Below are 72,089 nucleotides of genomic sequence, written 5' to 3'. Positions count from 1 at the left end.
TTTTCGATTAAAATTTTACATGTATTGTCGTAGCTATTCAAAATTCACAAGCACGGATTTTCAGGACCATCAGTATGAGGTTAGGAACCTGTACGGAGCTACGAGAAATTATTTCATACTTCTTAGTCCGTTTTAAAAAACGTGTTATTGTTGTTGTTGTTGTGGTCTTCAGTCCTGAGACTGGTTTGATGCAGCTCTCCATGCTACTCTATCCTGTGCAAGCTTCTTCATCTCCCAGTACCTACTGCAACCTACATCTTTCTGAATCTGCTTAGTGTATTGATCTCTTGGTCTCCCTCTACGATTTTTACCCTCCACGCTGCCCTCCAATGCTAAATTTGTGATCCCTTGATGCCTCAAAACATGTCCTACCAACCGATCCCCTCTTCTAGTCAAGTTGTGCCACAAACTTCTCTTCTCTCCAATCCTATTCAATACCTCCTCATTAGTTACGTGATCTATCCACCTTATCTTCAGCATTCTTCTGTAGCACCACATTTCGAAATCTTCTGTTCTCTTCTTGTCCAAACTGGTTATCGTCCATGTTTCACTTCCATACATGGCTACACTCCATACGAATACTTTCAGAAACGACTTTCTGACACTTAAATCTATACTCGATGTTAACAAATTTCTCTTCTTCAGAAACGATTTCCTTGCCATTGCCAGTCTACATTTTATATCCTCTCTACTTCGACCATCATCAGTTATTTTACTCCCTAAATAGCAAAACTCCTTAACTACTTTAAGTGTCTCATTTCCTAATCTAATCCCCTCAGCATCACCCGATTTAATTTGACTACATTCCATTATCCTCGTTTTGCTTTTGTTGATGTTCATCTTATATCCTCCTTTCAAGACACTGTCCATTCCATTCAACTGCTCTTTCAAGTCCTTTGCTGTCTCTGACAGAATTACTATGTCATCGGCGAACCTCAAAGTTTTTACTTCTTCTCCATGAATTTTAATACCTACTCCGAATTTTTCTTTTGTTTCCTTTACTGCTTGCTCAATATACAGATTGAATAACATCGGGGAGAGGCTACAACCCTTTCTCACTCCTTTCCCAACCACTGCTTCTCTTTCATGCCCCTCGACTCTTATAAGTGCCATCCTGTTTCTGTACAAATTGTAAATAGCCTTTCGCTCCCTGTATTTTACCCCTGCCACCTTCAGAATTTGAAAGAGAGTATTCCAGTTAACGTTGTCAAAAGCTTTCTCTAAGTATACAAATGCTAGAAACGTAGGTTTGCCTTTTCTTAATCTTTCTTCTAAGATAAGTCGTAAGGTTAGTATTGCCTCACGTGTTCCAACATTTCTACGGAATCCAAACTGATCTTCCCCGAGGTCCTCTTCTACCAGTTTTTCCATTCGTCTGTAAAGAATTCGCGTTAGTATTTTGCAGCTGTGACTTATTAAACTGATAGTTCGGTAGTTTTCACATCTGTCAACACCTGCTTTCTTTGGGATTGGAATTATTATATTCTTCTTGAAGTCTGTGGGTATTTCGCCTCTCTCATACATCTTGCTCACCAGATGGTAGAGTTTTGCCATGACTGGCTCTCCCAAGGCCATCAGTAGTGGTAATGGAATGTTGTCTACTCCCGGGGCCTTGTTTCGACTCAGGTCTTTCAGTGCTCTGTCAAACTCTTCACGCAGTATCTTATCTCCCATTTCATCTTTATCTACATCCTCTTCCATTTCCATAATATTGTCCTCAAGTACATCGCCCTTGTATAAACCCTCTATATACTCCTTCCACCTTTCCGCCTTCCCTTCTTTGCTTAGAACTGGGTTGCCATCTGAGCTCTTGATATTCATACAAGTTGTTCTCTTCTCTCCAAAGGTCTCTTTAATTTTCCTGTAGGCAGTATCTATCTTACCCCTAGTGAGACAAGCCTCTACATCCTTACATTTGTCCTCTAGCCATCCCTGCTTAGCCATTTTGCACTTCCTGTCGATCTCATTTTTGAGACGTTTGTATTCCTTTTTGCTGCTTCATTTACTGCATTTTTTTATTTTCTCCTTTCATCAATTAAATTCAATATTTCTTCTGTTACCCAAGGATTTCTATTAGCCCTCGTCTTTTTACCTACTTGATCCTCTGCTGCCTTCACTACTTCATCTCTCAGAGCTACCCATTCTTCTTCTACTGTATTTCTTTCCCCCATTCCTGTCAATTGTTCCCTTATGCTCTCCCTGAAACTCTCTACAACCTCTGGTTCTTTCAGTTTATGCAGGTCCCATCTCCTTAAATTCCCGCCTTTTTGCAGTTTCTTCAGTTTCAATCTGCAGTTCATAATCAATAGATTGTGGTCAGAATCCACATCTGCCCCTGGAAATGTCTTACAATTTAAAACCTGGTTCCTAAATCTCTGTCTTACCATTATGTAATCTATCTGATACCTTTTAGTATCTCCGGGATTCTTCCAGGTAAACAACCTTCTTTCATGATTCTTGAACCAAGTGTTAGCTATGATTAAGTTATGCTCTGTGCAAAATTCTACAATGCGGCTTCCTCTTTCATTTCTTCCCCCCAATCCATATCCACCTACTATGTTTCCTTCTCTCCCTTTTCCTACTGACGAATTCCAGTCACCCATGACTATTAAATTTTCGTCTCCCTTCACTACCTGAATAATTTCTTTTATCTCGTCATACATTTCATCAATTTCTTCATCATCTGCAGAGCTAGTTGGCATATAAACTTGTACTACTGTAGTAGGCATGGGCTTTGTGTCTATCTTGGCCACAATAATGCGTTCACTATGCTGTTTGTAGTAGCTAACCCGCACTCCTATTTTTTTATTCATTATTAAACCTACTCCTGCATTACCCCTATTTGATTTTGTATTTATAGCCCTGTAATCACCTGACCAAAAGTCTTGTTCCTCCTGCCACCGAACTTCACTAATTCCCACTATATCTAACTTTAACCTATCCGTTTCTCTTTTTAAATTTTCTAACCTACCTGCCCGATTAAGGGATCCGACATTCCACGCTCCGATCCGTAGAATGCCAGTTTTCTTTTCCTGATAACGACGTCCTCTTGAGTAGTCCCCGCCCGGAGATCCGAATGGGGGACTATTTTACCTCCGCAATATTTTACCCAAGAGGGCACCATCATCATTTAATCATACAGTAAAGCTGCATGTCCTCGGGAAAAATTACGGCTGTAGTTCCCCCTTGCTTTCAGCCGTTCGCAGTACCAGCACAGCAAGGCCGTTTTGGTTAATGTTACAAGGCCAGATCAGTCAATCATCCAGTCTGTTGCCCCTGCAACTACTGAAAAGGCTGCTGCCTCTCTTCAGGAACCACATGTTTGTCTGGCCTCTCAACAGATACCCCTCCGTTGTGGTTGCACCTACGGTACGGCCCTCTGTATCGCTGAGGCACGCAAGCCTCCCCACCAACGGCAAGGTCCATGGTTCATGGGGGGAGGAAATCTTGTTTATATAACGTGTTATATAAACAAGTTTTTATTTGACGTTCTCTGCCCCCATCGCTCATATCTTTGTCATAAATCTGTGCCGCCAAAGGGTGTGTGGAACGGCCGTTCACCGGAAGGCCCACAGCTCATTGAGACCACGTGGGCAGCTTGTCCTCGGCGCCGTGATGCCATCAGTTTCCCTGTCGTGGTGGATGCTATGTGCAATGCGTACCCTCAACAAGGTCTTGAATGGTTATGGAAGGGAAGCTGCTGTGTGGCGATGACAGACTCAGTGATTCTATTTCAGCATTCTTCGGGAAAGTACGAAGATGCCCTATCCATCAGAGCATCAGATGATTGCGAATCGTGCCAAGGCACAGCTCAAGTCCCTCTCTCGCAGCCACTTTGAAGGGGCTAAGGTCAGGGCGCGCACACACAATGGGTTAGTGCAAGCGCGTCCGTGTATGTTTCACGTCACACTGGAACGCCGCCACCGTCGGTGGCCGATGATGGGCAGCGTTTTGACACCCAACGGAATATAGGGTCTGCCCTCCATGCACGTTCTGTTATGCCGTACTCTGAACAACGTCACCAGTCTGCCAACATTACGGCACCCTCCAGGCTTTCCTTTGGCTCGGTTGTCGTGGATGCGATGATGGATTTGATTGCTAACGTCACGGAGGGAAAAGTCCATGACGCTCTCCAGGGTAGTTCTACGAACCTGCCCCGAGAGCCTCTCACTGGAGTTTTATCGGACGGTTCGTACTCTTCTGGCGCCAGTATCGACGGTATTTCGTCAGGACCTTATGTCACCTTTCGTGCCGATTCCAGACGGCTTCCTCGATGGTTTCCTCATTCCCGCGCACAAGCCTTGGGGTACCTCACGATTATGCGGTTACCGTCTCTTAACGTTACTCAACAGCGACACAAAGATCTTTACCCGGGTGTTGGTTGCGCAGCGTAATAGAACAGCTTGGTATGTGGTTTCCGCCGATCACACTTCTTCGGGATGTGTCGATGACGTCCTCACTGTCCTCTGCCGCTATCGGTACATAATCGATCTTGCTCACGCTCGTCGCATGCCTGGACCTTTGGCAGCTCTTGACTTCAGGCAGGAGTTCGATCGAGTCGGTCACGACTACTTGGAAGCGGTGCCCCTCAAGACGGGCTACCCTGATGCTACCGTCGACGTCGTAACACGTCTCCTTCGTGGAGCTAAATCTCGTGTACTCTACAATGCCCTTCTTAATCCTCCCGTCCCGATCCGTCGTTCAGTGCGTCAAGGCTGCCCGCTCTCGCTACCTTTGTATGCTTTTGCCATGAACCGATGATCTGCGACCTCCGTCAACGCCTCTCTGCGTAGTCTCTCGGTGTCCATGTACTCAGCTGCACTGCTAATGCAGACGATCTCTTCATCATTCTTCTTAGAGGTGCTGAGGTCAGAGAGTCACTCTCATGCGTTACCAGCTACGGCGAAGCTTCTGGTAGGTGTCCTAACGTCCGAAAATCGAGCGCCGGGGCTTCCTGCAGGCAGTGTTGTTCCTTTGCGTGTAGCTAATACTATCCTATGCTTAGGACGCGATTTCGCAAATGATCTACTTCGTAGGATTGCACTGAGCTACCGACGCCTACTTCCCCAGCTACGAGCTGGGCTCTTAGATCACCACTTACGAGCACTCGATCTTCTGCAACGGACACAATACGTAAATGTATATTTAGCGTTACGTATGCCTCACGGTGCAAAGACACTTGCTATTCCTCCATCCATCACCCGCCGCATGCTAGCGGCGTTGGGTTCATTTGTTTGCCACGGCTTGCTGTTTATGATAAGGTAAGAAACCCTCAACCTCTCGCGGTACAGAGGCGGCTTAGGTATGTATCATGTGCCTGACAAAGCGGTAGCCCTTTTTATTGGTTCTCACATGTCGTTGTACCGCCGTAGTCCTACATGTCTTACCAGCCTATTGCTGGAGGCCTTTTCAGCACACACACTCTCTCTCAGCACCTATCGAGCAAACCGAGCGAGGTGGCGCAGTGGTTAGACACTGGACTCGCATTCGGGAGGACGACGGTTCAGTCCCGCGTCCGGCCATCCTGATTTAGGTTTTCCGTGATTTCCCTAAATCACTCCAGGTAAATGCCGGGATGGTTCCTCTGAAAGGGCACGGCCGACTTCCTTCCCCATCCTTCACTAATCCGATGAGACCGATGACCTCGCTGTCTGGTCTGCTTCCCCAAAACAACCAACCAACCAACCTATCGAGCTTTAGGAAGTCACGCCACACTTCTTTTCTTCCGCCACTTTTCCCTTGAACTGAGCGACATACGTACTGTGATACTGCCAGCGCACTTTACATTCACGATGCAATCTATGGTCTCCTTCAGCAGCACAGGTCAGCGAATGTGGATGAAGGGAACCTTCCCCATGTCAACTGGCGTGCCATTTGGCGACTGGTGTGTGCTCCTTATCTTGACACTGACGCCCAGTCTGCATGGTACCTAACTGTTTATGGGAAGCGAGTATACCTATCACGCCTTCACTGGATTCACCTCGCAGAATCCCCGTTGTATGTCGCCTTTGATTTTTTGGACACAACCGAGCACTGCCTCCTGTGCGTACCGGGAAGAGACGACAGATGTTGTCCCTAATTACGCGTACGACTCCTCATCAGGTACCTACTCTACAGCACCTCTTTCCGGAAGCAAGATACATCCCGCAAGCGAAAACGAAGTCTGTGAAGTAGATTTGTGGTCACGTAGCTCTTTATTTGTCTGCAGATGGCGAGAAAAGTATCCTTGATTTTGGGCAGTTCCTGAATGAACGCCATTTTACAGTTGTCCGTAATCCAAAATATAGACAGTGTCTTTCCCATTTCCTTTGCAGTGTTTTCCTTAACCAACAAAAAGGGACATAAATAAACAGCAGGCAATTCAGCATTATGGATCGGCGCAGCCTGCTCCATGGAAGTCCACCTGCCGTTCTGGAGTCTGTAGATGATCCTTAAGGATTGAAATCGGTCAATCCGATTAAAGGAAATTTGCGATCAAGACTGTTCTTTAATTATCAAATAAACAACGCTCATTGTACCTCTACTCCATGTATCCTATGCTTTCCTTGGTTCCAGGAGGGTGGGAACGGGACATGGTGGCCAGGCCTCGGGTTTTGACCCCTGTCATTTTGACAGGATAGATGTTGAATATACTCTCTTGTGCTTGGGTTGGGGACGACACCTAATAGCAGATGATTCAGCTATGGTCAACGGCATGAGGATGCAGTAGACAGTGGAAACCACTGAATTAAAGAAACATAACGTGTCCACAAGACATGTGGCCTGTAATTGAAAAAATGTCTTGATGATCTCCCCACCGGCAAAAGGTTCCAAAATAGTCCATCATTGGGATCTCCGGGAGGGAACTGCCAATGGGGAGGTGACCGTGAGAAAAAGGTTGAATAATTAACGAAAGGATAACGTTCTATGGTCCAGGGCGTGGAATACAGGGCTATTACAAATGATTGAAGCGATTTCATAAATTCACTGTAGCTCCATTCATTGACATATGGTCACGACACACTACAGATACATAGAAAAACTCATAAAGTTTTGGTCGGCTGAAGCCGCACTTCAGGTTTCTGCCGCCAGAGCGCTCGAGAGCGCAGTGAGACAAAATGGTGACAGGAACCGAGAAAGCGTATGTCGTGCTTGAAATGCACTCACATCAGTCAGTCATAACAGTATAACGACACTTCAGGACGAAGTTCAACAAAGATCCAACAACTGCTAACTCCATTCGGCGATGGTATGCGCAGTTTAAAGCTTCTGGATGCCTCTGTAAGGGGAAAACCGATGAATCGGTCGTGGTGGAGATCATAATCAGCAATTCATGTCATGGCCTCCACGCTCTCCCGACTTAACCCCATGCGATTTCTTTCTGTGGGGTTATGTGAAAGATTCAGTGTTTAAACCTTCTCTACCAAGAAACGTGCCAGAACTGCGAGCTCGCATCAACGATGCTTTCGAATTCATTGATGGGGACATGCTGCGCCGAGTGTGGGAGGAACTTGATTATCGGCTTGATGTCTGCCGAATCACTAAAGGGGCACATATCGAACATTTGTGAATGCCTAAAAAAACTTTTGAGTTTTTGTATGTGTGTGCAAAGCATTGTGAAAGTATCTCAAATAATAAAGTTATTGTAGAGCTGTGAAATCTCTTCAATCATTTGTAATAACCCTGTATTAGAACCTTGAACGTGTTAGGGAAACTAGAAAATCAGAAAAGGGAAAGGCAAAGTCTCAATCTATATATAGTAGCGGTCAATGAAGTGAAGTGGAAAGAAGACAAGTATTTCTGGGCAGATCAGTATAGGATAATGTCAGGACCAGCAGAAAACTGTATAACAGGAGTAGGATTCGTTATGAATAGGAGAGAGAGTGTGTTACCGTGAACAGGTCAGTGGCAGGGTTGTTCTTATCAGAAACGACAGCAAACGAACACCGACAACGATAGTTCAGGTATACATGCCGACGTCGCAAGCTGAAGATGAAAAGATGGAGCAAGTATATGAGGATATTGAAAGGATAGTGCATGTATGTAAAGGGAGATGGAAGATGGATCATGGGAGACTGAAATGAAGTTGCAGGGGAAGGAGGAGAAGAAATGGTTACGGGAGATCATGGGTTTGGCACAAGGAATGAGAAAGGAGAAAGATTAATTGAATTCTGTAATGAATTTCAGCTGTAATAGTCAATACCCTATTCAAGAACCACAAGACATGGAGGTATTCTAGGAAAAGGCGGGGTGGTATGGGCCGATTTCAGCTAGATTGCATCATGGTCAGACAGAGATTTCGAAATCAGATACTGGATTGCAAGGCGTACATAGGAGCAGACATAGACTAAGATCTCAATTCAGTAGTAATAAAGAGTAGGCGGAAGCTTAAGAGACAAGTCAGGAAGAATCAATATGGAAAGAAGTGGGATACAGAAATACTACAGAATGACGCGATATTCTTGAAGATAGCTAAGGATGCAGCAATAAGCAATAGCTCGGTATGCAGTGTAGTTGAAAAGGAGTGGACATCTGTAAAAAGGGCAATCACAGAAGTTGGAAATAAAAACGTAGGTATAAAGAAGGTAACCGCGAAGGAACCATAGGTAACAGAAGAAACACTTCAGCTGATCGATGAAAGAAGAAAGTAGAAAAATGTTCGGGGAAATTCGGAAGTACTGAAATACAAGTTTCTGAAGAATGAAACAAATAGGAAGTGCAGAGAAGTTAAGACAAAATGACTGCATGAAAAATGTGAAGAAAGACAGACTCAGCATACAGAAAAGTTAAAACATCCGTTGGTGAAAATAAAAGAAAGGGTGGTAACATTAACTGTACAACAGTAATTCCAGTGTTAAATGCAGAAGACTCCATTTAAGGCCTCTAAGACGGGAATATTCGTTTTATGTGGTAGAAGACGAGACTGGAGTCGATTCAGAAGATATGGAGGTTCCAGTGTTAAAATCAAAATTTAAATGAGCTCTGGAGGACTTACGATCGAGTAAGTCAGAAGGGATAGACAACATTCCATCAGTAATTCTGAAATCATTGGGAGGATCGGCAACAAAACCACTATTCACGTCGGTGTGTAGAATGGATGTGCCTAGCGATATACCATCTGAATTGCGGAAAAATATCATCCAAACAGTTCCGAAGACTGCAAGAGCTGACAAGTGCGAGAGTTATCCCACAATCAGCTTAACAGCTTACGCAAACAAGTTTCTGTCACGAATAATATACAGAAGAATGAAAAATAAAATTGAGGATGCGCTAGATGATGATCAGTTTGGCTTTAGGAAAGGCAAAGGCAACAGAGAGGCTATTCTGACGTTGTGGTTGATAAAAATTATTAGAACAACTTCTAGTAGTGTCAGATGAGGGGTTATTACAGTAACTGCTGCTTCTTAGCAGCCAGTTACTTCTGTTAGTCATTTTTTGTCACCTTCAATTTACGACGACATGAGAGACTGTTGTAAAATAAGCGAAAGGAGCACCCCAGGAAAATTTTAGGTTGTCACTTATTGTAGTGCAGTGTGTTATTTTGACTGTAGTGGCTGGTTTATCTACTGTACTCCAAGCCTTGATAAACCAATTTTCATAAGTAGACTTCGTGCTGGAAACTGGTCCTGTATAGCTGACGTTATAATATAGTGTCACAAGGAAATTCTGTTGCATAATTTTGCTTACAGCTCCAGCAAACGAGTATTTCAGGCAGTAATATGCGTTACAGTTAATGGTATGTACTTCATCCATATTTAATAGGACTTCTGACACGCTGTGGCTCTATTAAACACGCAGGGGCTGCGTAAAAACATGGACCAGTCACCTAAGGATCAATAACGTCTTGAATATCAGTATGCTACTAGCCGCAGTTTTATTCAGCTCAGTGAGCTTTTCGTTACTAATGAAAGACGGAGTTGTCAGTGCATTTAACTATTTTTTCTTCTTAATCTTATATACCTTTCTTCGAGGTTGAATACCTGTAAACTGTTTGAGTAAAATGATAATTTCCATTTAATAACTAATATGCTTCCAGCGTCAGTTAAGAAACTTGTTTTGATGACTGACTGATCTCGCATTGTAACATCAACTAAAATGACCTTACTGTGCTGGTATTGCAAACGGTGAAGGCAATGGGGGACTACAGCTGTAATTTTTCCCGAGGCCATGCAGATCTACTGTATCGTTAAATGATAATGTCATTCTCTTGGGTAAAATATTCCAGAGGTAAAATAATGTGCCATTCAGATCTCTGGGCGTGAGCTACTCAGGAGGATATCGTCATGAGGAGAAACAGAACTGGCATTCTGCGCATTGGAGCAAAGGGTGTTACATCCCTTAATTTGGCAGATAAGTTAGAAAATTTAAAAAGGGAGGTGGATCGGTTGAAGCTAGATACAGTGGGAATTAGCGAAATTTGGTGGCTGAAAGAACAGGACTAATGGTGAGATGGATAACACAGGAGTAGGATTAATAATAAATAAGGAAATAGGAATGTGGGTAAACTGATATTAACAGCATAGTGAAAACGTTATTGTACCTAAGATAGACACGAAGCCTACACCAAAAGCAGTAGTGCAAGTTTATGTGCCAACAAGCTCTGCAGATGATGAGGAGATTGAAGAAATGTGTGACAAGAAAATACATGATTTTCAGATAGTTAAGGGAGACAAAAATTTAATAGCGATGGGTGACTTGATTTAGATAGAAGGAAAAGGAAAGAAAAATAGTAAATGAATACAGACTTGGGGAAAAGAATGAAAGAGGAGCCACCTGGAAGGGGTTTGTACAGAGCATAATTTAATCATCGCTAACGCTTGGTTTAAGAATTGTATAAGAAGGAAGTATACGTGGAAGAGACCTGGAGGTATCAGAAGGTTTCAGATTGATTATATAATGATTAGACAGAGATTAGATACCAAATTGATATTCAAATTAATTAAAGTGATCAATTAATCATCCTCCACGATCATCACCCCCGCCCCTACCCACACCCACTCCGGATGAAGTCATATGTTTTCCTCAGCCTGCTCGTGGGTCCCTGCTACCACAGCCCTCCCAACCCCTCCCCCTCCCCCACCTAGAATATCGTTAGTGAATTTGGAATTTCGATGGCAAAATCGAATTTTGGTGGGTATTTCGAATTTTGGTGGGACTTTCTTTGTCCCAAGGCCTGGACTGTTGGAAAATTGGAACAGAAGAGAATCGAATGATATGAGATGTGTTGCTACAGATGAAAGTTGAAATTTGGTATACTGATAAGGTAAACAATGAGGAAATTCTTTGCAGAATTGGAGGGGAAAGGTTTATGTGGAAAACACTGACAAGGAGAAGGGACACAGTCTTAGGACATCAGGGAACGACATCCTGTGTTATAGAGGGAGCTGTAGAGGGTAAAAACAGTAGAGTAAGACAGAGATTGGAATACATCCACAAATAACTGAGAACGTGAGTTGCAAATGTTCTTATAAGATGAAGAGGTTGGCACAGGAGAGGAATTTGTGGTGACCCTTATCAAATCAGAAAACTGATGGCTCTAGAAACCTGTCCGTAACGTATCTATTATACAGAAGACAATCACATACAATAGCAATAGATTATTGCGTTCTAGTTTTTTAAGCTATTTGATCATCACAGTCTGTTGCACGCAATCTCCTCACATGTCAGAAAAACGCTATCATTTCTAGGTTCCACAATGAACTATAGCTGAAGTGGTGTCTTCTTTATGATTAGAGGTTATGAAGAATGAAATAAGATCAGTCCTATGGTAACACCTATTTCTAAACAAGCAGTTGTGACGATAATAATAAAAACCGTCACGACTCCACGAGAGAAAAGATACAGCCGATTTCTCTTAGTTTTATAATCAAAATCGGTGTAGTCGTGAGAGAACAGTCTGCATACTAGCTTTAGCCAGATATACCACTCCTTGTAATGGAATAGGAAGTGACTGGTATATTTCTGATATTCTGAAAAACAAATACTGTCTTTTGTTGAGCATATTATACACACACATATCACTCCTCTGGAGCAGGTGACCGGCAGTTGAAATCGCTTGCACAGACGTGTGTAAAAAATTGTCAACTGTCCTGGAGGAAATCCTACAGACTATCAATCATAAGAGAGGGTTCCTGTATTGTTCCTCCATAAGCAGTTTAATACATTGTTTCTTCGGCTGAAACACATCCAAACCGTGTACAACCACAGCTTCGTACACGGCCATACACTGTTTTTCTACCATGACTTCGAGGTCTGTGTCATGTGCTAAACCGACATTTAAACATTTTGATCCATTGGCTCTCACAGAGAAGTGAACATTTCATAGTGTAAACTACGCAGTACCCACAACACACAGGTTGGTATAAATAAAACACAGAGACAGTGTTTCTCATTGACACAGATGTGGAAGTCATCGCAACATATGGGAAATGGAAGAGTTTATGGTATTATAGAGCGTTTCCAATAGCTATCCAAAGATGACGATCGATACAGTTAGCCTCTTTATCCATAGCGGCGGGGTAGCGGATGTGTCGGTGTTCCAACTTGAAGAGCATTGCTTCCTCACTTTGCAGTCATGTTCATGTTTACTGTTCAGGTGGTCCCCATCACCGGAAGCTGCTGTTCACAACACGAGTGAGGTAGTAGCAATAAAAAGAGGTTCTGTCATCTTATCGGTAAAAAAAGAAAAAAAATGTGGAGTTCTTAGCAGCATATGGAAACTGAACGAGTGTGCAGCACTGAGGAACTCTTTCAAACACTGTCTGGAGATGATGACATCTACATTTAATCCCATGCTCCACAGCAACAATTAGCAGATACCCAGTGTTCCGCAAAAGCTCTCTACATCTCAACCAACTGGTGCAAGTCAAGAATTCATGGTAATCAACAGCGTAACTGTGGATGGTTGGGATGGGTAAGGCACCGTATATATGGAACAATGTACTGTAGTATGTACTGCATTTGATAGTGTGATCAGTTTTAGCAATTTACTAGTCGTTCCATAGTTTCAACGCCAGCCAATGACACAGCAGATTGCTTCCCAAATTCTGTATCATCGTTAAATCATGCCCCCACTACTTTGCAAGTACAGTATACTAGACTGTGAATGTTGATAGATGACCTTGCACTATGTACATTCAGTTATATACATCAAAGCATACCAATTGTTCCGTAATTTCAGCACCCGCCAATGATACAGCTGAATGCTTCATAGTTTCTGCATTATAGTAAAACCTCTCGTGAACTATTTTGCAAGTACTAGCATGCAAATGTAGATAGATGCCCCTGCAGTATGTCCATTCGGCCATATACACCAAAGTATTCCGGACAGCGTCCTATACCGATGCAATTAGATTACGTTTCCAGCACATTGGTTACAGTGCAGAATTTACGACTGCCACTGGCCATGTTTCCCAGTGTGAATGGGCGTTACAGAGTATTCTCGCATTTGTAGGATAAATTCTGTGAATGACAGATACTTCTCACATTGCCCTTGACCAATCTTCCCTACAACACTGTCGCTAGTTTATTTTGCAACTGACCAGAAGTATCTACATTCGACTGTATGTGTGAGAACACAATTATGGATTGGGATACATTTGCTTTGCCAGCTTTAATATAGCGCCTCTGTGCAATACTTACGTCGCATTTCTTGATGTATGTGTTACGAAAGCCCATGTAGTTTACAGAGCGAGGGAGACGATCTAAACTAAGTGCAGCGAGACCACAATTTTCAAGCTTTTCTCGGTCTTGAGTCTGGGCACCCCCAACCCACCTCAATTCCCTGCATTTCTTTGTAATTTGTTTCTGATTTTATGTATTCTCAGTCACTTAAATTACTGTTGCAAGTTTTCGTCACGATTTTACATAGTTAGTCGTATTTTCCTCAATTTTAAGTATTTTCCATCAATTTGTCGCAATTAAACCACGTTTACCTCCTTTTTTACGGATTTTATGCCATTTTTTCGTATTTTTTTCGATGTTCTTCCGTGTGCACGTGGTCATATTGCTGGCATACCTATGCAGTGTTTGATTTTATCGAGGATATTTGCGTGTCCTATATACCAGCCTACTAAAGCATCCTAAGAATTTCCCTTTCCCCGATGATCTACAGCCACGCATTTTGGATAGGAAGATCATGATAAGTGAAGTAACACTCGCCTCCTACCTAGAAGAGACTTTACAAGTGGAAACTCGTAATCTGCAAACTCGTAGTCTGGAAACAAATCCATGTTCTGCTACGACACATCAGAGAGCTTGTCTGCAGGCACATGTAGCGATGCACTTGACGGAAACTCAAAGTCTGTCACAGCTCTACACATTCATTTGACTTCCACTCCATCTGCAACGGGAGTTGACATGTGTACAGAGTTGATTTCTGCTGCTACTCTGATATTTTTTTCAATAAGTATATGCTCTTATTGCTTACCAGACAAGCTTCGCTACTTTTCTTTACACCTCCCAACTCTGATACCTCTCCGCGAATATGCCAGGACATCTATAAACTGCAGCTTTTGGGTATTTCTTTTACCCAAGTAATAAGTTATTCTTTAGTTGACAGCGTCTCGACTGCTCTTAGCAACCTCAAACATGAGAATTTCTTCACCTCATACCTGCAGAGTGTGCACCCCTGGCAATGTAATTTATAAACAAACAGCTAGCAAGCTATGCAATCGAACAGCTAGCGTCCGCTGCTAACAGCTATAAACACCTACATATAGAAACTATGCATACGTATTACCAAGCGCCATGTCTCTATTTCAAATACTTGTACGTTATTTTCGACAGTGCTGCAGCCCCGAAAATAGCGAAAAGCTATTAGCAAAACTACTCTGTAGGTGGTGTAGGCACATTTAAATTCATCCTGCTAAAGAGAGTAACGTATTCGATGCAAATTACATTACCGATATTTCGTAACAATATTGCCTAGTTTACCCAGTGTACAAGATAAAACAGCTCATAGTGGGACGGTATAGTATAGCACTGCACTCGAATGCACCTAGTCACTCACAACATATGTTCTACAGATGTAATGCATTTGCTCTATTTTCTGTGTGTCTATGTCTATGCGAGTGTTGTGGATGGCTGCTATAAACTTCACCCGGTCCTCTTGCTGGAGCAACCACCTTCGAACGCTGTCCCAGACGTATTGCATTGCGAATCATCCTCTAGACAACGTTCCGGATATAAAGTGTGGCTGATTCACCAGCGAGAGGACAGGGTCTGGTTTATTGGAGCCATCGGCAACACATGAATGGACATAAACGTACAAAACAGAGAGAAAATGCATTGCACCTGCAGAATATACAGTTGTGAATGACTGGGTGCATTCGAGTGCAGTCCTATACTACACCGCCCAACTAATGTTCTGTTCTGTCTTGTACATAAGAATAATACAAAGGACTGTCTCCATCCTTCCAACGGACATCTAGCACAGGAAACAGCGGAATTGGGATGATAACGTGCCGTCATTGTGTATCTTCAAGATTATAAACGGAGGTGTGACGGGCGCGGCAGAATGCCTTGGTTTGTTGTTTTCACTGGAGAATCTGGGCAATATTGTTACGAATTCTTAACATAACTTGTATCGAAGATGTTATACTCTATAGCAGGATGAATTTAAATTTGATTACATCCCTTCACAATCGTTTTGCGACGAGGTTTTCGCTATTTGCAGAAGTCAACTCTGTACAAACGTCAGCTCCGTGTTACAGGTCCTTATACTGTAGTGTGGAAGTCAGCTGAACGTGTAGACCTGTGCCATGCTTCGAGTCTCCATCAAGTGCATCGCTACATGAGTATGCAGACAAGCTCTCTGATGTGTCGTAGCAGACACGGATTTGTTTCCAGATTACGAGTTTCCAGTGTGCATCACTTTTGGAGTCTCATATAGATACGAAGCGAGTGTTACTGCACTTTTCATAATCTTATCCAAAATGCATGCATGTAGGTCATGAGGAAGAGGGGAATTGTTAGGGTTTTATAGTAGGCTGCTGTACAGGACAAGCAATTATCACCATATAAAATCAAATAATGCATGGGTGTGCCAGCAATATGACCATATACATAAGGAAAAATACCGAAAAACTGAAAAAACCTGATATTAATTCGGTAAAAATCGAGGAAAACTTGGTATAATTACGATGAATGTATGGTAAATTCGTAACATTGAGGGAAATATTGATATAGATTACATGAAATTAGCGAAAGAGTACCACTAAATGCTGGAAATCGAGGTGGACTGAGGCACCCGGACACTGAAGGGCGAGAAAAGCATAAAAGTTATGCATTGGTTACATTTAGTTTTAAATACCCCCCGCCGCCCTCCTCCGTAAATTACGTGGGTTTCCGTAACACACGCTTCAAGAAAGGCGACATAATTACTACACAGAGGCGCCATATTAAATAGGAACACATATGTATTCCAACCCATAACTGTGTCATCACACGTACGGTCGAATATATATATCACCGAATTGTGGGTGATTCTCACAAGCAGTGCTATTCCTTAAGTATTAAAAAGAAGAATAAGCGCGTTTGTCAGACATAAGCCATTCCCTAAAGTGTTCACTGGGAGAGTGGACCGGTGCCGTATGTTTCACTTTTAATAGTGTGAGTTGAGTGTACCCAAGATACGTGGTGTTAGGTCGAAATTGCTATAGTATGCTACACATCAGCAAAACTACCTAACAACAGACGAGGACTTCTGTGGCCAAGAGGAATGCTACCAGAGCTGTACTGATGTTACTATAAACAACAATAGGACTGTTACTTCTCCTTTGGCTGTTGTTTGATTGGTTTACTCCCTCGTAGGAAATTGCTGCTTCTTCTTGTGCATTTCGTGCTACAGGGAGTGGGTGGTAACTCAATGTATCAGCTATTGAAAATGTTCTCATCGGCTTTTCCTCACTCTATTTCTTAGTGAGACATAGCCACAGCCATCAAAGAGAATATTACTATTGATGATAAGGACGACTGACGCGGAAAGCGAGATTGAGGGTATGCATGTTTACAACTTAAGAAGACGTATGAAACCCATTAATATCCTAAGAGGCAGAAGAGCCGTCACTTGACTCTGTTCTAGTTTGTTCATAAGCAGCTCGAGTGGCACCAGAGTAGTGTAGAAGGAAGTAGTTTTATCATTTTAACGTTTGTCAGCGTAGTGATTGGGAAGAAAATTTGCATGCTAGTTGTATGCTGTTGTTGGACAAATATATCCAGCATTTAAGTATTAAGAGCGTTATATTCCACAAGATCATTACTTCAAAAACCATATAATTTTAACAATATAGCATTCTTAGGTACAGAACCGCGAAACTATAGGAGAGTGTGTTTATGCTCTACAATCATTTCTGTAATGCTGATATTTTTGTGGTACTGACTCCAGACAGTGGAAAAATATTTCAGAATTTATAGCACAGTGATTTACGTGAAATGTTTTAAACTCCATCCATCTGGAGCTCCATCTTGTATAAACCACACGTTTCTTCTTAACCGTCTGTTATATCTCCGAAACATTCTCATGCGGTACCTTTCTCGACGTACACGCATCTGGAGAGATCTTATGCATTTGAATGGGCGCCATGGGTAAGATTCTTGAAGAACAGTCTTTGATGAACAGCAGATACGGACACAGTTCACCCTGTTCCTTCACAAGATGTGGAATATAGTGGGTGTAGAACTCTCTACTTCTGGTCAGTTGTATATTAAATTGGCCACTATGTCACGTAGACGATTGGTCAAGGACCATTTGGGGGTGATTTCTTAATCTCCGACTTACTCCTAGAAATACGAAAACACTCTGTTGCGGCCATTCACACAGGAAAAGTCGTCCAGTCGTAATCGTAAACTCTTCAGTGTAATCGATGAGCTGGAAAAATGTAGATAACACAATTGCATCGATACAGAACGCTATCTAGTATACTTAAGGTGTATATGGTCGAATGGACATACTACGCACTCATCTAACTGCATTCGCAGTCTAGTATATGAATGCAAAGTAGTGGAGTGGTGATTTATCGATGCTACAGAAACGGAGAAGCGTTTTGCTGTGTCATTGGCTGGTGTTGAAATAATGGAACCACTGGCATGCTTTGGTATATGTGACCCAATGGAGGTACATCACAACCTTATATATGCATTTACAGTCTAGTACATGGTGCTTGCTAACTAGTGGAGGCGTGATTTAGCGATGATACGGATATTGGGAAACAATCTGTTGTGTCATTGGCTCACGTTGATATTGTGAAATTAATGGTAAATTACTAAAATTGTTCACACTGTCAACTGCGGTGCAGATTACACTATATCGTCCCATATCAGTTGTGTCTTTCCCATCCCATCCGTCCACTGGTACCCTGTTGATAAACACATGACTCTTGACTGACACTTCTTGGTGGATATCGAGAGAGCCTTGCGGGAGCACTGGGTATTTGCTACTTATTGCTGGGAACATGGGATTAAATGCAGAGGTCTACAATGGCACAAACTCTTCCAGTTTCCATATGATACCATGTCTTCCACATTTATGTCAATGAGAAACACCGCCTGTGTGTTTTATTTCTACTACTCTGTGTGTTGTGGGAACTACATCGTTCACACCATACGATGTTCAGCTTTCTGTAAGAGCCAATGGATCGAAACATGTTAGTGTTGGTTCAGCACATGTCACAGACATCGAAGTCATGGCAGGAAAAAAAGTGTATGGCAGTGTACCAAGCTCTGGTTGTAGACTGCCTGGATGTGTTATAGCCAAAAATACAATGTAACAAACTCTTTATGGAGGAACAAACAGCGACCCTCTCTTGTGATCGATAGTCTGTTGGCTATGGTCCTCTTTCAGTATGGCCGACAAAACATTACAGTTCTCTGCCAGCAACTTACATCACTGCCCAACTGCTCCAATGGATGATGATGATGATGATGATTAGTGTTGTAGGGCGCACAACAGCGAGGTTATCAGCGCCCGTTCCCAAAAGTTCAATTCAGAGCCGAATCGTGAGAGAAGTGGTATTGTTCAAATTGCAAGATTGGACACAGCACATCAAAACAGGGAGATAAAACTGAAAATGAAATAGCAGTACAAACGGGGAAAAAAAAGTAACGGTGGCTGAGTGACCACTTACAAATAATGGGTGACCAAACCACTGGACAGCACATTAGGACTTCAATCCCAATATTTTGGGAAGAAGGCCAGACATCACACAAAAACGTAAAACCCTAGTGACATTCGCCTCATTATTAGTTAAAAGAGAGTGGAGGTCTGGTGGGAAACTGAAATCTTCCCTCAAACCTGCATATAAAACACACTCAGTTAAAATATGCCGTATCGACAACTGTGCCCCACATGTTTGACACGTTGGTGGCTCCTCACGACGTAACAGAAAACCATGTGTCAAAGGACAATGTCCTATTCTAAGCCGTGTAAGGGCTACTTCCTCAGCGCGTCGTTGTCGGAAGGAGGTGAGCCACGGTCGGACAGAATCCTTCACCGCTCGCAACTTATTATCCCTCACGTCCAGCCACTGAGCCTCCCACCAACGCATGACCTTCCGAGTCACGAAAGACATAATGGCCTGCAGGGGGGACGGAACAGCGAGCAGGAGGTGGGATGGAGCAAGCCTCCTTGGCAGCCGCATCTGCAAGTTCATTTCCAGGAATCCCTATGTGCCCTGGAACCCAGCAGAAAATCACATCCTTACCCTGCTGTTGCAAGAGCAGGAGTGCGTCCTGCACCTCTTGCACCATCCGATCTGCTGGGTACATTTGTTGAAGAGCGTGGAGAGCACTTTGGGAATCGGAGCAGATGATAAATTTCGTGCCACGATTGCGGCGCATATGCTCTAATGCTTGCAGAATGGCAAACAGTTCTGCATAGTAAACTGAGAACTGCTCTGGGAGCCCTATCCGATGGACAGTATCGGGAAACACAGCAGAGCAGCCCATAAAATCCCCCTGTTTAGAACCATCCGTGTAAAGAGGAGTAAAATCGGAATGGCGTTCTAAAATCTCAGTAAGTTTAATTTTAAAAAGGTGGTCCGGGGTACAATACTTCCTGTAAGCAGCCAGATCAAGAAGTAATCTTGGCCTTTGTAGTCGCCAGGGAGATCCCCTACTCCATCCCTGGTGGAGGACCTTAATGCCCTCCAGGTGTACCGACTCGAGACTCTCCTTTGCACGGATGCCAAACGGCTTTGTCGCCGCCGGACGGTGGCGGAAGAGACGTGCCAGTGCCGGCTGGGAAAAAGTGTCGGACGCCAATGAAAGAGGAGTGGACTTGGTCCTGTACGCATGCCGTACCACGAGGAGAAGACGCCGAATGGACAGCGGAGGCTCTCCCGCCTCGACACACAGACTAGCAACCGGACTCGTGCGATAAGCCCCCGTTGAAAGCCTAATACCCTCATGGTGAATCACATCCAACATTTTGAGGTAGGAAGGTCTTGCAGAGCCATAAGCTTGACATCCGTATTCCAGTCGAGGTCGCACAAAGACCTTATAAAGTTGGAGCAGACGTGCCATGTCAGCGCCCCAGGATCTATGACTGACGCATCTAAGGACGTTTAAAGCCTTGAAACAGCGGACCTTTAGATCCTTTAAGTGTGGCAACCATGTGAGCTTCTCATCAAAAATAAGCCCGAGATATTTCACTTTTTCCATAAAGGGGAGAACAGTGTCTCCTAGTTTTAAAACAGGGAGATTAAAAAGAGAACGGGAACGGTTAAAATCTACACAAATGGTCTTCTCCAAAGAGAATTTAAAGCCCGTGGTCTTAGACCACTTCTCCAACCGCACGAGTGTCAGCTGTAATTGGCGTGTAGCAGCTGTGACGGAGGAAGACGCACAGAAAATGGAGAAATCGTCCACAAACAAGGAGCACTGCACGGGCCGGCGCACTGTGGACGCAATACTATTGATGGCAATTGCGAAAGCTGTCACACTGAGGACACTTCCTTGAGGGACACCGTTCTCCTGCTTAAAACGGTCAGACAGGACATTCCCAACTTTATACATAAAATACCTGTCTGACAGAAAGGATCGGATGAGTGTGGGTAAACGCCCACGGAAACCCCACTCATAAAGCTGCCGCAAAGTGGTATGCCTCCAGGTAGTATCGTACGCCTTCTCCAGGTCGAAGAAAACCCCGATAAGGTGTTGCTTACGTAGGAAAGCATCTTGTATCGCTGTTTCGAGTAGGATCAGGTTATCTAGGGTGGAATGATACCTCCTGAATCCACACTGGCAGCGGGTAAGTAAGGATCTAGATTCGAGAACCCACACCAGGCACCTATTGACCATACGCTCAAATATCTTTCCGACGCAGCTCGTGAGACTAATGCTACGGTAGCTACTGGGTTCGGTCCGATCCTTCCCTGGTTTTAAAAGCGGAATTAAAATCGATTCTTTCCACGAACTAGGAAAGTCGCCTGTCTTCCAAATTTCATTAAAAAGTTGAAGGAGGACTTCCTTTGACCGCAGATCCAACTGCTGCAGCATGCTATACGATATCAGGTCTGGACCAGGTGCGGTATCCCGAGATATGGACAGTGCAGAGTCCAACTCCCACAAAGAGAAAGGCTGGTTGTATTCCTCAGTGTTCTGTGAACGGAAATCAAAACCAGCCCTCTCCTGTGTACCCCGATAGCGCAGAAATTCGGGGTCCTGGCTAGAATCGGCCGTAATAGTTTGAAAAGATTCTGCCAACGCCTGGGCGATGTCTCTCGGAGATGTTAGGAGACACCCCCGCTCACGTATAGCGGCTAGTGGCGGTCGAGAGTGTCGCCTTGAGATCCTCCTAATGGCTTCCCATACTTTGCTTGAAGATGTGGACCTATTGATGGAGTTCAGGAACTCACGCCAAGACCTCCGTTTACTCTCCTGAATGATTTTCCTCGCCCGCGCCCGTGCTATCCGGAAAGTTGTCAGATGAGCAGCAGTGAGGCACCGACGGAATCTCCTCAAAGCCGCCCGCCTGTCTCTGATGGCGGTACGACGGTCGTCATTCCACCAAGGGACAGGCTGCCTCGCAGGTGTTCCCTTTGACTTTGGTATGGATACATCAGCGGCATGGTGCATCACCGCCGTAATGTGATCCACCCAATCCTGGACGCCTTCACACCGTTCAAAAACAGCCAACTGCCGGTAGAGCGTCCAGTTTCCCTTCCGGAACAACCATTTCGGCGGCTGTGCGACACGACCCATTTCAACTGGCAGATGGAGCCAGATAGGGTAATGGTCGCTGCCATGAAGGTCGTCGTCGACGACCCACTGAGCAATGTCCGCAAGCACAGGCGAACAAATAGAGAGGTCTATGGCAGAAGACGAACCTGAAGCGGTGCTAAAATGCGTGGCCTGACCTGTGTTCAGCAGTATGACGTCGGAAGTCCTGAGCAACTGCTCAATCATCTGGCCTCTGGGGCAGGTTTTGTTGGAACCCCATAATGCATTATGAGCATTAAATTCTCCTAAAATGAGAAAGGGATGGGGTAGCTGATCAATGTGCCGTGCGAGGGCTTCACTGTCAATGAGCTCAGCGGGTGGTAAATACACGGAGCACACTGTAACATGAACCTGGGCCAGGATCCGAGCTGCAACCGCTTGTAGCGTCGTGGTTAAGGTCACAGGTGAGGAGTGGAATGTGTCCTTAATGAACACTGCCACCCCACCCTGAGCCCTATTACCAGTCCGGTCGTCTTGCCTGTACATGCGATATCCCGTAAGGACAGGCGTGTCAGTCTCTTTAAAATGTGTCTCTTGCAAGGAGATGCAAATGGGGTTTGCCTGTACTAACAGCCGCAATTCTGCAAGGCGAGGTCTGACTCCATTCAGATTCCACTGAAGTATGGGAGCCATATCAGCGTTTCGGTTTAGATTTCCCCCGGTCTTTGCGCCGCGCTGGTGAGGCACTTGTAGAGCGAGTGGCAGCAGAGGGGCTGCCAGGTTCTGGGGAAGAGGTATCAAAATCCATGACGATGTCCTCCTCATCAGTCAGGGATGCCATGACGACATCCGATCGTGCCTTTGGCAGGCGTGACGTCAAACGCCGTGCCCCTTTCCCTGGTCCCGTTTTCTTTGTGGATGCTGGGGATGGGGGAAGTGGAGAGGCACTCTGTTTCTGGAGGGCCTTCGAAGGTTTCACTGGAGCTGTCTCTGCAATAGCGGTGGGTGCAGGCGGAGCAGCCTGAATAGCGATACCGTTAGTGGGAGTGCTCTGGCAGGTACAAACACAGGTACAGGTATTGGTGGAGGATACTGCGACGCTGGACATGGTCTGCGTCGAAGCGTCGACTCGCGACGCACGGTTGTGCACCAAGGAGGCATAGGACGTGGCAAAGACAGGGGGTTTTGTAGCCCTATACTCTTTTTTGGCTTCCACATAAGGTAGCCTCTTTGTCACCTTGATCTCCTGAATTTTTCGTTCTTCCGCAAAGACGGGGCAGTCTCTGCTCCAGACGGGATGGCTCCCAGAGCAGTTTATACACAGCGCTGGAGATGTGCAGTTGGTCCCAGCTTCATGAGCTGCCTTGCCACAGATACCGCAGGTTGGTTCACCACCACAACTCATTGTCGTATGGCCAAATCGCTGACATTTGAAACAGCGCATAGGGTTAGGTATATAAGGCCGAACCCTAAGTCGGAGGAAACCAGCCAGAACGTATTCAGGTAAGACAGGCGAATTGAAAGTCACAATGAAAGTGGCAGATTTCTCAATAACTCCATTATTCCTACGTGTCCTTTGTTCCACGTCTACAATCCCCTGTGTTGCCCATTCCTGCTGCAGCTCGTCGACATCGATATCCATTAAATCACGGCAGGTGACAACGCCTTTACTGGAGTTGAGGGAATTGTGCAACTCGACAATAATATCATACTCGCCTAACTTGGGTGACTTCCGAAGGAGCTCCACTTGCGATGCCCTAGTAGTCTCAACTAACAGGGTACCATTCCTCAGGCGTTTGATAGATTTCAGTGTACCTGCGAGTCCTTCTAAACCTTTATGTATGTAGAAAGGAGACACTTTTTCAAATGAGCCCTCCTTCCTCTTAATCACGATGAAAACATTGTCATTTACGACTCCATGAGCCCTGTTACTCTTTTCCATCTACATATCTGGAGGACTAGCCTCCCTCATGCGCTTGACTGATTGCGAAGTTGGTGAAGGGAAATACGTGGTTGCCATGTGCGTCCCACGAGCAGCTAGTGAACGAAACGTCAGCCCAGACAGAGCCCCGCATGCCTGGGTAAGCCTTATACAACTGAGGTGCGGCAGGTTCCTCAGAGGTCGCCCGCTAGCGACTGTTCCACCTCAACAGCCATGCATCTTATCGGCGCGCAGCACACCTTAAGATTGAAGGGTTTTTTAGAGAGGTATGTACCGTCCTCGCGATCCAGGCAATCAAGCCAAGATCCCCGGTCCCTGCGACACACAACGTTCCACCGTTGCGCCACACGGTAGTCGCTGAAGCATGCCCAGAGCTTACGGTGTCAGAGGACTGGCGGCGCACACCAGTCCCCAGCTCGGGGACCCCGGGTTCGCCAAGCCCGTACCCAGCACATAAATGCTGAGTCCCCTGAGGGGTGCTCCAATTGAGCCATGCAGATGTCATTTGTTTTCTCATATATCAGAAGAGATGTATCGGTAAAAATCTTATAAGAGGTTCTATTAGAAAGAGTGATATAAGTGGTTAAATTTTGAATACAGATAGTTGTCTTAAAACTACAGCAATTTTAATGATAAAACTAACAGAAATCTGTTCTTACTGTTCTCATGGAGCCGTGACTGTTTTTATTATTATCTTCATGATTTCGTGTTTAAAAATAGGTGTTACCATAAGTCCCATGTTATTTTATAGTTCACAACCTCTAATTATAAAGTAGAGACCACTTCAATTGTACCAAGTGTAGAACCTAGGAACGATAGTGTTTTCCGAAATGTGAGTAGATTGCATGAAACACAAGAATCTGCTGCTATTGCAAATGATTGACCTCTGTATGATAGAAACTCTACAGAAAAGTCAGTATAGGGGAGCTATGGAGCAAAAGTGTCAAATCTAAGCATGCAGATGGTATTTGCTTTTGATTATCAGAAGAGAGAGGTAAGGTAAAATCTTATAAGTGGTTGTATTACGAGACAGGCTGCCCAGATTTGTTTCATAATGCCGATGTGATGCTGCCTGCCATAGTGTACAAAACTGCAACATTCTCTTTACTGTTGTCGAAACTAAAATGATTCTGAGCTTTCCGACATGTGACCAATTGGCGTGAAAGGATGTATTCTGTAATATTATTTCACGTGTATGAAATATTTGTAATACATATGTGCATGACAGTTTATTTACAGACACTGATTTGATCGCGGGACCTGCCTCGGGCATGGATGTGTGTGATGTCCTTAGGTTAGTTAGGTTTAAGTAGTTCTAAGTTCTACGGTACTGAGGACCTCAGAAGTTAAGTCCCATAGTGCTCAGAGCCATTTGAACTATTTGAAGACCTCAGATGTTAAGTCCCATAGTGCTCAGAGCCATGTGAACCATTTAAAATGTAATGACCATATAAAATTAATCGTAGGTAAAGCAGATGCCAGACTGAGATTCATTGGAAGAATCCTAAGGAAATGCAGTCTGAAAACAAAGGAAGTAGTTTACAATACACTTGTTCGCCCACTGCTTGAATATTGCACACCAGTGTGTAATCCGTACCAGATAGGGTTGATAGAAGAGATAGAGGAGATCCAACGGAGAGCAGCGCGCTCATTTAGTAAACGCGAAAGCGTTACAGATATGATAGATAAACTCCAGTGGAAGACTCTGCAAGAGAGACGCTCAGTAGCTCGTTACGGGCTTTTGTTGAAGTTTCGAGAACATACCTTCAGTGAGAAGCCAAGCAGTATATTGCTCCTTCCTACGTATATCTCGCTAAGAGACCATGAGGATAAAATCAGAGAGATTAGAGCCCACATAGAGGCATACCGACAATCTTTCTTTCCACGAACAATACGAGATTATAGAAGGGAGAACCGATTGAGGTGCTGAAGGTACCCTTCGCCACAAACCGTCAGGTGGCTTGCGGAGTATGGATGTAGAAGCAGATGTAGATCGTTAGTTTTTACAGAAAAATAGTGGAAGTTTTATTTCCTGATTTTTTGCTTGGTGGAAATGTATAAAATTCTGCAGTCTGGTCATCTGTAATCAGCGGTGGTGATGTAGTTGTCTTTCACTTCATTGGATGTCACAAAATAGTGAGAAGCAAATTGGACCCAGCAGTCGAACGTAAACCTATACTGATTTTCTCTTAAATTTAAAAGAAAATGGACTGAACCTAATTTCGTGGAATGAGGCTATTTGATATTGTCATGATTGTGTTTCCCTTTTTAATTGATGCTCGATTGTATGGGATGTGCTGACATTAAATAAAACTGTTACAGTGAAGTTCTTTCATATTCAGAATGGCAGGCACTTGCGGGGGCGGTGTGGGAATGGTCCTGTGTGTGTATGATCACAGACGCAGCTGTACCCTGACCAGGGGATAGCGTGTGGTGTGGGGCAGTGCCGTTACATGTTAGACGAACAAACAAGGTGCACTAGTTGCAGCCATCATTTACCTCATATTCTTTAGTTGGCCTTACATCATTTTGTGTTGTAGAAGGGATGATGCTTCGACCGTGGTCTCTAGACGGGCTAGGTGCCACTCGTCCTACATTGAAAGGGCGGTAGGTCACAGAAAAATCGTGTGGCGTGAAGTAGCAGTTGTCCATTTGAAAAGGCCTGTGTGCCCACCATAGGTGGAGTGAGCAAGGGAGAGAGAGAGAGGCAGGGTGAGGGATAAGGGTAGGTAGGAGTGCCTATAATGTCGCTAGTTCCCCACCATACATGTTCAACTGAAGCCTCCTCTGCATTGTTTTCAGACGTCGATTTTCCTCAGTACATGCATTGAATTGCGACTGACTGATTATGAGTATTGGTCTTTTTTTCAGAAAATGTGTAATCAGAACAGTGAAGGATTTACCAACTGTTGTGGCAGGTTGTGCTGGATTCGATTATCTGGGCAGCAGGATGATTGTTGAGTAGGCGTCTGTGGCGAACTCTGACATTAAATAGCGATAGACACAGTCCTTAGCTGTATGTTTACAAGTAACACACTTATTAAACTCATCTGCGTTCAACACCAGCATGTCATCAGTTGAACAAGTTTTCTCCAGATATAAATATAGTACTTCCCATTCCAGCCGTTTTTCCTGCCCTCTTGTAGGTGAAGCGTAGAGTCTGACTGTCTCCCAATAGTTTCGAGTGGTATTGTGAAATTTTTCCCCAACAGGGTAATACTAGTTTTACGATATCATCAATTTTTGAGCTGTAATGAGGTTTTCGCCACTCCTTCTGCAGCGCTATGCATATAGTTGTGTTTACTATTAAAAAAAGTTTGATATTTGTAACAATGATTACTGTCACTCCTATAATGTATTCAAAAGTAATATAGTTGTGTAATTAGGACCGATCATCTACATCTGGATAGTTACCATGTGTTGTGGAGTGCACTTGGGCTTTCCATCCTGGAGGACTAGGTTTCGAGCCCCAGAAAGGACACCGCCACTGTTAATTTACCATCAGTTGCCACGTGAGGGGTAGGGTGGGACACAGCATAGTTCTGCGACAAAGGAATTCCCGCCAAACTTTGAAATTGCCACCAAAATTAGAAATTTCTATCGAAATTCGAAATTCCCACCGATGTATTAGGTCGGAGGAGGGGGGGAGGTGGAGGTGTGGGAAAGGGGGGGGGGGGGGCGGGGACCTATGGACAGGCTGAGGAAAACACATATCATCTGGGGTGGGGGTAGGTGGGGGTTGGGTTTGGGTGTGGGGGTGGGGGATACTTAATTGATAAATTTAATTGAGTTGAATATCAATTTGATATAAAAAAAAGTCTTGGGAATCTCAGTACCCTCCTACTGATGTGTACCCTGACCACAGTTTATTAGTAATGAACTGTAGACTAAAACTGAGGACATTGGAAAAGGGTGCGAAATTAAGAAGTTGGGACCTGGGTAAGTTTAAAGAACGAGAGGTTGCTGAGAGTTTCAGAGAAAATATTATGTAGCAGTTGACTGTAACGGGGGACAGGACTACAATACAAGACGAGTGGGTGGCTTTAAGAGACGAAACAGTGAACATAGCAGGGGATGAAGTAGGTAAATAGGCAGGATCTAGTAGAAATTCGTCGATAATACAAGAGATATTGAATTTAATTAATGAAAGAAGAAAACATAAAAATACAGCAATTGAAGCAGGCAAAGGGAATACAAACTTTTATAAAATGATTTTGACAGGAAGTGCAAAATGGATAGGCAGGAATGGCTACAGGACGAATGTAAGACTTTAGAATCACATTTCACTAGGCGAAGTGAGACATCACTTGCAGAAAAGTTGAAGAGGCCTTTGAAGAAAACAGAGGCAGCTGTATGAATAGCAAGAGCTCCGATGAAAATCAGTTCTAAGCAAAGAAGGGAAAGCTGAAAAGAGTATACAGAGAGTCTATACAAGTGGGTATAACGGAAGTTGACGTAGAAGAAGATGAGCCGGGAGATACAATACTACGAGAAGAAGTTGACAGACTATGAAAGATTTAAGTCGAAATAAGATCGCATGAGTTGACAATATTCCGTCTGAACTATTGATAGCCTTGTGAGAGCCAGCCATGACAAAACTCTTCCATCTAGTGCGCAAGATGTATGAACAGGCGAAATAAGCTCAGACGGCAAGAGAAATAATTGAAGTTCCGAAGAAAGCAGTTGCCGACAGGTGTGATATTTAGCGAGCTATCGCTTAAAAAAGTAATAACTGCGAAATATAAACACTAATTCTTTACAGAAGAAGGGAAAAACTGGTAGAAGCCGACCTCGGGGAAGATCAGTTTGGATTACGGAGAAACGTGGAAATACGCGACGCAATACTGACCCTATATCTTACCTTACAAATTAGGATAAGGAAAAGCAAACCTCGAGGTACGTTCTGGCGTTTATAGACTTGTGGAAGACTTTTGACAATGACGACTGGAATAATGTCTTGAAAATTCAGAAGGTACCAGCGACAAACTACAGGAAGTGAAAGGCTATTTACAACTTCTACAGTAACCAGAGGGCAGTTATAAGAGTCGAGGGCACGAAAGAGAATCATTGATTGAGAAGGAAGAGAGAGAGAGAGGGTTAAAGCCCATCCCCGATGTTATTTCATCTGTACATTGAACAAGCAGCAAAGGAAACCAAAGAAAAATTGGTGTAGGAATTAAAGCTGAGAGAAAAGGAACAAAAACCTTGAGGTTTACCGATATCATTGTAATTCTGTCAGAGACAGCATAGGACTTGGAAGAGCAGTTGAACGGAATGGCTATTGTATTCAAAGGAGGATATAAAATAATATCAACAAAAGCAACGTAGAGAATTCAATCAATTGATTCTGGGGAACTGGATTAGTTAACGAGATACTTACAGTGGCAAATGAGTTTTGCTATTTGGGAAGCAAAATTACTGATGATGGCCGGAGAGGACATGAAATGTAGATTGACAATGACAAAGAAGCGTTTCTGAAGAAGAGAAATGTGCTAACATCGAATGAAGATGTAATTGTCAGAAAGAGTTTCCTGAAGGTATTTGTCTGGACTGCAGACATGTGTAGTAATGAAACACGGACGATAAACAGTTTAGACAAGAGGAGGATAGAATGTTTTGAAATTTGGTGCTACAAAAGAATGTTGAAGATGAGATGGGTAGATCACGTAACTATTGATGAGGCGCTGAACAGAATTGGGGAGACAACAAATCTGTGGCACAACTTGACCAAAAGAAGTGATCAGTTGATAGGATACATTCTGAGACATCAAGGGATTACGAATTTTGTATTGGAGGAAAGTTTGGTGGGTAAGAATCGGGGACCAAGAGACGAATACAGTAAGTAGATTAAGAAGCATGTAAGTCAGTAGTTACTCAGAGATGAAGAGGCTCGCACACCACAGAGTAGCATGGAGAACTGCATCAAACTAGGCCTCTGGCTGAAGACCGCAACAACAACAATGGTGGCTGGAGGTATCCAATGATGAACACAGCATGAGAGAACGGAGCGTAATTTAACTGCTTAGTCGGCGAGTAATTCACGACAGTACTACAACACTAGTGATAATACAAAGCAGAAACAATGGCAACGACAAATAAAGTCAGTCTTGTGCTATATGTAAAACAATAGTTGAAGTTGACATGTAGTCAGAAAGGAACCCAAGGAATTTCGCGGAGTAAGAAAGAAGTGGCAGATGAAATATTAGCGTTTCTGCAAGGTAAGTCAGTAGAATGTGGGGTGGCGTATATGCTCGACTGTGCAGACAACATACACGAGGAGTACAATGACGATGACACGTGCTTAAGAAGTGACAGCGGTACTGAAACGTTAAGCCACGTAATTCATCATTCTTTTTTGACAGGGAGCCAGAAATACCGTATCCAGTGAAACATAGAAAAGGAAAATTGTTGTCCAAGGAGGGGGTACTAAACATAATTACGTACATGGATGATCATCTGCAGCATAGAAAAAAAACTATTATGAGATTTCGAATAAGTTCGCAGCAGTATGAAAGTGTAGCTCGTAAGAAAAAAATACGCACATTCAGGAGAGTACAAGGCACGCTTGTTACAAAGACTCGTGTTTTAACGATGCTCGAAAAAATTTGTAGGATGTGTATGGTAGTGATGCACGTCAAATTGTGCATTACATAGATTACAATGATTTCAAGGAAGGTAGTGGATGGTTCCATAACTTCAAGCAGTGCAAGAAAATTTCAAGACGCAAGATAACGAAATTTCAGACTAACATGACAATGCACAGCAAACTGCGGAATCGGCACGAAAATTTGTGGATAAGGTAAAGTAACTTACCCCATGTTCTGCCAGGAATTTGTTTTCAGCTCCGACCAATCGGGATCTGAAGAGGAAATGCATATGAAAGGAACCGTGGAAGTAAGAGATACCGAGACAGTCGTATCAAGGTCAGCTAACATCAAACCCTTAGCGCATTTAGCTGAGTCGACAGCGCACTTGCTTGTCATGCCAGCCGTTTCCCGGCTGGCTTGGAGATTTTCTCCGCTCAGTTACTGGGTGCTTGTGTCGTCTTCATCATCATCATCATTTCATTCTCATCAACGCGCAAGTTGCCGAAGTGGCGTCATCTCAAAAGGCTTGCACAAGGCAATCAGGTCTAAATGCCGGAAGGTCCTAGTCACCCGACATTTAATTCCATTTTAAGGATACAATTATGCCAACTGTTAATTTGGATGGTAAATTGGCTGGAAAGTTATTTATTGCGCTGTGAGAAGTTGGAGGTGCTCAGCCTCCTACGACTGTTTCTCGTGTGCATGATCTTGCAAGGGTAGTAGGGAATATTTACGTCACAGCAAGCAAGAGTGCGGAAATGGGCATAAGAGAACGACAACTATGGTATGAGCGCTGCTTTTGGCCAATAACTGGCGGAAATAACTTGCTTTAGTTTGATTCCTGGTCTGCGTATAAAAATCATACTATTTTAGAGCAAATCACTCCTGTGAAGTGTGTGGTATTGCAGTTGATACCACATGGAACCATCTGATAGATTGAGACACTGGATGTTTGTTTTTTCCGTGCATATAAAACATAATGTCACAGTATCTGCAGCTACGACTTAGAGGAAAGGCAGTTTCACGATAAGCTCCACAACAGACTGATTTGCTTTCAGTTGCATGGCACCAAATTCAATTATTTCTCATCACCCCGAATATGACACTACATAGATTACAGTGATTTCAAGGGAAGCAGTGGATTGTTCCATATATTCAGCATATGATTCTATATGCTTTCTTTAAGAGTGGATACCTGTCTGAAAGTCCTGCACGGATTGTAGCTCCCAAGGGGTTCGCCTTCCATCTTGATTGTGCGAACCTTTGTGATCACTATGGCTCGCCATTTTACATTCCGTGTTCGTGGCTCAAGTTAATGGTTTGTTTTGAACATTTCTTGAATTTTGCGAAGTGTAATACGTACGTCCCGTAAAAGGTTGATCTCTGCATCTCCCAGGCACTCGTTTTCTGTCGCCGTCCTGATGGGCATCGTTAGTAAATAGCAGCAATATTTTTTCTGTTATAATAGTCAACACAAAACTTTCAAACGACCCTTACTAAAGACTGAACTTGCGACCGTACATTAAAGAGGTTTCCTGCAAGATACTTTTCAAAAATTACGTTTTTATATAGAGGCTCGTTTATATCTAAAAAAAAGAGCGTTTTGTCAACAAAAGCGTGTGTCCTCCAATCCCTCTTATTGTGTTCCCTTTTATACACTAACTGTCCATAGCGAATACCTGTTAGCTTGTGGGAAATACGTATTTCGTTTCGTTTCGTAATAACAGCTTCACATAATAGAGTATCTGAGAGCGTTTGGCATAACATGATAAATGTCTCAGTTTCAGTGAAACCACCTTTCTGGAGGAGGTATCGAAAATATTGCTTCCCCCTTCTTACACCTCCCGAGGAGATCACGAAAGTAAAATTAGAGAGTTTCGAGCGCGCACGGAGGCTTTCCGGCAGTCGTTCTTCCCGCGAACCGTACGCGACTGGAACAGGAAAGGGAGGTAATGGCACGTAAAGTGCCCTCCGCCACACACCGTTGGGTGGCTTGCGGAGTATAAATGTAGATGTAGATGTAGTAGAACCTTGAGCAACCGCCCTCTGTTGATTCGTCAGTTTCCAGCAATCTCAAATGTCACCATCAAACTTCGCCGGCATTTGAGGAGAAGTGGCGGTGGGGATATTCACTAGCTGCTGGCTGCTATCTGGGCAGTTTCGCATCCCAACTGCATCATGCGTAGATTAAACAACTACTGTCGTTCCCCGTCCCGCACCTCTGCTCGTGTCAATGGGCCCTTCCGGTGGTTTCCCGTTTGTATGTACTGTGCAATGCCGATGGCCGATTCAAAACTTCGGTGAGATCCAATTGAAAAGCCAGCTCTTCACAGAACCCATATATGGTGTGTCCGCCACGTCTAAACTCCCTGAGGTCACAGGTTTAATCTTTTCTTTTTTTCGAACATTCCGATGTTTTGCACATGTCCAGTGAAGAGGCGACAAGAGTTTTGATTCATTATGGTCAAGCCTTGTGCACAAAATAAGAAATCGATTAATTTTTTCCTTATATCCCCTCTAAAAAATCCCGTTTACCATATTCTCGTCGTCCAACGTAGGGCCATTGCATATCATTCTCAAATTTACCACAGTGGGCTATTGCCACAACTTGACACAAACATGACACCGTACAGTAAACACATAGTTACAAATGGTTCACATGGCTCTGAAAACTATGGAACTTAACATCTGAGATCATCAGTCCCTAGAACTTAGAACTACTTAAAATGGTTCAAATGGCTCTGAAAACTATGGAACTTAACATCTGAGACCATCAGTCCCGAGAACTTAGAACTACTTAAACCTAACTAACCCAAGGATGTCAGACACATTCATGACCGAGGCAGGATTCGAACCCGACTTGGAGGACGAGAGGCACCACAGGGCATTCAAATTTCCACTGTCTATACTTTTACAAATAAATTCATAAAACTTTGTCAGCATAACCAGGAAGTATTCGGAGTACACACTCTTAGCAGTGGAAGTTGTAAAACATAAAGAACTATTTTTTTTTACTTGTGAAATTTCATCATTGTTTTTTTCACTCAATAATGGCAGCATTTGTTGCTATAGGTACACTTTTCTTCATAAATAAGAGAGATTCTTCGATGAATTTTGCACAGCATACAAACCATACTTAAAGGTGCATGAAACTCTAGAATTTAACAAATCTATTAAAAACTGTGGTAAAATTTGAGGTAATTAACTACAAAATTTGTGTTTTTTCTAAACATGAAGTTTAAAATACAACAGCTCATTAGTTTCTTCATAAATTAAATAAATTCTAGCGTTTCATGCACCTGTAAGTATGGTAAGTATGCTGTGCAAAATTCATCGAAGAATCTCTCTAACCTATGAAGAAAAGTGTACCTATAGCAACAAATGCAGCCATTACTTAGTGGAAAAACGATGAATTTTCACACGCAAAAAAATTTATTTTGTTATGTTTTCGAACGTCCACTGCAATGAGTGTAAATCCTGAATCCTTCCTAGTGATGCTAACAAAGTTTTATGAATTTATTTGTAAAAGTATAGACACTGGAAATTAAAATGTCCTGTGATGCCTCTCCTGCTCTAAGTCGGCCCGTTTGACGTCCTACCCCCCTTAATATACATCGTTATTTATTTTCTGTATTATTAAGTACATTGTCAGGTTCAGACACGTACATAATATATATAAGTATAATAGATAGAAAACATTACAATACGCGTTTTACAAATTATTAATTGAAAAATAGGTATTTCTGACACAAACATAATTAACTGATGGAAATGGAAATGTCGTGTGGCTAGGGCCTCCCGTCGGGTAGACCGTTCGCCTGGTGCAGGTCTTTCGATTTGACGCCACTTCGGCGACCTGCGCGTCGATGGGGATGAAATGATGATGATCAGGACAACACAACACCCAGTCCCTGAGCGGAGAAAATCTCCGACCCAGCCGGGAATCGAACCCGGGCCTTTAGGATTGACAGTCTGTCACGCTGACCACTCAGCTACCGGGGCGGACAAATTAACTGATGCAATATACGTATTTCTGGCACAGACACAGTTGACTGATGCTTCAATCTGATGGACTCTCAAACCCTCGCACTACTTCATCCACAACACACCACGGACAACTGCTCCGTTCAGCAAACTAGTTAAATGGTGGAAAGACATCCCGAGCAAATAGAGTCAAAGGAACGAGGTACGTTGAGCTAGAGCAAAACTTCAAAAAGAATGCCAGAAGAAAACGCATAATTGAGTTCACTACCCCAAAAATAATTATAGATTATATCTGTTCTAGCTCGTAAACCATTCGTAATAGCACATATTTCCATCTCTAGTTATCTGCTTCAAATGAACGTTCTTGTCATATCCCTGATGTTTACCATTCCCCCTGGGACACGCTGGATGTGGTTTCCGAAGGGGCCATTGTACGCTGAGGAACAAAACATTTTCCGGGTAGGTGGCTGGAAAATGCGACTGCTTTATCCCGCGAATTTCTTTCTTTAATTAGTTATTAATATTCAGAAGAAAGTGAGCTCCAAAATGTTGGACTTCAGTTTTCTTTTTTCCGAAACGGAAACATAAAAAAAACATGAGTCTGCACATACGTTTCTCTATGTTGCAATGCGGATTTCTTAATTACATGGCCATCGTGTTGTGAAAATAGAACGAGTATCCACAAGTGATATGTTGTCGAGAAGATTGTCAAATTAACCTCGAGTCTACATATATTAAAGCACGCACAAAGATTCTGAAACTGCAACAATTATGACCTCCAGGAAACTACATTTGCTGTTGTATCTTTCTTGGCGGTGACGTCAGTTCAAACGTTTCTCCAGAAATATGCACTTTCTGTTGAAACAACGTTCTGAATAATCGAATTTACCATAAATTGCTGAAGTTGCAAACTCCATACTGTTTATGCTGAACGTTTGTCATATTTTGTGCTGTACATTTTCTCCATCGCAACTAGATGACCATCTTCTATGCACGATTCAAGATTTTAATACAAGGTCAAGTGGAATGTGTGTTAACTTTTCATAAAAACAAGTTATGTATATGTTCGATTCTTTTAATACAAATACTATATGTGTGTTTGCTGTGTTATATGAATTACCAAATGTAAAAGTCTGTGTAGAAATCACGTTTGAATAAAAATGCTGTGGCCCTGTACGATAATGTTATATATCTGTAATTAAAAATTTAATGTGACAATAGTTGAAAGTGGGAAGTCGGAGAGAGAGGTGGGTACTGGTCATTGTCGCGATGTCTGAAGTCCACATTCAGAAATTTCGTAGGTAATACCCCAACAAGCCAAATCTCGACAGCAAACTTCAGAGAGAAATGCAAACGAGGGACGCTTTTGTAAAACACATATACTGAAACAGTTCCCCAAAAATTATCGCAAAACCAGGAAGAATCGTCGAAAGATTTCTCAAGACGTCACTGTTATAACGAGTCACACAGTTTTTAAGAAGAAACATCAAGTTCTGAAGTTACAGCGGAGAAAAGAGCCTGACGACAGAAGAAGCCGAAGAGAAAAGAAGAACCGAAACTCTATTAAGAACCTCCACGCAGAAAACAACGAAAGAACCGAAGATTCCAAGACATGGGATGAGCAATTATAGTACATGTTTCATCAAAGAAATGAGAGTGTAAGGTTAACTGGCAGTGACTTAGTACAGAGTAGACAGCATCACTTCTTTTGACGAAGGGTAGTAGAGTGACAGTGGACTACAATGGAGATGCATACGGTACAAAAGTGACTGTCAAGATAACATTATTTCACAGAAAAGAGACATGGAGCAGTGTAGTGTCTGTTAAAATCACTTAAGCTATGAGCCAAACACTGATCTGAAAATGGAACGCTATACAACTCAAATACCATTAAGTGAGCGTCCATTGTTGAGATGTGAAATCTGTGTGCTCGTAACGTAAGCCAGATAATTCCCTTCTCAATTCATAACTCATCTGAATAGTTTTATAGATTTATGTCATTATATCATGTCTTTCGAGCAGATGTTTCGGAAGACGAAAAATTTTCTTACAATTTTCAGTCACAGATGAGAAAGAGAAAATCTTTGGAAGTCAAAATTTTCATCACAAACCGACGAGCGTTTATATGGGAAATTCAGGGTGGTCAGAAATAGTTTGCAAAAATTGTAAGGGTGCTGCAGAGGAGACTGGTCTGAGGAATAATTATCCAGAAAAAAAATTCGATGTATAGCGCCAGTCCCATTTATTTACCACTGAACTTTGCCAAACAAATCGTTGTGCGCGTTAATTCAAACAAATGCACGCGCTAAAATGCGGTAATGCACAGACATCCGTGGGTCCGTGAGTTACCACTTGTTCAAATGTTCATTACCACTTAAAATGTGCCTCTTTTGGAAGTGATAAACTTAAGCTAAGTGAGCGAAAGCTAGATCGTTCAGTTTGAGGAAACTAAGTGAAACACAAGTTTGTCGACACTGTCTCTGACAGGCTGCTTCAGTTTGTACGTGCGGCGACCTGGCTGGTTGACTTCAGTGGTAAATGACTCGGAAGCGGTGCATCTTATCTATTCTTTGTTCTGAACAGTTATTTCTCAGCACAGCCTCCCCTGCCACACCCTTACAAGCTTTTAATACTGTTGCTGACCATTCTGTAGATAACAGCAAAGGATATTAAAATAATATCCGTAAATCTGAAAATAATAATGTAAGTGAATATAATCTATTCTGAAAAGGAAAGTTCATTCCCATTACTGTGTAACTGAAATGCGGAAGCTTTGTTGTCTCGAAGGAGAACTACTAGATCTGTCTGTATTAAAACAGTTCAGCTCTGCAATTTAACTTTGTTCTTCGGCGATTAGCACAGTTGTGACATTGCGTCAGCATATGCCAAATAAAGACCGCGCTGGACATATACACAGCTGTACTAACCCCTTGTAGCTAGCTCACAGTATAGTTCAACTCCGTTATAAGTATTTACGTAAAAATTGATCAATAGCGTCTAATAGATTGCAAGCAAGCTGGCAAACTTGCCTCCAAACGTTAGAACACAAATTATGCGTGTGCTGAGAAGTGAAGTATTATGCCTAATGAAACATTAACCCCTACTGTAATAATATATTTGTATCCGTTTATGTACGAATAATTCAGTGTATGTATGTGTGTGTGTGTGTGTGTGTGTGTGTGTGTACGAGGGTCATTCAATAATTAAAAAGACAGACTGGTCTGGAGAAAAAACCGTCTATTTTTACAAAACAATACTTGTACTACATTTTAACAGAATCCCCTTAAACATTTATGCACTTGTTCCAACGGGCTATAAGCTTTTTTATTCCAGTTGCAAAGAACTCTTTATCTTGATGTTTGAGCCAATTTCCCACAAACTTTTTAACGTCCTCGTTGTCCTGTAACCCCTTCCCACGTAAAGCCTCCTTCAGCGCACCAGAAAAATGTAAATCACTAGTTACTAAATAAGGACTGTAAGGGAAATGAGGCAGTACTTCCCATCCGTTTTTGTCGATGGATTCACCGGTTAGTTGAGCAATATGAGGACGTGCGTTGTCTTGCTGGAGACCCACACCTCTCCTCTGAGATCCATGACGTCTCTCTCGTGGCTGGCTTCACCTTGTTTAAAAGCAAATCCGAGTGGTATTGGCTGTTCATTGTGCGCTGCTCTTAGAGACAATAACAGAAACTGGACCTTCAGCATCCCACAACACCGTCAACGTGACTTTTCCTGCTGATTATTGGGTTTTGAATGTTTTCTTGACAGGTCAGTTGGTGTGATTCCACTCCATGCTTTGTCTTTTTGATTCTGGCTCATAATAGAGAACCAAAGTCTTATCACAAGTTAAACTTTTGTTGAGGAAGTGCTCATCTTCTCCTTCATAACGTTCCTTTAGCTCTGTGCACACTGTGAACCTGGTTTCCTAGATTAGCATCGTCAATTCCTCTGGGACCCATCTTGCGCGTGTTTTGCGGTACTTCAGCTTGTTACAGGTAATGTTATGAACTGCACCAGTTCTAACTTGAACCTCATCAACTATCATTTTCACAGTCACATGGCGGTCGGCACGAATAACATCAATTCGACTTCCAAGTGACGACGATGGAACTGAAACTGGTCGGCGAGAACGGTGTTCGTCGCGACCATTTAAACTGCTCTAACCACCTGTAAAAATTTGCACGATTCATACAACTTTCACCATAAACTTTAGACATTCTACAGTACATACTACTGATTCTTCGCATTCTGCAAGTAAAAAACGAATAACAGAACGTTGCTCAACTAATGTGGACGTTTCAAACGGACTCGCCATCTTGAAATGTATTTTTGAGGTTATAAGAAAAACAATGTTGATACATCAGCTGATCAGAGCTCATCCCAGTGATGCTAACTTAACGCCATGAAAGTACCAAACTTGCCCTACTAATAGTTTCTTCCCCAGACCAATTTGTCTGTTTAATTATTGAAGGACCCTCGTATTTGTTCAGTTCTTATCTATTTTGGTAAAACGGTAACGAGTGTGGAAAGATTAATTCGAGCGTTTGTCATCGAAGGCGACAGTTGGAGTTCGTCATTAAGTAGTCCATACACATGAAGTTATAGAGCAGTAATCCAGTGTTATTTGATGTGTCCGGCATCTTATGTTTTAATGTCTACACATCGGCTCATTTTCATCACTTTTTTAAATTTTTATACCACAGCGGGGCTACTGAATACAATAAATTTAGTAGTAGATATGAATTACCACTTCTGATGCATTTCCATACGCCTATTAAAATTTTTAGAGAATTAATGCATATGAACGTGCTTGAATACTGAAGCACAATGCCCTTTCTCTCTATTGTTTATATGTTGTTTTGAAACCCATGACAGCACCTTTCGAATTTTTCTCGACACACTAGAGAAAATAATTTATTCTTTGTGGTTACGTATGGGACAATCGAATTCCATTAAATTCCAACGCTTTTAGCGAATAATTTGCTGTAATCGTTGTACATAGAAGAGTCAAACACGTGCGTGGTTTTTGCTCATGTTAATGACAGTCCATATTATGAAATCACTGACATTCCGTATCGAGCAAGCTTTAATTGCGGTTCCGCAATGCCACTAAAAGTTTTAGAGAAGCAGCTATCATAAAGGCATTTTCCCCGCATTAGACCTTACTAAGCTGCGTGGGTAATTCGGTAACCCAAATTTTCATCCGCTTCACCTCAAATTTAAATCTCCTTGCGCATTCGCCCTTTCCTATATAGCTTGCCCAATTTACATACTGAACTCAGTTGCACACCTTGTTCAAGTACTGCGTCCTTTTCACCTTTGGCATTGCTTTTCATGTGTGACATTCTTGTGAAATGCTAGAAGTCAGGCACTGGAGAACCTTGTAGCACGAGCTACGATAAGACATTGTTTATCAGCATAAAAAATAGCCCGCCACAGTAGTAAAACCAGCCCCGATAGTGCCAGCAATTTAGTGGTTCAGAGCACAAACTATTTCCATGAAATTCAAATAGTTAAAAAGTTCACTTATCTTTCTGCTACATTCTTCTGTTTATAAAATTTTAAAATTGACTCCTTTATAGCTTCGGTATCTCAGTAGTTGTGAATGATGATGTAAATGTATTTGAAAGAGAATCCTTCCGAAGTTATATCTCACTGTACAGCATACTGTTGTTACTTCAATAACCACGTTGTTTACTGTACGTTACTGGTCTTGCACATACGCAACCTTCATACCAACCTCATCGATTCTACATTATGAACATACAGAACAAGACTAACACGTATCGTTACTCCATTTTATGTAGACTCCTTGAAAATTAACTCAAAATTCCTGCTCACCTCGTCAGCAGGTAGATGGCTTCAATCTAAAACAGATGCAGTACTATCCGCACAAGTAATCTTTAATTACTAAGTACTAATATTCTAAACTACGTACTTCGTAGTGTTATTTCAAACTGAAGAAATTACTTATTCTTCATATGGATTCCTTGTAGAAGTTCCTTGTTGTTGTTGTTGTGGTCTTCAGTCCTGAGACTGGTTTGTGCAGCTCTCCATGCTACTCTATCCTGTGCAAGCTTCTTCATCTCCCAGTACCTACTGCAACCTACATCCTTCTGAATCTGCTTAGTGTATTCATCTCTTGGTCTCCCTCTACGATTTTTACCCTCCACGCTGCCCTCCAATGCTAAATTTGTGATCCCTTGATGCCTCAAAACATGTCCTACCAACCGATCCCTTCTTCTAGTCAAGTTGTGCCACAAACTTCTCTTCTCCCCAATCCTATTCAATACCTCCTCATTAGTTACGTGATCTACCCACCTTATCTTCAGCATTCTTCTGTAGCACCACATTTCGAAAGCTTCTATTCTCTTCTTGTCCAAACTGGTTATCGTCCATGTTTCACTTCCATACATGGCTACACTCCATACAAATACTTTCAGAAACGACTTCCTGACACTTAAATCTATACTCGATGTTAACAAATTTCTCTTCTTCAGAAACGATTTCCTTGCCATTGCCAGTCTACATTTTATATCCTCTCTACTTCGACCATCTTCAGTTATTTTACTCCCTAAATAGCAAAACTCCTTTACTACTTTAAGTGTCTCATTTCCTAATCTAATCCCCTCAGCATCACCCGATTTAATTTGACTACATTCCATTATCCTCGTTTTGCTTTTGTTGATGTTCATCTTATATCCTCCTTTCAGGACACTGTCCATTCCGTTCAATTGCTCTTCCAAGTCCTTTGCTGTCTCTGACAGAATTACAATGTCATCGGCGAACCTCAAAGTTTTTACTTCTTCTCCATGAATTTTAATACCTACTCCGAATTTTTCTTTTGTTTCCTTTACTGCTTGCTCAATATACAGATTGAATAACATCGGGGAGAGGCTACAACCCTGTCTCACTCCTTTCCCAACCACTGCTTCCCTTTCATGCCCCTTGACTCTTATAACTGCCATCTGGTTTCTGTACAAATTGTAAATAGCCTTTCGCTCCCTGTATTTTACCCCTGCCACCTTCAGAATTTGAAAGAGAGTATTCCAGTTAACGTTGTCAAAAGCTTTCTCTAAGTCTACAAATGCTAGAAACGTAGGTTTGCCTTTTCTTAATCTTTCTTCTAAGATAAGTCTTAAGGTTAGTATTGCCTCACGTGTTCCAACATTTCTACGGAATCCAAACTGATCTTCCCCGAGGTCCGCTTCTACCAGTTTTTCCATTCGTCTATAAAGAATTCGCGTTAGTATTTTGCAGCTGTGACTTATTAAACTGATAGTTCGGTAATTTTCACATCTGTCAACACCTGCTTTCTTTGGTATTGGAATTATTATATTCTTCTTGAAGTCTGTGGGTATTTCGCCTGTCTCATACATCCTGCTCACCAGATGGTAGAGTTTTGTCATGACTGGCTCTCCCGAGGCCATTAGTAGTTCTAATGGAATGTTGTCTACTCCCGGGGCCTTGTTTCGACTCAGGTCTTTCAGTGCTCTGTCAAACTCTTCACGCAGTATCTTATCTCCCATTTCATCTTCATCTACATCCTCTTCCATTTCCATAACATTGTCCTCAAGTACATCGCCCTTGTATAAACCCTCTATATACTCCTTCCACCTTTCTGCCTTCCCTTCTTTGCTTAGAACTGGGTTGCCATCTGAGCTCTTGATATTCATACAAGTGGTTCTCTTCTCTCCAAAGGTCTCTTTAATTTTTCTGTAGGCAGTATCTATCTTACCCCTAGTGAGACAAGCCTCTACATCCTTACATTTGTCCTCTAGCCATCCCTGCTTAGCCATTTTGCACTTTCTGTCGATCTCATTTTTGAGACGTTTGTATTCCCTTTTGCCTGCTTCATTTACTGCATTTTTATATTTTCTCCTTTCATCAATTAAATTCAATATTTCTTCTGTTACCCAAGGATTTCTATAATTACTATTATTTTGTGCTGCTGTCGTATTTTCTGACTTTCTTGACATTGCAGAGCGTCTGTCTCTTGCACAAGAATGTCTTGGAACATTTGACGTAATCTCTTGTCTCTCCGAATTTCTAAGTTCTTCAGTTAACTTAATTTACTGTATCCAAGTCAACTTGATGCCATTCTGTATATGTTTATATAGTGCTGCAAACTAAATTTTGGTTAAAAAGATGCTAATACTGAACTTCAGATTTTAACATGAGAATAGCCGTTTGCTCGTGAACTCAGATGAAAATGGCCTTTGCTGTACTGCTTATCTCACTGTGTCTGTGATCCTGAAACAAATCTTCGCATATATATTAAAATGTATGATCCTTGCTCAGTGAATCACAGTTTCAGTCATGCATTTTTAATATTGTAAATATCGAATCGAAAATTAAAATTTCACCATATGTACATAAAAACAGTATTTTTAAAACAATCACATAATTAGGGCACGCTATGGTTATTTAATAATTTAGCCAGCGCAGAATATACTTTGAAAGTGAAAGTAAACACAGCAAACAATGCTACCTAGCTGACCGGTATTACAGTCCCCCGAGATAATCCTGTGGTACAACAGTTTTTTATCTCCCTGCCTAATACAAAAATAAGTAACTGATGAAGACACTCCGATTATATTACAGTCTATACTGATATGGTCAGGTGGAGTGGGAACACAGTTGTTTCAGAATCCTGCTCTTTCCGTTACTGATATGACACTACGCGATGACATCGAATCGTGCAGCGTAATGTAATTCAATTACAGTACAGTAGCAGCAAATTGTACAAAACCTTTCTTTAGAGGTTCCACATGATATCGTATGGAATCCTATAATCTTCGTAACCCCCACTTTCACTCTCTGAAAATGGAATTTTCGTCCACCTATCAATGTATTCCGAAGAGAATTACAAGTCGCTGAAGAGGCATTTTAATTCATAATTTTAAGGAAAAATGTGAAAAGATTAGTGATTAAATCTCGTGAACGTGAAGTCATTAGTGACGGAGTTCTGATAATACATTTTTCTGCCATTTACAATAGCCTTCTGAAGATCCTTAAAAGTTGTCAAAAGAAAAAAAATTGATCACTAAATTTAAGAGAAAAGGAGGAATTTTTAGTGTTTAACTATCAGGCGATGATCAAGTCATTATAGATGGAGAATGAGCTTCGATTGGTTTGAAATAGAAGATATCGACAAAAACCTTGTCAGTTATTTGCATGTTCAATAGTTCATTAGAACAATTTTTATCGAAATGATTTGGAAGGAGTCAAATTACAGAATAGGTATGTGTGAAAAGTTTCAGTATTAATGAAGATATTATTTTTAAGTCCTATCCAAGCATGCACGCATAGCAACTAATATTTCTTTGGCAGGCTATCAGTTATTAAAAATGTTGTTAATTGATGGAAGGAATTATATAGAATAAATGACTTCAGTTTAAATTTAAAACTTCCTTTTCTACCTGTCAAACATTTTATGTTGCTACGTAAAATGATTAAAGAATTTTGATTATGCGTGCGTTATTCAATTCTTTTCTGAGCCACTGACAGTTTCAATAACTGGTAGTATAGCTCGTTGTGTTCTTCTAGTATTGTATACATGGATATCACTATCCTTCTCAAACTCTAATGCATTATTTAAGACGAAATTTAATGGCAAATAAGTCTACTGTTAAGGTGAAGAAAGAAACCAAAATAAAAAAAATGGTGAGTGAACATCGATAATATTTTTACTGCTCGTTTTTGTGCAATAAAAATTTTCTTTCCATGGTAACCTTCTTTGCACGCTTTATGGTTCTTTAGTGGATACATGAGAGAGGAACTGGACAAAGAATTCAGATGTTAATTTATTCTATAAATAATAAGAAACAGCAAAAGTAATGTATAATTTTGTTGCTATAGTTGCAGCGTCAGTTGCTAGCAGTACATTTGAACGTTGGAATGTATACAAATACAAAGATTTACAATTCAGTCTTCAATGCAATGACTATTCCGTAGTTGACGAGCCCTGACGCTATCGAAGTCTGTAAATGTCATGAAATAACAAAGAGGCAAAATGGGTCACTGTTCGTTTATATTTGAAGTTAAGTAAGTATATATTATTACTTTTCAAGGGAAGTATTTGCACCCGTGGCCTTCGGGTAGCGTCTTTCATTCATAATCAAAACCCCTTCGGTCCCGGGCTCAAATCCTGCCCCTGTCTAAATTTTGCTTAATAATGAGCATTGGCGGCCGAACGCTTCCGGTAAAGAAGTCACCCTCATTCTGCCAACGGCGTTGTCGAAGAGGGCGGAGGAGCGGACAGAGGTTCAGTGCACACTCTTGTCCTAGGGGTGGGAAACTGCCCCTAAATGCGGCTGAATCAGCAATGCTCAAACGGCATGGAAACCACTGCATTAAATAACTGCCTGTAACTGAAGAAGTGTCATGATGATCTCTCCATTGGCAAAAGATTCCGGAACAGTCCCCCATTCGGATCTCCGGGATGGTACTGCCAAGGCGAAGATACCATAAGAAAATGACTGAATACTCAATGGAAGGATAACGTTCTACGAGTCGGGGCGTGGAATGATAGAGGCTTGAACGTGGTGGAAACTAGAAAATCTGAAAAGGGCAATGCTGCGGCTTAATCTAGATATGGTAGAGGTCAGCGAAGTGAAGTGAAAAGAAGACAAGGATTTGTGGTGAGATGAGTATACGGTAATATTCGTAGGAGTAGGATTCGTTATGAATAGGAAGGTAGGGCAGCGAATGTGTTACTGCGAACAGTTCAGTGACAGGGTTGTTCTTATCAGAATCGACAGCAAACCAATACCGACAACGATAGTTCAAGTGTACATGCCGATGTCGCAAGTTGAAGATGAAGAGATAGAGAAAGTGTATGAGGATATTGAAAGGATAATACAGCATGTAAAGGGGGACGAAAATCTAATAGTCATGGAGGACAGGAATGCTATTGTAGGGGAAAGAGTAGCAGAAAAGGTTAAAGGAGAATATTGGCTTGGGACAAGGAATGAAAGAGGAGAAAGACTAATTGAGTTCTGTGACAAGATTCAGCTAGTAATAGCGAATAACCTGTTCAGGAAACACAAGAGGAGTAGGTATACTTGGGAAAGGCCGAGTGATAGGGGAAGATTTCAATTAGATTACATCATGGTCGGACAGATATTCCGAAATCAGTTAATGGATTGTAAGGCGCACCCAGGAGCAGATATATACTCAGATCACAATATGATAGTGATGAAGAGTAGGTCAAAGTTTTAAGACATTAGTGAGGAAAAAATAATACGCAAAGAAGTGGGATACGGAAGTACTATGGAATGACGAGATACGCTTGAAAGTCTCTGAGGCTACAGATACAGCAATAAGGAATAGCTCAGTAGGCAGTACAGCTGAAGATTAGTAAACTTCTCTAAAAAGGGCCATCAGAGAAGTTGGGAAGGAAAACATAGGTACAAAGAAGGTAACTGCGAAGAAACCATGGATAACAGAAGAAATACTTCAGTTGATTGATGAAAGGAGGAAGTACACAAAAATGTTCCACGAAACTCAGGAATACAGAAATACAAGTCGCTGAGGAATGAAATAAATGGGAAGCGCAGGGAAGCTAAGACAAAATGGCTGCAAGAAAAATGTGAAGATATCGAAAAGGAAATGATTGTTGGAAGGACAGAATTAGCATACAGGAAAGTCAAAACAACCTTCGGTGATGACATTAAGAGTGCCACGGGAATTACAGTGTTAAATGCGAAGGAGAGAGCGGATAGGTGGAAAGATTACGTTGAAAGCCTCTATGAGGTGGAAGATTTGTCTGATGTGATAGAAGAAGAAACAAGAGTCGATTTAGAAGAGATAGGGGATCCAGTATTAGAATCAGCATATAAAAGAGCTTTAGAGGACTTAAGGTCGAATAAGGCGGAAGGAATAGATAAACATTCCATCAGAATTTTTTAAAATCATTTGGGGAAGTGGCAACAAAATGACAGCGTTGGTATTTAGAATCTATGGGTCTGGCGACATATAATCTGGCTTTCGGAAAAGCGTCGTCCACTCAAGTCCGAAGACGGCAAAAGCTGACAAATGCGAGAATTATCGCACAATCAGCTAACAGCTCATGCATCCAAGTTGCTTACAAGAATAAGATACAGACGAATGTAAAATAAAATTGGGGAAGCGCTACATGACGATCAATTTGGCTTTAGGAAAAGTATAGGCTCGAGTGAGACAAATCTGACGTTGACGTTAATAATGGAAGCAAGACTAAAGAAAAATCAGTGCAAGTTCGTAGGATTTGTCGACCTGGAAAAAGCGTTCGACAATGTAAAATGGTGCAAGATGTTCGAAAATCTGACAAAAGTAGGAGTAAGCTATAGGGAGAGATGGGTGATATACAATATATACAACAGCCAAGAGCGAATAGTACGATTGGACGACCAAGAACGAAGTGCTCGTATTAAAAGGGGTGCAAGAGAGGGATGTAGCATTTCACCCCTATTGTTCAATCTGTACATCGAGGAAGCAATGATGGAAATAAAAGAAAGGTTGAGGAGTGGAATTAAAATTCAAGGTGAAAGAATGTCAATGATACGATTCGCTGATGACATTGCTATCCTGAGTGAAAACGAAGAAGAATTACGTGATCTGCTGAACGGAATGAACTGTCTGAGTACACAGTGTGGATTGAGAGTAAATCAATGAAAGAATGAAAACAGCGAGAAACTTAACATGATTGATGGTCACGAAGTAGATAAGTTAAGGAATTCTGCTACCTAGGCAGTAAAATATCATATGACGGATGGAGCAAGGAGGACATCAAAAGCAGACTAGCAATGGCAAAAAAGACATTCCTGGACAAGAGAAGTTTACTAACATCAAATATCGGCCGTAATTTAAGGAAGAAATTTCTGAGAACGTACGTATGGAGTATAACATTGTATGGTAGTGAAACATGGACTGTCGGAAAACCGGAACAGAAGAGAATCGAGGTATTTGAGATGTGGTGCTACAGACGAATGTTGAAAATTAGGTGGACTAATAAGGCGGCTGGGTCTGAGCACTATGGGACTTAACAGCTATGGTCATCAATCCCGACTAATAAGGTAATGAATTAGGAGATAAAAGGAGTATGTTGAAAAAACAGACAGGAAGAAGGCACAGGATGGTAAGACATCTGTTAAGACATGAGGGAATGACTTCCATGGTACTAGAGGGAGCTGTAGGGGGCAAAAAATATACAGGAAGACAGAGATTGTAATACATCCAGCAAATAATTGAGGACGTAGTTTGCAATTGCTACTCTGAGATGAAGGGATTAGCACAGAAGAGGAAGTCGTGGTGAGCCGCATCAAACCAGTCAAAGGCTGATGAGGAAAAAAAAAGAAGATAAAATTAAGCTTCAAATCTTACTACTAGTTACTAATCTGGCTTTGAGCCATGTTTTAAAGACACTTGCAGTGTATCATTGTTGAGACATCTTCAAGAATGACAATAGAATTAATTAATTACGTGCTGCATTTGTAAAATTTAAATTGTAATCGACGTGTAGAAGCACTGTACAGAATAAAATAATTAGAAAAAAAACTGAAAGTCTAACACAGATTTTTTTAATTTAAATTTCATCTGATCCAGCGTATTCCAGTATCACATTTTCGAGGAAATATATTTTTCTAGTAACAAAAGAGTATTTGTCAAACGATTTGGAGGCGGTCGGAGAACATTTGGAAAAGTCGTTGACAGAAACAAGTGGACATATAATTACAATTTCCGACGATATGAGGCCTACCATTTCGATTCTGTTGATAAAGTTAAGAAGCAAATATATCTCGGTGATAAGATTATTTTTTCAAGAAGAACGGAAGCTGCTTAAATACAATAATATATATTCCGATTGATGAGGAACCTGCAAGTGTGACTAAATCCAACTGCCGAACTGCCAAAAAATTTGACCGACATCTCGGATCCACAACTTTTTTAAATTTTTGAACTCATTGTCCATCAGAAACCTCGATAATTCCCGAAAAGTTACTCTTATATGAATAAAATGACAGTAGTGTACATACAGCCCGCCATCTGGGATCCACCATTTTGTATTTTTTTTAACTTTTTGATATCATATTCTTAATAGGAACTTCGTTAACCCTAACATACTAAGTTTGGCACAAATTCAACAAATTCTTACATTTTGACTAACTTTTTAGGATTCTGACCCACTGTGCAACGCCCTCGTGCCACGGTGCTGGCTGTAGGGAAAGCGGCGCATCTATGTTAAAGTGAGGCCAAACAGATGGCGGCCAATACGGCATAAGGTACTCTCGAAAATTATTCCGTAATACATTTACTCTCGAAAACTATTTCATAATACATTCTTGAGTGGTAATCTAGAAATACGTTATGCAGTTATACGCAGAGCAGGTACCAAAACTTTTATATGCTTCTTCCAGTTGAAGTTTTCATCAATTTGCTGACCTACAAATTTGTAACATTCTAGTCTGCTGCGTGAGTTATGTTCAGTTACTACATCAATTGCTGATATGAAACTATTTGTTGTACCGAACTGAATATGGTGTGTTTTCTCAAAATTTAGAGACAGGTCAATTTCAGACAGCCACTTAATAATTCTTTGAAAAACATCATTATCAGTTTCTTCAGTTGTTTTCTATTTAATAGGAGCTTCTGCAACACCACTATTGTCTGCAAAAAATATCAATTCTGCTTAGTTAATATAAAGAAGATTTTCATTAACATATAAAAGGAAGAACAGTGGATTCAAAATTGAACACTTTGGGACTCCATTCATGATTTCCCTTACGTCTCTAAAATCATCTCTCCTTCCAATGCTGTATGAATTAGCTGCCTTCGAGAATAACACGATTTACACCGTTAAACGTCTTGGAAAGATCCCAAACATAGTAACATTCTATTACTTAATGCTTGCAGTATTTGGTGAGTGAATGCATAAACAGCATTCTCAGTCTTGCCTCCTTTCTAGAATCCTAACTGTGATGTGCTAAGGAAACTGCTTCTGTTTGAAATTAAGCCTGTTCTCGAGTACATTACTTTTTTGAACAATTTTCAAAAAGACAGCAGTAACGAAACTGGACGATAATTATTTAAGCTTTTTGTGCCACCGTTCTTAAAAGATATTTAAAGTGGCGTATTATGATCAGTCTGGAAAACTTCTTACTGTTGAGTTTGCAATACATATTTATGTTGCTGAGAGCATTACTTATTAAGACAGAGCAACTGCTATGACTACTGTCTGAAGTCTAGTCAACACCATACAAGATTTAGTTTTGAGAACATATTAACATCAATGGTGCCACCTCTAATTTTGTGCAATAACATTTTGAATATAGGGGAGAGTGTTGTACCTAGACGATAGTGTAACTAGAAAGTCATATTGGTTTTCGGTTGGTTCTTTAGTGACCGATTTCAGATTTACATGAAGGAATACACACTAGAGACCACCACAAGCGTTGTCTGCCACTTTATAGGTGTTGTTGTTGTCAAACTTGAGGTAGTGTTTTGTGCAGAATTTGCAAACATTTCGCATTCTAGCCATTTAAACGCCCTTTAATTTATGAAATTTGTTTGTAATGTTTTGTTAATTGGTCAGGAACAGAAAGTTATGGTGCGTAAAATCGTATATATTTTTATAACTATTTTTATAATATGTGATGATACTTTGCTGGTCATGCACTGCCGCGTATATTGAAATAGAAGATCTTCCTCAATGAAGCATGTGATACAAGCAAATGAACTGAGTTTTCTTAATGTCTTAATCATATGTGTCTTGAAAATGTAAATTTGTTTTAGTTTCCAATAGCTTCTATTTCAAAATGTATTTAATTTGTTTCTGGTAATAGCTCTTAATATGATTTCACTTCCTGATTGCTGGGTTGTATTAGAGTGATAATGTAACAGGTAGATGTTTAAGTACAATGCTGAGACGATTTTGCAACTTGCAGCGACTTAAATTTCAGTAGAATATTTATTCCTATGAATGACCATATTGTACATTACAATATCTTCTCATGTTTGGATAAACCTTTTGTTTCTGGAATAATTTTTGTAATTTCGGGAAAAGGTATCAGTGCATAAAAATGTGAATACCATTACGTAGAAAGGGAATAAGAAAATGTGTACACATCTATTACTGTGTAACACTGGGGTGCGTCATGACTTTAATGTATTGCAATCTGACAAGCCCTGCTATGGTTAAAAACTCTCAGGCGTTAAACAAAAATCATGTAATTCACCCTAACTGATTATTATTCTTAAATGACCTAATCAGGACCAGTGGGATAAAGATTAATCCTAATTGAATAAGAATGTTAGAATGCTATCAAGATATTCTCTATAAATAAGTCAAGGTAATTGCAAAATAGAAGCTGTACAATCACATCATTAAATTAATTCTACTGGCCCAGCAAAATTTAAGATTCGCACAATACCTATCCTCGGTTCAAAAAACGCGCCCCCCGTTTTATGACACGAATAATTAAATGATTGATACTGACTAGCCTGTTTGTTAGCTTATCTCCGCCCTGACTGGTGCTAACATCACAGAGGTCAGAGAACAGTTTCGTGGAACAGAAGACATTAATCTTTATGGTTCCCTATTCCTCAAGTTGTGTCGCTTAGATCACCATCAATAGTCGGGTGGAGAGGATATCTGCCTCGTCAATCTGTGAAAGACTAAAATCATCGTACAGACAAAGTATGCTGTGTAGATATGAATTTCACTTCACAGAGGAAGTGACGTTGTGTCTACAAACACTAAACTCTAAGATGCTCAAGTACATAGTCCTTTCAGAAGTCAAGACAATCTGCTTGGACACTTGCCAGGAGCAGACACTTGTCTCAGGTGGGTGGTTGTAAGTGAGCAGTTCAGAATGCCTGAAGCTCCATGGAGAAGCACTGATTTTGTTCCTCAGCTCGCAGAAAAACAAAATGATTGTACCTCAAATTGCACAGTCAGTATTTTTTCAGACTAAGTTTGACAGTGTTCACTGGAACTTTGCCGGCAATGTCTCAAACAAATTATACACTCTTCAGCGATGTGTGTCTGTTGGACATCCACCAGAGACTCAGCCGATGAAAATCGTTGTCACAACCTGATTTTCTGCAACTATTTCTATACATGAAACCACTAGACTGAGCAATTCAGACAAAATTTTTCCAGAAGGTTTTCGAACAATTTAAAAGAATGTCCATCCAAAGGGCCTTAGCTAATCACTAGCTCTCCAGGATACAGCAGTGGGAACGTCTTAAATGTTCAGCGTGAGAAGAATTCTTAACGATTGACTCTCGGGCGCCGGACGCTGTGGCCTAGCGGTCCTGGGCGCTTCAGTCCGGAACCGCGGTGCTGCTACGGTCGCAGGTTCGAATCCTGCCTCGGACATGGCTGTGTGTGATGTCCTTAGGTTAGTCAGGTTTAAATAGTTCTAAGTCTAGGGGATTGATGAACTCAGATGTTAAGTCCCAAAATGCTTAGAGTCATTTGAACGATTTTTTTTTTTTACTCTCGGGTGCCTGTGTGACGACAGGCGATGCATTCCAACGGGGTTGAATAAACTACAGGCTATCCTTACTGCCCTCTTTCAAATTACCCATCATGCCTCTACAACGAGAGGTGACGCTCTCTGGGTCGCTCCACAGGACGGCTTTGCGGTGGGCTGTAACATTCTGTCTTTAAGCAGTCTAGAAAAAAACTCCCAGCTCGCCAACGCCCTGCTCATAGTCCGTCACTTCCGCAATCTCTCTTGCTGTCCAAGAGAGAACAAAAATTACTTTTTTCAAGCATGCAGTACTACAGATGTTAGTGTGAAGCTGTCCAGATCAACCGTTACAATTAATAAACTGATAACTCCACCTCACCTTCGATCCCAAATGATATAGGCCTACATATGTTAATCTAATCGACCAAATTAATTAATTTATGAGGTAAGAACGCAAAATACCGCCACCTTACAACAGGATGGCTAGAGAAAAGAGACTGAACAGTCTATGGTGGTACACCACTCTGCCCTACTCTTTTCCTTCAACAAGTGAATCATTTATTTTATTCTCTCTGCTGCATTTAGAAAGTGATTTTGGAAAGTACTCGCAACTTGTGAACTGTCAGTCACTACACTGGTAATCGGTTTAGTTGTAATAGTATCATGTGCACTGACTGGTTGTCTTTTCTCCCATTTCAAAACATCCCATATTGTTTTGATCTTATTAAATGCATTATTTCTCTCATAATACCCAATTTCTGGACATCATAGTGTCAGTTGTTAAAATATCAAACTGTTTTTATAGAATGCACTTTCAAGAAATTATTTTTAGGAAGCAACATTCACATATAAACACAAATTTATTAGAAATTACGTCGAATTTAAAATCAGCATCTAATTCCAAGTATATCTCTTTCCACACCACCGCTTTTATCTTTTTCTTAGAACATCAAAGCTAATATGTTGGCCATTTAAGAGAACCATAGACGACCAAAAGAGCGTGTGTGGTCAGAAGTAGTTGTAAACCATTACTGATTTAACCACTGCACAAATTCACTTGGTGATTCCTAGTCGCACTGCTCAGTACGACAACCAGAAATATTACAATTGTAACTACGTCCTTTAATACACCAAGTCACCTATAATCTTCTGAAGAGTCAATAAATATTATGCATAGCAGTCATAACAATGACGCTCTCCTCGCACCGTATATATTTTTAGTGTTAAGCTGTGTAACCAAAATTCGATGATAAGGCTGCCCTCATTAACGTTTCTCAGAGATTTTCGTGAAATCTTCACGATAAAGTTCTGATAAATTTTCTTCACAAACGTCTTATTGATACCCTTCTGAAGTTACTTTTAGGGGCACAACAGATATTCTAGTATTTTATTCTTCAGGAGATAGACAGCTTATAAATTATATTACAACTGTAACATCAGTAAGATCCGCATTCCATGTGCCGTTGTACATGCAGTGCACTGCACTAGCGCTAAGTTCTTTATACTGGTACCGAGCCTGACGTTGACACGGAATGATAATTACAACTATTCAAGTTGCAAAGATAGTTATCTGTTTATAAACGAAAAGCCAAGTACTGAATGAAGATCTAGTAATCTGAAGAAGTGTGTATACACATTGCTTTTTTAAAATGTTTGTGTACTTCTTACAAGTATTCTGGGAGCACCGTTGCTAAATGACATTCACGTGATGCTGTCTACCCTGTGTGTTCTGGAAGACATATAATACATTTTCTTGCTAATTTCAAACAGTGAAATATGACAGAAATGTAGTAACATGGCCGATGGTGATTACTAGAAAAATTACTGCATTCTGTGAAAATAAAAGGAAAATTAGGATTTACCATCTTACCAACGAAGAGGACCCTATAGACGGAGTACGGACTCAGCTTAGCCAGTCATCAGGAAGGAAATTTTCTGTCTTGTTTATGAATGAACCATCTCACAATTGGCTGCTGGGTGCATTGGGAAACCCCAAATCTATAACGCCGGAAGATTTGAACACCGATATTTCTGGACCCGATTCCGGTGCTGTAGTCAGTGTGTTTCCCGTTTCATACAGAGAATACATGCTTTGTAATAAAAAAGCAGCTTTTTGAACGATCGATGGTGATGACTCACAGCTCTTTTAATTCGAAAATAGTGTCAGGACGTCATGCCGTGAGTGGATGCCAGCTACGTGTCATGTTTCATCTCTGGAATTTCACGATGTAATCTTGTTAATCTCATTTCCAGTTTTTGCAAAACGTCATCTTTTATCGTTGCCCATTTCATTTACAGTATTATTTTAATAGTGGTTCTTTGTGTGCTCTAAGCTAATGAATATACAGGGTTATTACAAATGATTGAAGCGATTTTACAGCTCTACATTAACTTTATTATTTGAGATATTTTCACAATGCTTTGCACACACATACAAAAACTCAAAAAGTTTTTTTAGGCATTCACAAATGTTCGATATGTGCCCCTTTAGTGATTCGGCAGACATCAAGCCGATAATCAAGTTCCTCCCACACTCGGCACAGCATGTCCCCATCAATGAGTTCGAAAGCATCGTTGATGCGAGCTCGCAGTTCTGGCACGTTTCTTGATAGAGGAGGTTTAAACACTGAATCTTTCACATAACCCCACAGAAAGAAATCGCATGGGGTTAAGTCGGGAGAGCGTGGAGGCCATGACATGAATTGGTGATCATGATCTCCACCACGACCGATCCATCGGTTTTCCAATCTCCTGTTTGAGAAATGCCGAACATCATGATGGAAGTGTGGTGGAGCACCATCCTGTTGAAAGACGAAGTCGGCGCTGTCGGCCTCCAGTTGTGGCATGAGCCAATTTTCCAGCATGTCCAGATACACGTTTTTTCGCAGAAGAAAAAGGGGCCGTAAACTTTAAACTGTGAGATTGCACAAAACACGTTAACTTTTGGTGAATTGCGAATTTGCTGCACGAATGCGTGAGGATTCGCTACCGCCCCGATTCGCACATTGTGTCTGTTCACTTCACCATTAAGAAAAAATGTTGCTTCATCACTAAAAATAAGTTTCGCACTGAATGCATCCACTTCCATGAGCTGTTGCAACCGCGCCGAAAATTCAAAGCGTTTGACTTTGTCATCGGGTGTCAGGGCTTGTAGCCATTGTAAACCGTAAGCCTTTTGCTTTAGCCTTTTCCGTAAGATTTTTCAACCGTCGGCTGTGGTACGTTTAGCTCCCTGCTTGCTTTATTCGTCGACTTCCGCGGGCTACGCGTGAAACTTGCCCGCACTCGTTCAAACGTTTCTTCCCTCACTGCAGGCCGACCCGTTGATTTCTCCTTACAGAGGCACCCAGAAGCTTTAAACTGCGCATACCATCGCCGAATGGAGTTAGCAGTTGGTGGATCTTTGTTGAACTTCGTCCTGAAGTGTCGTTGCACTGTTATGACTGCCTGATGTGAGTGCATTTCAAGCACGACATATGCTTTCTCGGCTCCTGTCGCCATTTTGTCTCACTGCACTCTCGAGCGCTCTGGCGGCAGAAACCTGAAGTGTGGCTTCAGCCGAACAAAACTTTATGAGTTTTTCTACGTATCTGTAGTGTGTCGTGACCATACGTCAATGAATGGAGCTACAGTGAATTTATGAAATCGCTTCAATCATTTGTAATAGCCCTGTATATCCAGCTATGTTAGTTTTACTGTTACGTAATATTTTCAAATGGAAATGCTTTTCTCTCTGTTTTAGTTCACGTGTGCTAGTTTTATCTATGCTGGAAGAGACCAGCTGAAGAGAGTGAACTCAACAGTTGGCTATCCCAAATTAAGCTGTTCAATTTCTAGTTCTAAAATTGTACTACTATTTTGCCGATATATCTTGAAGATTCTCAGACTTATAAAGACGTGTTAAAGAAATATATAAATATTTGCAGTACCTTGTTTTATAAATAAATTGTGTTTTATGGTTGAAATGTTATTTTTTTGCACCTGTTACCTTACCACTCCCAGTTCCTCGCCAGATACAGTATTTCAGTAATGATGTCGAAAAATCCAATGTGCTGAGGTGCCTAGTAAAGCTCAACGCTATCCTATCGAGCCTTTGTCTTGAGGACAATGTGAACAGTAGTTTGAAAATACAATGTGTGATGGGTCATCTGCTCAAGGCATAAGAGTTCGCCCTGCATGGACAAAGCGAATTAACGGGAGAAAATCCGTGAAACAGCATACAATATGACGAACTTTGTTGCGGAATAGACGGATGCCGTTCGATCAGCGTACCTAGTGAGCAGAATTATTTATAGTTGGTTGTATGCTTACAGGGTAGAGCATAATTACGCTGAAATGCTTGGTGTGTCAGATGTAATTAGCATATTGGGAGCTCTTGTAGCTGATGGTTAGCTAGTGCTGTTAGTGCTCCAGAGCGCTGCAAGCAGTAATTAAATTCAGTAATTGTAATGAATTACGAACGCAAGATCACTTTTATACTGACGCACTGCCCCTTTTGTTTTTATGACAATAATTCGACATCTACAATCATTGGGATAAATTATTTGAAACTTTGGGAGCTCTTTTATTTCATTAGTCACGGAAACTCATGTTCTACAAAGCAAAACGTAAATCCTTTAAACAGTAGCGTCTTATGTGGTGTCACTGCCAGACACCACACTTGCTAGGTGGTAGTTTTAAATCGGCCGCGGTCCATTAGTACATGTCGGACCCGCGTGTCGCCACTGTGTGATCGCAGACCGAGCGCCACCACAAGGCAGGTCTCGAGAGACTGACTAGCACTCGCCCCAGTTGTACGGACGACGTAGCTAGCGACTACACTGACGAAGCCTCGCTCCTTTGCCGAGCAGATAGTTAGAATAGCCTTCAGCTAAGTCCATGGCTACGACCTAGCAAGGCGCCATTAGCCTTACATAGCTTGTATCTAAAGAGTCTCACTTGTATCGTCAAGAGCGATGTATACAACAAGGATGGATCAAAGTTAAGTATTCCAGAAGCTACGTACTTTTCTTTATAGCATTCATTACGTACCCTGTTACAGACCTATCTCTTGCCTGCGTGAACTAAACGCGTGCCTTTCGGCTACTTCCGTAGCGTGGCTGTCTTGCTACGCCACAACAGTTGGCGACGAGTCAAAAAAAAAAGGGTCTTGTTCTTTCTAATTGCTTACATTTACCTGTGTCATGGTTTCGCCAGATGTACTGTCCGAATTTTATCGCTTGCAGAATCAGCAGACGCAGGCGTTATTGGATGCCCTTGGACAGCTCGTCCAGGGTCAACGTGCACTGCAAAACGATGCGGCCGCCGCCGCTTCATCGCTACCGCAGCCACAACATGCAGTTGCACCCCCATTCCGTAATTTTCAAGCAGACGTGGAAACATGGACGGAGTGGTCACGCCAGTTTGGATTTCATCTCGCTGCCTACAGAATTCAAGGTAACGAGCGGCAGCCTCATTTATTGGCGTGTGTAGGGGTGCCAACGTACCGTGTGATAGTGAAATTATTTCCCCGCCGCGACGTAGCAACTCTGTCCTACGAAGAAATTTTGTCTGCTTTAGATGCCTATTTCAAGGAAACAGTTAACGTAGTTGCAAAAAGGTATACTTTCTTTCGTACAAAACGTACGGCCGGTCAAACTAATAGGGAGTGGGTTGCAACATTGCAAGGCCTTACAAGGTATTGTGCTTTTGAGTGTGAATGTGGACTCCCTTATTCAGATACTATAGTACGTGATGCAATAGCACAGAACGTTTCTGATGTTCGTATACAGGAACAGAGTTTGAAACTAGTTAATCCCTCCCTTCAGCAAGTGATAGACATATTAGATAGGCAAGACACACTTGACTTTGCTCAGGAGTCATTTGCAACTTCGCCAGCCGTGTGCAACATTAACCGGCCCACCGGGCGCGCTGCACAGACCGGTAAACTGCCCTCGCGCACGTCCACGCAGCTGTCGCCACGCTCTAAACCAGGTGTGCCGCGCCAGCATACAAATGCAGTGAAATCATGCCCGCGGTATGCTACTAGACATTCGCGTGAAAATTGCCCGTCACGCCAAGCTATTTGCTTTTTCTGTAATAAGAAAGGACATGTTAAAGTATTTGCCAGACAAAGCTCAGGTCAGACAATCACAACCATTCCAGGCCTTTTGCTTCGCGCCGGAATCGAACCAAGAATACTCAGGCCCGTGAACCTTCGCCCATGGACATTCATGTGGTTACTTCCACTTCGTCCAGTGCCACTGTCTCTAACAGTGACTGTGTTCGTCCCACAAATACTGTGCGTCGACGTCGCTGGAAATCGCGTCACGTCGCAAGTGCTGCTGTACCAGTATCAGTTCAAATTGCACGAGACAGTCGCTCTTGTCGTCAGCAGGACAATAAACTTTTTGTCGATTTGGACATTCATGGCCACGTGATAGCATTCCAGCTCGATACCGGAGCTGCTGTTTCTTTGATCAATCACGACACGTACAAACAACTGGGCAAACCTCCGTTACGTGCCGCAAATGTTAAGTTACATAGTTATTCAGATCAGAATATCCCTGTGTTAGGACAGTGCCACCTTCTTGCAACATATAAGGGACAAACAAAACTTGTGTCATTTTATGTTCTTCGTTCTTCTTCTGCAGTGAACTTGTTTGGTTTAGATTTATTTCAGTTGTTTAACATGTCTATCCCCCCCATGAACCATGGACCTTGCCGTTGGTGGGGAGGCTTGCATGCCTCAGCGATACAGATAGCCGTACCGTAGGTGCAACCACAACGGAGGGGTATCTGTTGAGAGGCCAGACAAACGTGTGGTTCCTGAAGAGGGGCAGCAGCCTTTTCAGTAGTTGCAAGGGCAACAGTCTGGATGATGGACTGATCTGGCCTTGTAACAATAACCAAAACGGCCTTGCTGTGCTGGTACTGCGAACGGCTGAAAGCAAGGGGAAACTACAGCCGTAATTTTTCCCGAGGGCATGCAGCTTTACTGTATGATTACATGATGATGGCGTCCTCTTGGGTAAAATATTCCGGAGGTAAAATAGTCCCCCATTCGGATCTCCGGGCGGGGACTACTCAAGAGGATGTCGTTAGCAGGAGAAAGAAAACTGGCGTTCTACGGATCGGAGCGTGGAATGTCAGATCCCTTAATCGGGAAGGTAGGTTAGAAAATTTAAAAAGGGAAATGGATAGGTTGAAGTTAGATATAGTGGGAATTAGTGAAGTTCGGTGGCAGGAGGAACAAGACTTCTGGTAAGGTGACTACAGGGTTATAAACACAAAATCAAATAGGGGGAATGCAGGAGTATGTTTAATAATGAATAGGAAAATAGGAATGCGGGTAAGCTACTACAAACAGCATAGTGAACGCATTATTGTGGCCAAGATAGATACGAAGCCCACACCTACTACAGTAGTACAAGTTTATATGCCAACTAGCTCTGCAGATGACGAAGAAATTGAAGAAATGTATGATGAAATAAAAGAAATTATTCAGATTGTGAAGGGAGATGAAAATTTAATAGTCATGGGTGACTGGAATTCGAGTGTAGGAAAAGGGAGAGAAGGAAACATAGTAGGTGAATATGGATTGGGGGACAGAAATGAAAGAGGAAGCCGCCTGGTAGAATTTTGCACAGAGCACAACATAATCATAACGAACACTTGGTTTAAGAATCATGAAAGAAGGTTGTATACATGGAAGAACCCTGGAGATACTAAAAGGTATCAGATAGATTATATAATGGTAAGACAGAGATTTAGGAACCAGGTTTTAAATTGTAAGACATTTCCAGGGGCAGATGTGGACTCTGACCACAATCTATTGGTTATGACCTGTAGATTAAAACTGAAGAAACTGCAAAAAGGTGGGAATTTAAGGAGATGGGACCTGGATAAACTAAAAGAACCAGAGGTTGCACAGAGATTCAGGGAGAGCATAGGGGAGCAATTGACAGGAATGGGGGAAATAAATACAGCAGAAGAAGAATGGGTAGCTTTGAGGGATGAAGTAGTGAAGGCAGCAGAGGATCAAGTAGGTAAAAAGACGAGGGCTAGTAGAAATCCTTGGGTAACAGAAGAAATATTGAATTTAATTGATGAAAGGAGAAAATATAAAAATGCAGTAAGTGAAGCAGGCAAAAAGGAATACAAACGTCTCAAAAATGAGATCGACAGGAAGTGCAAAATGGCTAAGCAGGGATGGCTAGAGGACAAATGTAAGGATGTAGAGGCCTATCTCACTAGGGGTAAGATAGATACCGCCTACAGGAAAATTAAAGAGACCTTTGGAGATAAGGGAACGACTTGTATGAATATCAAGAGCTCAGATGGAAACCCAGTGCTAAGCAAAGAAGGGAAAGCAGAAAGGTGGAAGGAGTATATAGAGGGTCTATACAAGGGCGATGTACTTGAGGACAATATTATGGAAATGGAAGAGGATGTAGATGAAGATGAAATGGGAGATACGATACTGCGTGAAGAGTTTGACAGAGCACTGAAAGACCTGAGTCGAAACAAGGCCCCCGGAGTAGACAATATTCCATTGGAACTACTGACGGCCATGGGAGAGCCAGTCCTGACAAAACTCTACCATCTGGTGAGCAAGATGTATGAAACAGGCGAAATACCCTCAGACTTCAAGAAGAATATAATAATTCCAATCCCAAAGATAGCAGGTGTTGACAGATGTGAAAATTACCGAACTATCAGCTTAATAAGTCACAGCTGCAAAATACTAACACGAATTCTTTACAGACGAATGGAAAAACTAGTAGAAGCCATCCTCGGGGAAGATCAGTTTGGATTCCGTAGAAACACTGGAACACGTGAGGCAATACTGACCTTACGACTTATCTTAGAAGAAAGATTAAGGAAAGGCAAACCTACGTTTCTAGCATTTGTAGACTTAGAGAAAGCTTTTGACAATGTTGACTGGAATACTCTCTTTCAAATTCTAAAGGTGGCAGGGGTAAAATACAGGGAGCGAAAGGCTATTTACAATTTGTACAGAAACCAGATGGCAGTTATAAGAGTCGAGGGACATGAAAGGGAAGCAGTGGTTGGGAAGGGAGTAAGACAGGGTTGTAGCCTCTCCCCGATGTTGTTCAATCTGTATATTGAGCAAGCAGTAAAGGAAACAAAAGAAAAATTCGGAGTAGGTATTAAAATTCATGGAGAAGAAATAAAAACCTTGAGGTTCGCCGATGACATTGTAATTCTGTCAGAGACAGCAAAGGACTTGGAAGAGCAGTTGAATGGAATGGACAGTGTCTTGAAAGGAGGATATAAGATGAACATCAACAAAAGCAAAACAAGGATAATGGAATGTAGTCTAATTAAGTCGGGTGATGCTGAGGGAATTAGATTAGGAAATGAGGCACTTAAAGTAGTAAAGGAGTTTTGCTATTTGGGGAGCAAAATAACTGATGATGGTCGAAGTAGAGAGGATATAAAATGTAGGCTGGCAATGGCAAGGAAAGCGTTTCTGAAGAAGAGAAATTTGTTAACATCCAGTATTGATTTAAGTGTCAGGACGTCATTTCTGAAAGTATTCGTATGGAGTGTAGCCATGTATGGAAGTGAAACATGGACGATAAATAGTTTGGACAAGAAGAGAATAGAAGCTTTCGAAATGTGGTGCTACAGAAGAATGCTGAAGATTAGATGGGTAGATCACGTAACTAATGAGGAAGTATTGAATAGGATTGGGGAGAAGAGAAGTTTGTGGCACAACTTGACCAGAAGAAGGGATCGGTTGGTAGGACATGTTCTGAGGCATCAAGGGATCACCAATTTAGTATTGGAGGGCAGCGTGGAGGGTAAAAATCGTAGAGGGAGACCAAGAGATGAATACACTAAGCAGATTCAGAAGGATGTAGGTTGCAGTAGGTACTGGGAGATGAAAAAGCTTGCACAGGATAGAGTAGCATGGAGAGCTGCATCAAACCAGTCTCAGGACTGAAGACCACAACAACAACAACAACATGTCTATAGTAAATCAGGTCCTCTCAGTGAATCAGACTGTGCCTTCAGACAGTGTTTCTCGTCTGTGTGAAGAATTTGCAGACATTTTTGCACCGGGCTTAGGTTGCGCTCAGAACTATGAAGCACATTTGGAACTGAAAGTCAACGTGCAACCGAAATTTTTCAGAGCGCGCAATGTTCCCCACGCATTGCGTGATGAGGTCGCAAGAACATTAAACAATTTAGAATCACAAGGAGTAATTGAACGTGTGCAGGCTTCTCTCGGGCCTCACCCTTAGTAATTTTGCCAAAACCTTCCGGAAAACTGAGACTTTGTGTGGACTTCAAGGCAACAGTGAATCCACAATTAGTGATTGCAACTTATCCTTTACCACGCCCGGAAGATCTTTTTGATAAACTGTGCACGGGTCAATATTTTTCAAAGTTGGACCTAGCAGATGCATACTTGCAAATACCAGTGGACGAGGATTCCCAGCACGTCTTGGTGGTTAACACGCATCTTGGTTTGTACCGATTCAAAAGACTGCCATTCAGGTGTGCATCCGACCCTGCATTGTTTCAGCAATATTTACACACTGTTTGTGCGTCGGTCCCTATGCTGCGAACTATCTGGACGATATTGTGATCTCCGGAAAGACAGCAGACGAACATTTAGAACATCTCCGAACATTATTTCAAGTATTGCGACAAAATGGTCTTCGCCTGCGGAAGGACAAATGTGTGTTTTTTGCTCGTGACTTACCATATCTGGGACATGTCATAAATGCACAAGGCATACATCCCAGTCCAGAGCACCTCTGTGCCATACAAGACTTGCCTTCGCCGCAGAATTTGAAGCAGCTACAGAGTATATTGGGAAAAATTAACTACTATGCCAACTTTATCCCGCATGCCTCTTCCATTTCAGCTCCGCTTCATCGCTTACGCCGTAAAGGTGTTCCGTTCGTCTGGACGACGGAATGCGAACGCGCCTTTCGCCAGTTGAAATCGGCGTTGCTTTCTAATACTTTCCTTACGCCATTCGATCCCCAGAAACCCCTTTTGTTGATGGTAGATGCATCGGATTTCGGGATCGGTGCTGTGCTTGCGCACAAAGATGGATCGCATGATCGCCCTATAGCCTTTGCGTCCAAATTGCTCTCGTCTGCGCAAAGAAATTACTCGTAGATAGAGAAAGAGGCTTTGGCTCTCGTCTTTGGTGTTACAAAGTTTCATGATTTCTTGTATGGTCGTCACTTTACCGTCATCACAGACCACAAACCTTAGACATCGCTTTTTCATCCGAACAAGCCTGTACCTCCACGTACAGCGCAGAAATTCATTCGCTGGTCTATTTTCCTCTCGCAGTACCGCTACGATATCTTGTATCGGTCCACTGCTAAGCACGGAAACGCCGATGCGTTGTCCCGTTTGCTGTTGCTGAGGATAGAGCATTCGATTCTTCCGAACTTGCTTGCATGTTCATTGATGCGGAAACTGATGACGTGGTCGAATCGTTTCCGATTGATTTTCGTCGTGTAGCTACAGCCACAGCTGCTGACCCTGTCCTTGCTACCGTTTTGCGTTTTGTTGCTACGCAATGGCCCTTGTCAAAGTCACGGATCGAGGATCCGTTGGTCCGCCGATTTTTTGCTCATAAGGAGAGACTTTTTGTACGACGTGGTGTTTTGTTGTTGCGTTCTGATAATGATCAGTCCAGAGTCGTGGTCCCACGTTCGTTGCAGTCCTCTGTCTTACGGCTTCTTCACAAAGGACATTAAGGTATAGTGCGAACGGAACAACTTGCTCGTCAGCACTGTACTTGGTTCGGAATCGATGCTGCGATTACGAATATGTGCTCTTCTTGCCTGGCATGTGCCGAACAACAATCCACACCGCCGCGGAATTTCTTTGCATGGCCGAAAGCCACTTCCCCTTGGCAACGCTTGCACATCGATTTTGCTGGTCCATTCTGGAATGCTAGATGATTGGTTGTGGTAGATGCCTTCAGTAATTTTCCTTTTGTTGTCCGGATGTCTTCCACGACGTCATCTGCCACCATCCAAGCGTTGTCTGCTATCTTATGCATTGAAGGTCTTCCGCAGACTATTGTTTCCGACAATGGCCCACAATTCATGTCTGCAGAATTTCAGTCTTTCTGCAAGGCCAATGGTATTCAACATCTGACATCCGCGCCGTTTTCGCCTCAGTCAAACGGTGCCGCTGTACGATTAGTCCGCACTTTCAAGTCACAGATGTTGAAGTTGAAAGAGTCGCATTCTCGGGAGGACGCGTTGTTGCTCTTTTTGTCATCGTATCGCTCTCAGCCCCAAGATGGTCGCTCGCTGGCTGAGCTGCTCCACGGTCGTCCTCGTCGAACCTTGATGTCTTTGCTGCATCCGCCGCATCAGGTTCCTGTGCAGCGGCAGACACCTGCTTTTGCTCCAGGCGACGTTGTATTCTATCGCAACTTTCGCGGTTCACGGCGTTGGCTCGCAGGGCGCATTCTTCGCTGCCTCGGCCGCGCGATGTATTTGGTTTTGGGGGCCTCTGGTGAGGTGCGTCGGCATCTCAATCAGCTGCGCCTCTGTCGTCGCACGGGTTCTGCCGGTCCCCGTTTGCTTTCAGCGACGGTGCCGTCCGGTCAGCGCCCTGGGGACCCATCTACTGGCTCGCCTCATCCCCAGGTGTTACCGACGATGCCTTCCATTTTCCCCCATGGCGACGCGCCGCCGCCGCCTCCGCCGCCGCCGCCTGTCCTCCAGCCGGCGCCGCCCGCAGTGGACGCTTCGCTGCAGCCGCCAAGCGCCTCCCTGGGTCACGCGCCACCGATCGCTTCCCGTGACCAGCCGTCCTCCGCCATGGAACTCTTGCCCGCTCCGGACCACATGGCGTCTTCGCGCGTCGGGTACCCCGACGCAATGGAGGTCGACCCTTCGGCCCCTCCTGCCTCTTTACGGGCGCATACATCGCATGTTGACGTGCACCCTGGACTAGGTTTTCAGGCGTTTCCTAGATCCCCTCGGACCGAATGGCCGGGTGCGGGTGGCACGGCCTCGCCTGTTGTTAGGCTCCCCACCTCATCGCATACGTCAACATGGGGCCCTCCCCACGGCGGGCGGAAGCCTTATCTCACGACCGTTCGCCGATTTGCGGGGGAGGAATGTGGTGTCACCGCCAGACACCACACTTGCTAGGTGGTAGTTTTAAATCGGCCGCGGTCCATTAGTACATGTCGGACCCGCGTGTCGCCACTGTGTGATCGCAGACCGAGCGCCACCACAAGGCAGGTCTCGAGAGACTGACTAGCACTCGCCCCAGTTGTACGGACGACGTAGCTAGCGACTACACTGACGAAGCCTCGCTCCTTTGCCAAACAGATAGTTAGAATAGCCTTCAGCTAAGTCCATGGCTACGACCTAGCAAGGCGCCATTAGCCTTACATAGCTTGTATCTAAAGAGTCTCACTTGTATCGTCAAGAGCGATGTATACAACAAGGATGGATTAAAGTTAAGTATTCCAGAAGCTACGTACTTTTCTTTATAGCATTCATTACGTATCCTGTTACAGACCTATCTCTTGCCTGCGTGAACTAAACGCGTGCCTTTCGGCTACTTCCGTGGCGTGGCTGTCTTGCTACGCCACAACATCTTATATGTAACGAGTTATGTGAAAATATTTCTTTGGTAACTAAGAAATGTAGAACAAATAAGATCGGCGTGGCCGTCTATCTGAAATGGTCGCATTACAGTTAGTGTGGCTTGGCCGTTAACAGCAGAATGCTGTCAATAACAGAACTTTCACATCCAAAACGTATATGGGTCCAAGATGTATTCGGGAGTGGGAGAAGCGCAGTCTTTACTGTCTACCACTGACCCCTACCAACCCTGCCCCTCCCTCCCCCCTTCCCCCCCACTCGTCCAAGCTGAAGGTGTCATCCTTCTTTACTTTAACGTGCCACAGCTGTTTACAGTGTTTGGTAGAAAGGACGATGAAATATACACTGATGTGACAAAAGTCACGGTATATCTCAAGTCATAAAGCATCTCCTAATATCCCATTTCGCCAGACGTAGAGCAGGAACTCGATACTGCACGGACTGAAAAACTTGTTTGAAGTCCCCTACAGAAATGTGGAGCAATGCTACCTCTATAGACGTCCATAATGTATAAAGTGTTACTGGTTCAGGGCCTTGTGTACGAAATGACTCCTCGGCCGTTTTCCGTTGATATTCGACGGGATTAATGTCGGACGATCTGGATGGGCAACCATTCTGGAATTGTTTCCAGGATGTTCTTCAGACAAACCACGAACAATTGTGGCTCGGCGACATGACAGATTGACATCCATAAAAATTCCATCGTTGTTTGGGAACGTGACGTCTATGAATGGCTGAAAATGGTCTCGTAGCAGACGAACATCAAGATGACCCAATCTATTCACCATAAACTCAGTCCACATCATTATGCAGCCATCAAAAACTTACAGAGTACCAGCTTTTTCCAACTGAAATCGTGACTCTTCTGAACAGCTCACTGTTTTTCAGACGTCTTGTGTCCAAGCGATATGGTCACGAGTTGTTAGCAAAGGATCTCGCGTCGGTCATCTGCTGCCGTAACACATTAGCGCCAAATTTCGCCGCGCTATCCTAAGGGACATGTTGGTCGTAGGTTACATATTAATTTCTGTGATTATGTCACGTAGTGTTGATCGTCTGTTAGCACTGACAAATCTATACAAAAGCCGCTGCTATCGGTAGTTAAGCGAAAGCCATTGGCCACTGCGTTGTTGGTGGTGAGAGGTAACGCCTCAGATTTGGTTTTCTCGGCACACTATTGACACTATGGATTTCCGAATATTGAATTCCCAATGATTTTCAAAATGGAATGTCTCGCTCCTAAGACCATTCCATGTTCGAAGTCTGCTAATTCCAGTCGTGCGTCGATAATCACGTCGGAAACCTTTTCACAACAATCACCTGAGTACAAATAAAGCTCCTCGAATGCACAACTCTTTTATATCTGGTGGAGGTGGTACTACTGCCACCTGTATATGTGAATGTCGCTATCCCATTGTGATGATACAGTGTCTGGAGCGCTGTACCATCGATCTGTGACACCCGGAATGTAAGTAGCTGTAGGTTTTTTATAATGTTTAGATACGGTAAAATGAATTTTATATTTTGTTGCTACAACTGTAACACTGGAAGAAATATTTATGTTTATTGCTGTTTCATATTACGAGCGGGGGTGTGACAGTGGCGGAAGGAAAGATCTTCAAAAAAATGGTGCAGATGGCTCTGAGCACTATGGGACTTAACTGCTGTGGTCATCAGTCCCCTAGAACATAGAACTACTTAAACCTAACTAACTTAAGGACATCACACACATCCATGCCCGAGGTAGGATTCGAACCTGCGACCGAGACGGTCTCGCGGTTCCAGACTGCAGAGCCTAGAACCGCACGGCCACTTCAGCGGCGAAAGATCTTCCCGTCGTCGCATAGTCAGAATTACCGGCCATCAGAAACGTGACAACGGCGGTCGAGTTCCAAAGAAGACGTCCGGAAGCGCCTCGCCCAGACGTGCTATAATAATTGAAAAAAGAAAAATGTTAGAAACTGAAAAAAATTTTGTATGGAATTGATACTGTAAAGATCTAGGGAGTTCGTGTTCAGTTTCAGTCCCTATCTTTGGAATATTGAATGCATGGACGTGCTATTTTATGGACTATACCTCAGAGCGATTAGGATGCTGAGATATTCTTTAGCATACATACAAAAGATAAATCTAAATTCATAACATTGCTGAAACGAAGGTTTATCAAATTACGGGCGAAATTGTTTTCAAATGACAGTTATAAATCAACAGACAAATATCATCTTTGTACTCGAAGAGTAGCTGCGGCATACCGTTGTATTAGATTCACTGAGTATTGTAAATTACGTTAAATGCAATTTTAAAGTGGAAAGTCATAGTAATTATGGAGAAGTGTGTAGGCAACAAATTAAACCGACATACAGCTTTGCACACTTTATTTCTCCAACTCGGAAAATAAAAGTAACTGAACTAACAGTCAAAGAGTAAAAATTTATATCTAACGTCCGCTGCACTTACGTGGAGTAAAAGAAGCACGCATCACTGGCTACTCTCGCGTTCCCACACAGACTCCTCCCCTCCCTAAAGTGCTGAGCACCCGGGATAAATGGGTACCTAAACTTGACTGCTCTCGTACGGACGACTTGCTACTGCGTGGATCAGCGTGCCGGTGTGGGCTGTTGCGTTGTGGTTCCATGTCCTCTTACCGTGGGTTCTTCTGCCATATCATGCCTAGTGAGTTCCAAACTTTTGTCCTTCTCGTCCTGTTGAGTGTCATCATTCTCCAGCTACGGTAGGACCCATGCTGGTTTTACCCTCTCTATGGACACTAATAGTTTTGTCGTTCTGTGAGATGTCCATCGTATGGTTGTCGCGTCTTATTACTCGATAAGGCCCAGTATATGGTGCTTGTAGTGGTGCTCTGACTGAATCTGTGCTGAGCATGACATGTGCACAGTCAGCCAACACCTTATGCACGTAAACTGGTCTAGATACCGTAGGCCTTCTCATTGTTTCCTCATGCTCACGGATTTCAAGTATCAGTGATGAGAGGTTCGTTGGCATTGGTGATGCGGCACCGGTTAGGTAAAATGATGAAATGATCGTACGGCATTGTTGGTCGGGATGTCCCAGTAGTGTTCGGCCGCCAAGTGCAAGTCTTATTTCAGTCGGCGACACATTGGGCGACTTGCGTCCTATGATGAGGATGAAATGATGATGAGGACAACACAACAACCAGTCCCTGAGAGGAGAAAATCTCCAACCCTGCCGGCAATCGAACCAGGGCCCAGTGCATGGCAGGCAAGCGCCTTACCACCCAGCTAAGCAGGCGGACAAGTGGTTAGGTAATCTTCGGTACTCTCATTGTTCCCCATTCAACAATTCCGCCACTGAGGCACCGATGTCCATCTTGTACGCGGTCCGTAATCCAAGGAGAACCAATGGTAATGCTTCTGCGATGACACACGAGAGCTGCCTTCAATGTCCTGTACCACCTCTCCACCATACCATTGCTCGCTGGATGGTAGTTTGCTGTACGGTGGTGCTGGAACCCACTTAAATTAGCTAGCTCGTTGAACAGATTCGAACTGGCGGCCTTTACCTGTTGTGATATGAAGGGGGCACCCAAAGCGAGTTAGCCTTCGAGGGACAAACGTCTTTGCAACCGTTTCTGCAGCTATGTCAGTGATCGGAATGGCCTCCGCTCATCTCGTGCATCGGTCTACCACTGTTAACAAGTGTCTATAGCCATCTGAAATTGGGAGTGTGCCTACTAAGTCTAGCTGGATATGGGTAAATCTTGCTGGTGATCCTGTGAAATTCCCAGTTTCCACGTGAACGTGGCGTCCTACTTTGTAGCGCTTACATTGTAGGCATGCACGAGTCCATTCCCTGGTGAAACTACCGCACAATACCAAGTTGCGAGAGCTTTACTCATTTTTCCCGAGGTCACCAATTACGTAAGCAACAAATTAAACCAACATACAGCTTTGCACAAAATACTTTATTTTTCCAACTCGGAAAAGAAAACTAACTGAACTAAGAGTCAAAGAGTAAAAACGTATATCTAACTTCCATTGCACTTGCGTGGATTAAAGGAATCACGCAGCCCTGGCTAGTCTCACGTTCCCACAAGTGTTAGATGGAACTATTCCAAAGGCCAATTATTCTTTAAAAGTAAAACTTCGTGAGTCTGTGTTCTTTTTTTCACTGAAAAATCATAAACTGCTCCAAACATTAAATGTTGACAGATAGTGAATATCTTTGGGTTGCTCTGTCGACAAAATAATAAACAAGACCGCTATAAGGAATTTTTATAATCATGAAGACTACTAAAGCTACTACAACCAATGCGCTTTCGCCCTAGGATTTTGACCGTTAAAACTGAACCTGTCTACAACAGCTACAGTATGTGCTTTGCTTTATTGCAGTAGAATATCGTAATTGACAGGTAGCATCGTTTTGTCACCATGCAAAAAATGTTGCTGTGCCACTATACTGTGAAGTTTTTGGCCTCAGTGTAATATAATAGTAATAATATGTTTTCATCAGATCTTACTTCATTGTTTTAGCCTAACGTGCAAGAAACTGCAGTTCAGAAAAATTATAATTTGAAAAGCATAAGTCAAATATTTTGAGTATTATATGTGTGATGAAGATAATTTAAGAACTGTAACAGGAGCAAACCCTCACAGTAATAGAATAAAAATCCGTAATTTCTCATTTATTATAGGACCTCTTTCGAAGCCCAAAGTTTCGTCTTCAGGTGCCATACTTCCGTGTCGACCATTGAGGGGCCAATGCGGTTGCGGTCCTACGCTCCGATGCCCTATCTTGGCGTGGGTGTGACCTCTCATGACTGACTGGCTCGACTGTAAATCATTTGGTGGCGCCTAAGATCAACCTTTAGGCTTCGAAACCCGTCGTGTAATAAATAAGTCATTACTGGCAATTTTTTTTAGTTTATTAGCATGTTCTGCAACTGCATATGATGATCTGATAAAATATTTTGTAGCAGACCTTCACTGTTTTGAGAATGTCATAATTTACACAGGATGCAAACTGATAGCGCTGTAGCTGTGAACGAAGTGTGTAAACGAGGGAAACATTGTTTCAAAAGTGAGTGTTCCTATTATTCCTTCCTTCGTGGAAGTTCATCCGCTTTCTGTTTATCTTTACTCAACCTCCTGTAGTTCTTCCCCTTTCACGTGTGGATTCGCGCCCGTGTCGGATTTGTTGTTGACCGGAGGTGTGGCCAGCCTATGAACGTGCAAAATCACCTGACGGAAATGTAATCGCCCAGGCCCAATCACGTGGGCGGATCCTCACAGAAGCAACAGAAAATTGTCCTGTGTTAAACACAACTTCTGAATTACAAAATTCTTTGCCATTTATAAGACTTTTAAATTTCATTCGTCTTTGTTTTCGTAAGTTGGTTACGAAACTTCGAAGCTGATGTACGTAAGGCCGTTCAATAAATAATGCAACACAACCCTTTTCTCGGCCAATTTCGGTTGAAAACATGCGGAATGTGTGAAGTTTCGATAGGTTCTGGTGCTATACGTAGCCCTGAAAATGGTGTCTATAATGGAGGTGCGTCCCGAACAGAGAGCTATCGTTGAGTTTCATTTGGCGGAAAACGAGAGCGTCCCAGATATTCGTGGGCGCTTGCAGGATGTCTACGGAGCCCTGGCAGTGAACAAACGCACAGTAAGTCGTTGAGCGAAGTATCTATCATCATCGCAACACGCTCGCGCGAAGCTGTCCGACCTTCTGCGTGCCGGTCGGCCGCACACAGCTGCAATCTTGGAAGGTGCGGACACTTATTTGAGGTGATAGACGGATCGTAATCAAACGCGTCGCTGCTGAACTGGACGTCCTGTTGTTAGTGCTGATCCACTCGTCCACCAGTTGAAGTAATCAAAGGTGAAGGCCCTCTGACAGAAGACTATAACACTCAACGAAGGACGATTTGTGCGGAATTCCTTGCTTGTTACGAGGCTGACCGTGACATTTTGTTTGTTGAACATCGTTACAGGCGATGGGTTCATCACTTCCAACCGGAAAAAAATGGCAATTCACTGAATGTTTCCTTCAGGGAAGTGTTAGCTGCGGATATATAGTGTTCTGGACACTCATGACGCTTGGCTGCGTTAGAACAATATATTAATTTGCTGCCGCTTTCGGAAACTGACCATCATCCGGCACAAGAAATCTCTACTGAAAGTCACATGTGAATCACTTTGAACCCTAGAATCGCATTAAATGTGAGTTTCCTGTTGTGTGTTCATAAGGACGGTTGTTAACGTACGAAAAGTATTGTTCTTCATATTGTAACTCATGAAACTGTCAGTTAATGCTATTCTGTGGTTTCACATAATTGACATGTGATTTGCAATAGCCAGCTTTTCGTGTCAGATGATGGTCA

This window comes from Schistocerca serialis, chromosome 1 (genome assembly GCF_023864345.2).
Source record: "Schistocerca serialis cubense isolate TAMUIC-IGC-003099 chromosome 1, iqSchSeri2.2, whole genome shotgun sequence".
NCBI lineage: Eukaryota > Metazoa > Arthropoda > Insecta > Orthoptera > Acrididae > Schistocerca > Schistocerca serialis.
This window is presented reverse-complemented; position numbering follows the sequence as displayed.